Below are 72,089 nucleotides of genomic sequence, written 5' to 3'. Positions count from 1 at the left end.
CCGTGTTTCGCACTCCTCCCACGTAAGAGTGTAAACTCTTGCTTACATAAAAATGGAGCAAGTGGACGGCACTGTAGCACGTCATATCACTCAAACTAGCCTGCCTAACGCGCGGGAAAGCACCGCCCTCGTCATTTTGTTCTGGATTTCTATCGATCGATCACACGAAAATGTTTCGCTTTGCAATTTCAAAAGAAAAGGCGGCACACTTACAACTCGTAGGCGTCACACCCCCGACAGTCCGGCTCGCACGCCGCTCACCAGAAGGGACACGCGTTGTCTTGCAATTTCACGGACATGTGGGACTGCAATTGAATAAACCGTCGTTAGCCAAAATCTAATCGCTCGGCGGGCATCGGCTGAGAAGAGAGAGACGGGGCAGGGAAAAGAGATCGCCCGCCCCCCGCGCACGGACTCCAAGAAATATATGGTGATAATGTGAGGTGGGCCATGCGGGAGTCGGACCGCTTCCAAGCCCTCCCCCCTCAGACGACAGCTGCCCGCATTCATAGCAAGTAGTACCAGTAAAATACTAGCCTATAAGCCCACTTATGTGGAGGAGAGAGAGGCATTGACAAAGTCAAGCAGTGGGCTCTGCAAGAGCCCGTCTCTACACGTGCTCCTAGGTATAAAAAACTAATTCTAAAAAAGAGGCATAAAAAAACAATTGTGTCTAAAAAAGGAAGGTAAAAAACATTTGAGAGGAAATAGATAGAGAAAAAGTGAGAAAAAGTTGTAACCTTTATAGCCAACCTTATAGTCAACACTATGGTAGTATTACATGAGGAAGGAGGGAGTGGTGCACATGCCAAGTTCACTGGTCTGCCGTGTTTCACACTCCTCCGTCGTAACAGTGGAGACAATAGCTTTCATCAAAAATAAACAATGAATACTCGTTGCTCATCCTCCATATCGGAAAAGAATACTTTCCATTCGCCGACATGTGGGACGTCGACCATCCTGGTCCACCTGCCATGCACAAAATTATCCTGGTCCACCCAGGTCGTAGCGCAGGCCCAACCTTTCCCGCTGTAAGTTGGTCGGACGAAGGAACCATCATGACTTCGTTGAATTCCACTTCTTCAAGAAAACTTACTGTACCCGCTATATTGCTACCACACGCGAAGACTGGACGGCACTGTACCACGTCATATCACTGAAACCCACTAGGCCAAACTAGCCCGCCTAGGATTTGTACTCGCTCCGTTTCAAAGTTAGTAGTACAAAGTTGAGTCATCTATTTTGGAACGGAGGGAGTAAGTCTCTGTACTGCTATGATTTTGTGTTGTACGTCTCTGTACTTTTGCTACGATTTTCCTACCCTATGAACCAAATGAGGCCTGAATGTATCCGTGTCGACTATTGTCTGATCGATCGCTAAGCCTACAATTTTAGGAGCTTGGGCTATTGGCCAATCGACGACGGATAAGTATAAGCGTACCATGAGCTCATCAACCCCAACGTTTCTCTTTGGTGAGTGTTTTGCAAGTACTATAGTTGTCACAATAGCTAGCCTACTAACACCAAGAATCATCAGACAAGCCCTGCTGATATGATAAACAGTTCAAACTTACATCTAAGCATGCGATATATTACATCAAAAGCTGGTGAGGATACATCTGTTTCCATAACTCAGAGAGGGTTCGCATGATTCACTATCAAACAAAAGTAGCAAGTACCGCCCACACAAGACAGTGCACTAGCCCTAAGATGGTTTGATAACACGCATCATTCTGGTAATTAAATAAAGGGCAATGCAAACTACCCTGAAGGATTAGCGCGACCAACTATTTCTTGTCATCGATCTCTCGGGCAATGACCACAGCACGGACAGCGCCATGGGAATTGATCTCTGGGCGATGTCCACAGGACTGACCGCGACATCGGAATTGATCTCTGGGGCGATGTCCATAGGATGGACATCGGCATCGGAATCGATCTCCAGGGTGATGTCAACAGGACGGACCGCGACATCGAAAACGATCTCTGGGACGTTGTCCACAGGACGGGCCGCGACATCAGAATCATCAAGCACGTCCACCGGCACCTGCACAACCCTAACATATTAGCAAGCACATTGCAAATAATCAAAAACCACAACTATGGTAAGCCATTATTCTTTACCTTGTGCAACTCACCGGGGATCCCATCCCTCCGGGGGCCATCTCCTCGTCCTTGATGGGGGTCATCACCTTGCCAGGGGAATACTGCTTCTCAACGGCGACTATCTCCTCTAACTCGGCCTTGAGCCTCGCATATGGCCATTAGTGTTTCTAGGGTAGGCACGGTGGGGCCCTTGCTGTTCTTCCAACTTTCTTTGAGGAGTTCGTCCGCCAACGTCGTCAACTCTTTGGCCAGTGCTTGTTTCTTGGAGTTCTTCATCTCCATGGGTTGGCCCGCCAATATGGTTAACTCGTTGGTCGGTGCTCGCTTCCTGCAGATCGCTGTCTCAAGTGGGTTGTCTGCTGGCAACTCTTTGCCTAGTGCTCCAGGATCCATCAATGAACTGACGAACAAAAAGCAATCGAAAGGAAACCACAATCGCAATGAAAACGGGAAAAGAATAGGCTGTGAGAATCGGTCGGTGCTTCGCAAAAATAAGATTCTTGGAATGAAAATATAGCAGCATCATTGATTCGCCCACCTTTCCTTCGTCGGTACAGAAGAAAAATGGCAGAAGTGAGTAGCCTGGAGTGAGGTTTTCTTCAAGAGAAGGGAGAAAGGGCTTCAACGAGCGTTCCAGTGAAATGATGGTTGCTTCGTCCAGTCCAACTTCGAGGCCACTTCGAGGCCACTTTATCACTGCTGCTAAAGGTGGGTTTTGTGATATGACGAGTCATGACGGCCACACCGGGGTGACCGGTGAGTCTCGACTGTAGCACCTCGCTGTGATTTGGTGGATGGCACGCGGGCCCGGACGCTTTGATGTCCCGCATGTAGATAGAGCGGCTAGTCATATAGGAGTGCTCAATATTGTGAACCGCGACCAAGGCAGAGAGGAAAACGAGAGAACTATGTAATTAATGCATGAGTTTAATTAGGGTAGTTTTGTAAAGTACGAGATACATTCCTCCAATCACAAAATGCCTTGGTTGATGAGATTTGAAATTTGAGCCAGTACTGCACGCGGTGTAGTCTAGGCACTTGTTGAAATCTCTAGAAAGGCAAATACTCCTTTCCGGTTTACAGGGCTATACTAGCAAGTACTAGTACTACAATAGTGGGCTCAAATAGCAATTTTGTCTCATGCAAGAGCCTGGCTATATGCGTGCTCCAAGGCTCCGCACCACGCCCCACCCCTACACAAAGACTGCCACGCGAGCGTTCGCAACTGCCACGTTCGGGTTGCGCTTGGCTCTTCGCCTCTTCGAGAAGACGAACAATGATGTTACTATTACTTCTACAGTATCGAATCCACTGCTGCATGTACATCCACCGCGTGCGGGAGGGATAGCCACCGCGCGCATGGGCGAGGGAGAAGGCGTGTAGTAGTAAAATGAAGCTTCTCCTTGTTGTACGAGTTGACGCGACACATCATAGCACTGGCCCCACATGGTTGCCTCTAAACTTGGGTGAAAGACCCGCAGTGTACAATACTCCATTTGCTGCAACCTCTAACATTTACCCCACCACAAATTAAAATATATATTCCTGTCTTGACCAGATGAGCGTGCAAACTAGAATCACCAGGATGACAGGTAGGGCCAGAAGATTATTTTAATCAAAAAAAGCATGGAGCCGACCCCAACGATTTTAAGCTTACAGGCACGGTACACGCTATCCTAGACTACTCTACACATGAAACTGCCACACGAGCGTCCGGGCTGCGCTTGGCTCTTCGCCTCTTCGGGAAGTCGAACAATGATGGAGTACTACTGCAGTAGAGGAGTACTACAGTATGCTTCTGGCCATCTGACACCGATTGAACTGCTGCATGTCCACCGCGTGCGGGAGGGAGAGCGTGTAGCGAACGAAAGCTTCTCCTAGTCCTGCCAGCCACCACGCTCATGGGCGAGGGAGGGACGCAGCTTCATTGACTTACTACTCCTGCCTTTGCGTCTATGACAGGTGGGCCCAATAGGTGGGTGGCCCACCTGTCATGCAGCCAAAGGCAGGTGCGGTTAAGGCAAGAGGGCGTTGTAGTAATCAAACTTCTCGGTCTTGTACGAGTTGACGCGACACATCAAAGCACTGCACTCGATATATTTCAATAATTTGTATTTACCGATGCATTAGTTACTCCCTCCGTTCCTAAATATAAGTATGTTTACACATTTCAAATGGACTACAACATACGGATGTATGTAGACATATTTTAGAGTGTAGATTCACTCATTTTGCTTCGTACATAGTCACTTGTTCCAATCTCTAAAAGACTTATATTTGGAAACGGAGGGAGTACAACGCATGCATGCATGTCGTGACTTTCCTTTTGATACTTGCATGTGTTGATTTGATTCACCTTGCCAAATTTTGACTATAAATTTAACTAACCAAATGTTCATGCATGTCACAAAAAATTACGGGGCTGTTTGGATTGTGACTAATGTTTGTCTTATGTTGCCACATTATTTTTGCCACACTTGCCTAACTTGAGTTGCTCAAATTGTTAGACCCACTTTGGCTTGCCTAAGGGAATCTTGCCACACTTTTTGTGTCTATGACATGTGGGGTTCACTGCTAATAAAAAATTCTTGTCTTAGGTGTGGCTAGAACCAAACACCCACCTAACTTGGTCAAATTTGCCTAAGGTGAGGTGTGGCAAAGTGTGGCAATATGTGGCTGGAAACCAAACAGCCCCTACATCATTGAAAACTATGTTCAAATATGAATCAAACAATATAATTTTTGTTAACATGCACTAACATTTTGTCAGTTAAATCTTTGGTCAAAATTTAGCACCAATTACAAAGGGGCCCAATAAATATTGTACTCTCACATTTTGTTTTGAGGATACTCCCACATACTCCATTCGTTCCCAAATATAAGTCTTTTTAGAGATTCTAACAAGTGACTACATACGGAGCAAAATGAACGAATCCATACTTTAAAATATGTCTACATACATCCGTATGTTGTAGTCCATTTGAAATGTCTAAAAAGACTTATATTTAGGAACGGAGGGAGTAGAAAATATAAATAATGATTCATGTTGGGGCAGCCCACGTTTCCGATAATTTTAGCCGTGGGCTTGTTCACAATTTTTATGAGGGGGTGGTTGTTCATTTAATGGAGGGTCTTGTACCAGACTTGAACGATACAAAGTGCGACCTGGCACACCGTAACACCACTTGGAATAAGCGGGTAGCTATCTCAAAAAAAATCAACAACTAAAAAAACGGCGACCTGGCACGTACACAATTTTAAACGATTGTTTTGATGGAGTGACAAAGGAAAACTACCCCACTATGTATATATAAGCTGGAGCCTCCGCGCTTGCTTGCTAGGGTTGCTCTATTCACACACTCTCATCCTCTCCAGATCTAAACAAGATATCGGTGGTAACACTGTCTTTCTCCCTTCAAAAAACATTGTCTTTCTATCCTCACCGCTGGTTACAGATCCGGACGTATCCCCCTCCGCCGGTGAAGGGGAGGAGGGGCAGCGTTTAGGCCGTCATCGATAGCGAGGGAGGAGACCCATTGTCGGCCGCACCGTTATCTCTGGCCGAGCGCCGGTGCGGGAGGTCCTCCAATCCCTTCGTCGTTGCCCTAGTGTGGGCGGATCCGGCCTCCCGCCGCCCACCTATCCACATCCCGACGACCTCCAGGTATATCTTCCTTCGAAACCGCCTTAGCTCTACTTCCCCAGCTAGCTACGTCGCTGCATGTGCATCATTTTCTGCCTCTCAGCCCCTCTCGATCGGATGGTCCAACGTCACCTATTTTTTTCTTCTATTGTTAGAGGTAAAGCTACTTCATGGAGTCGAATCTTGTACTTGGTTCAAACAAGAAATAAAGTGGGGGCAGGGGAATTTAGTATGTACATCGGACTTGGTACAAACAGGAAGGAAAGGGGGTGAAAGTAGTACAGACTGGTCATCCAACTGGTCTCTTGGTCGAAAAGGGAAATATCGGGGTAACGCGGTACAAAGTGGTATGACCAGGACTAGATTTGCTATCCACATATAGGAGTAGGTGGCTAGAGTGAACAAAAATGGGACCAACCCAGATATGTTTCTTGGATGTTTGTTTCTCGGGGCAACAAACTCTGAATCACCACTTTATGACCCTGTTTAGGTACATGGTGCTGGACTGCTGGTGCACCCACTGTCCCATGCCCTTATACCAAATATTTAGTTGTTCTTAATCTAATGCCCCTGGTAAAATGAAGCCATGCCACTGTTATAAGCCATGAAAAGTTTAGCCAAATGTTTTTGCCTGTAATTGTTTGAGACTCTGACTATTTCCATTGTAGCTTTTTGTGCAAACACGGATATCCATCTCACCAGGTTGCTGTTGTGACCTTTTGGTGCACTGCACAAAACACTTCTTAAAAGAAGTGACTTTTGTGTTGTTTAACTGGAATGTCAAAATGGAACAGTTGATTCATTTCAGTGGAACTGCACAAAGGGAGATATGTGTTCCAATCCTCATTATCCATATTGGCGCCATAACCTTCCTTTAGGTAAGAATGATATTTAATGCATGTGTTCATCTCTATTTTGTGACTCCCATGAGAAAATAATGCTATTGTTTACTAGTACACTTGTACTCCCTCACTGACAAAACCAATTCAGAAATAGAAGGCCAATCATGTACTTGGTTTCACCAACTGGTGAGGAGAAAGAGAAACAGAGCATGAAGAGGAAGAAGAAGAAGAATAAACAGTGCCAAGGTGATCTTGCTGAAGCCAGAGGCCTCAGTCGAGGCCATTCAAGGGCTCCGGCAACGTCTACGTTACATGTGAGACGATCCTCCAGGGAGCCCTTCCACTTCTGTTGTCTGTCCTGCAAGGTCACTTAATTAATTAGGAGTACTTAAGTACCACTAATTTATTGCTGCCTAATTTTCCTGTCGGAGTTAAACAAATCTTTAGTAGCACCTTATGCTGAATCATGTACGTGTGTATGTTTGTCTATGGAGGTGAATCATGTGGTGGAGCAGGGAGGGAATATTATTAGTGTCATGACATAATAGTGCTATTGTTTTGCATGTCAATTTATTGCCATTGGTTTAATGAGGCAATGTTTTGCGTATTGTCCATCATGAATTTGATGCTACTGTTAGAGTAATATGCTAATGTCTTTCTATCCTTTCTCACCAAGCTAATGAAGGTTTCACCTTTTTCCTACTTGTGCAAACAGGGATCATGTTGTGCCAATCATACATTTTAGTGGAACTACACAAGACAATACAATGAACTGTATCCCAGCCAGTGCTTTAACTCTGCTGGAAGTTCTTGATAATCTTTCGATATAATCTCAGCATTGGTAAACAAGAGTGATTTCAACCATACATTTGAAGTGCACAAAAATATACACTATTGAGTGATTCCAGTGAGTGCTTTATCATCTCTTATGGGACTACATGAATAAGCTTTTTTCCTCGGGTTTGTACCGGCCTAATGCCTTCATCCATATTAGTTTGCGGTCATCTCTATTTGTATCGGGCTACTGTCATGAGAAACTCTGTTATCTTTGCACGTTAAAGTTTCACAACGTATGATACATGGCAATGCTTTGAGTGTTGAGCTAATTGGCACTGATTAAATAAACAAATGCCTCTCTTTAAGCAAGACTACTATGTTGCTAACTTTACCCACTAAGATAATGAGGGTGCTTCTATTTGGGTGCTTCATTGCCTTGACAGCTTCCTTCCTTTCCTGTCAGTCGCTAATCTGGGCTTGCATTCTTCCTTTGCTGTCAGTCACTTGGCTTATCTCGGCTTCCAGTCAAAGGAAATAGTAATTGATATGCTACCTCACACAGGTTGGTACTGGTCGTTATCCTGATTATTGTGCTTGTCATATGTATTGGTAATTTGGTATTGTGCTACTGTTTGCCGATTTCATAAAGGAGTAACTTGGAGCCTGAACTCGCAGGCAAATCATTACATTGGGTGATTTCAGTAGAACTGTACAAAAAGATCAGATGGACGGGTACTTATGCTGCTGCTATGTACTCCAAAGTTCACTCAGACAAGCATCGATGTTGACAAGAAGAAGTGCCTATATTCATTCGAGTATCAACCGGTGTCAACTAGTTGTCAAACTCCAAGTATTAGGAGAGTGAACGCCAAAAATATTGCTTGGCGCATAGCCCAGAAAAACGCAGTCCAGTCTTTGGTCCCAACTTGTGCCTTTTGGTTATCGGCACATATGGTAGCGAACTATATGGCATGGAGTCTAAAAATTCCAGACAAGTTGGTTGACGCGTATATTCATCTGGCACTTAATAAGTCTGCACGCCAGGAATGCTCCATTTCAGTTGAGCTGCACAAAAAATTTGGGTGGTTCATTTTCTCAACCGCCTCCTTTCTTGTCTGCAATGTAGAATTTTGGCGAGCTACAGGACCAAGATGAGCCAGTAAACTAGTTGGATGAAAGTAGTGGCCAAGTTGCTCAAACCTCCCTCGGCACGAGGCCACTATTTGAGGATAAACCTACAAGCACAGTTCAGGTTGTCTATGCTGCCTCTTATGTACTCGAAAGTTTACTCGTACAAGCATTAATTGTAGCAAGAAGTACCTCTGACTGAACAACATTTACCAGTCTGTACCCTAGGTAATTAAAGTTCGTCCATGGATGATATTGGCTGTGATCTCAATCATTTGGATGCATAAACATACTGAACATGTGTATATCTAAATCTTTTTATGAATTATCTATGAATATTGTCGTGTGATCTACAATCATTTGGATGCATAGACATGTTGAACTTGTGTATATATGAATCTTTTGAGTTGTTGATTGTGAATGTTGGCTATGAATATGAACGTGTCCTGTGAACCTGAGTTTGATACGAATGTTTACCTTTTCTGTTGTACTTGTGTGTGAACTTTTTAGTATGCCTACTGTGGGATTTGTGACGTGTGGGTGTCAACGGCACACCTTCTTCCCGAGAAGAATTGCACCTGCTTTGTTAGGGTAGCAACGGCGCATCAGCTCTTTTTAATCTTTTTGCTCTGTCTTCCCCCTCCCCCGCTCAACCCCTGCCGTAATGTTTTCGGCCTCAAAACAAACATAGTACTGCATTGTTTTGGGGGCTTGATGAAAAATCGAGTGCTGGTTTCTGTAGGTTGGCCCGCCCAGCAAATGGGCTGCTGGTCCACCACGGACTGGGAGGCTAAAAATACAAGTTGTATGGTGCAGAGGCAAGTAAAAAACGCCATCGAGAGCCATCCACTGAAGAAAAAAAATCGCTCCTGATGTGCTTCTTCAGTCGCGCCACCGCCCCCCTCTTTAATCCAGTTCGCTCGGGGATCTAGCTGATATCAATTTTTTCCAGAGGCTAGGGCTAGGTTTTGTTTTTTAACATGCGTAGCCCACGACATACGGAGACAGTGGTTTCAACTTATTTTTTGAGGTCCATACCGGCCTATGGGCTTTTTCTTAAAGATCGGCAGCCCAATGTATTTTTCTTAATAAAACGCAGATCTCTGTTCTATTTTTTGAGGTCCATACCGGCCTATGGGCTGTCTCCAATTTATGTTTTCCCTTCTAACCACATTATATATATTTATATTATTACTATTATCGTATATTTTATAAAGACTTATATATACATTATAAAAACATCCCACGTGTCATTAACTTATAAAAGTAAATGTTTAACATAAATTGGGAAGGAAAATCCTGGTTGTTTTTGACTCACAGGCAAGGAAAATCCTGGTGATTGCGTACAAAAGCTTGCGAAGATTTTAAGGACCAATGTAATAATAATGCGCTCATTTTTATTTTGAGCAATAACTCGCTAATTTGTTAATTTTATATTAAAAAATGTGTCGCTCCGGTTTATTTTTTGATATTAATTGCTCCTTCTAACCTAACATTATATATAGAACGAGCCCAGCTAATTCGTGTATTTCAAGAAAGTGCAAATGGGCTGGGATTTCTTAGAAAATATAAATGGGCCGCATTGACGCGAAATTATTTGTTCACCCAGCCCAGCAAACGGAGAAAACATGGGTTAAATATATGCCACATTTTTGCAGGCTGACATGTGGGCCAACAGGTCGAAGCCTACGCAGGGCATTGTCAACTTGGTCAACAAATGATTATGACATCCACAGCCATTGGATTTATATCAAATGGCCGGCATGCACCTTCAATCTCTCGTCTTCTTCCTCCAGCGTCGCCGGGACCGCCTGGTCCGGCCTCCGGCGGCTAGCGGCTCTACTTAGCACGCATCGCTGCAAAGCGCTACCCCACCGCTGGCCAGGCTATCCCTCCGCCCCTCCACACCTCCTGTTATTCTCCACCTACTGCAGCCCCACGCCGCACCAGAACCAGTTCTAACCCTTCTCCTCATCTCAATCTGCGACTCCACTGCCGTGTCTTCCCATCTCCGGGTCGTTCCCGTCCGGGGCCTCGCCGTCATCCACCGCCTCGCTGCGCTCGGTGCGGCGTGGTCAACAAACAAGAGTCATCGGAAGAGGACTGTACATGGAGAGCCTGACAGCTGGAACCCATGAGGTCCATGGTCGCACGCAAGGAAAGTTCCTCCTTATTAAGCTGAAAAAAATGTTTCCTCCCCTGACAGCTGGGACCCACCGGCTGTATCTTCGCACGGAAGGAAGTGCCTCCTTGTTATGCAAAAAAATTATTCCTCCCGTTGACAGCTGGGACCCGTCAGATTTGGTGGCTGACTTGTGGGCCTACTAAGCGGACGTGTACGCAGGGCTTTGTCAACTTAATCAACAAATGATTCTAGCAGCTGGACCGTTGGATGTTAATCCAACAGCCGTGCTCCTTCTTCAACCTCTGTTCTTGCTCATGTCTCCCGTGGGCGGCACCGCAGCAGTGCTGCCGCGCACCCGAACCAGTCAAGTTTCCCACTCCTCTCCATCTGCGACTCCACTGCCGCGTCTTCCCCATCTCCGGGTCGTTCCAGTCTAGGGCCTCGCCGTCATCCACCGGCCTTGGTGTGCTAGGCACGGTGTGGTCAACGTGGTCAACGACCGAGAGTCATCGGAAGATGACTGTACGTGAGAGGCTGACAGTGGGGACGCACCACGCCCATGGACGCATGCATGCACCTGCATCCTTTTTACGCTGAAAAATAATGTTTTCTCCCCCTGGCTGCTGGGACCCACCCGCTACATCTTCGCACGTAAGGAAGTGCGTCCATATTACGGGCAAAAAAAATGATTCGCCCCCTGACTGCTGGGACCCACCAGCTACATCTTCGCACGCAAGGAAGTGCCTGACAGTCGGGACCCACCTGGTCGAAGCGTACGTAGCGTTGTCATTCTGGTCGCGAACATGTATGTACATACTAGTTGATCGGTCTGTCTGCAGGCTGCAGCGATGAACCGTGGCCGTGCAAGGAAGGGCACGTGTCGTAGTAGAGGCGTGCACGTGTCGTAGTAGAGGCGCACACGTAGCATGTACACGTACGTACAACGGCCAGGGTGCAAGAAAGTAAATACGGCCATGTAGGTACATACCGGCGGGGTCTCGAACGCCTACTCGCGCATACGTACGGCCAGGGCTCGTGTACATGGCTGTGGCTGGGTCAGAACGGAGAAACTGCATCGTCATCGTGTTCATGGGGAGGCAACGGAATGCGTCATGTTCATCAGGAGGCTACGGAACGCGTGCTGTTCATCGGGAGCCAACCGGCTTGGACGGAACAGGTGATAGAAACGAGGCCTGGTGTACCGTAGAACGGAGGAAACGGCCTTGTGTTCGACCGGCCATGGTGGAAACAGGATCCTGTTCATCGGGAGGGGTCTGGCGTACCGCAAAACGAAGGAAACTGACCTCCTACGGTCGAAACGGGGTCCTGTTGATCGGGAGGGGTGTGGCTGATAGCCCACAAGTATAGGGGATCGCAACAGTTTTCGAGGGTAGAGTATTCAACCCAAATTTATTGATTCGACACAAGGGGAGCCAAAGAATATTCTCAAGTATTAGCAGTTGAGTTGTCAATTCAACCACACCTGGATAACTTAGTATCTGCAGCCAAGTATTTAGTAGCAAAGTAATATGGAAGTAACGGTAACAGTAGCAACGGAAAAGTAAATAAGCGAAGAACAATATGTGAAAAGCTCATAGGCATTGGATCGGTGATGGAGAATTATGCCGGATGCGGTTCATCATGTAACAATCATAACATAGGGTGACACAGAACTAGCTCCAATTCATCAATGTAATGTAGGCATGTATTCCGAATATAGTCATACGTGCTTATGGAAAAGAACTTGCATGACATCTTTTGTCCTACCCTCCCATGGCAGCGGGGTCCTAGCGGAAACTAAATTGGCAGGGCATTTGGAGAACTTTTATTTTCGAGGTAATTTTATATTGCACGGATAATTCAGAAAACTGACAGAAAAATACTACTTTTACTTTATTTCAACTAAATAACAGAAAGTAAAAGAAGGGTATAGAAGGTTGTGTTTTCTAACTTCATCCATCTCATGCTCATCAAAAGGAATCCACTAACAAGGTTGATGAAGTCTTGTTAACAAACTCATTCCGAATAACATGGAACCAGAGAAATTTCGAATAACACTATGTTACCTCAATGGGGATATGCACATCCCCAATAATAAGAATATCATATTTCTTCTTGACAGTAGGTAGAGGAAATTCAAAACCTCCAAAAATAATCGACGGAATTCTTCCAATAGAGTTCATACTATGAACTTGAGGTTGTTTCCTCGGAAAGTGTACCGTATGCTCATTACCATTAACATGAAAAGTGAAATTGCCTTTGTTGCAATCAATAACAGCCCCTGCAGTATTCAAAAATGGTCTTCCAAGAATAATAGACACACTATCGTCCTCGGGAATATCAAGAATAACAAAGTCCGTTAAAATAGTAACGTTTGCAACCACAACAGGCACATCCTCACAAATACCGACAGGTATAGCAGTCGATTTATCAGCCATTTGCAAAGATATTTCAGTAGGTGTCAACTTATTCAAATCAAGTCTACGATATAAAGAGAGAGGCATACCACTAACACCGGCTCCAAGATCACATAAAGCAGTTTTAACATAGTTTCTTTTAATGGAGCATGGTATAGTTGGTACTCCTGGATCTCCAAGTTTCTTAGGTATTCCACCCTTAAAAGTATAATTAGCAAGCATGGTGGAAATTTCAGCTTCCGATATCTTTCTTTTATTCGTAACAATTTCTTTCATATACTTAGCATAAGGATTCATTTTCAGCATATCAGTCAAACGCATACGCAAGAAGATAGGTCTAATCATTTCAGCAAAGCGCTCAAAATCCTCATCATCCTTTTTCTTGGATGGTTTGGGAGGAAAAGGCATGGGTTTTTGAACCCATGGTTCTCTTTCTTTATCGTGTTTCCTAGCAACAAAGTCTCTCTTATCATAACGTTGATTCTTTGACTGTGGGTTATCAAGATCAACAGCAGGTTCAATTTCTACATCATTATCATTGCTAGGTTGAGCATCAACATGAACATCTGCATTAACATTATCACTAGGTTCATGTTCATTACCAGATTGTGTTTCAGCATCAGAAATAGAGATATCATTGGGATTCTCAGGTGGTTCAGCAATAGGTTCACTAGAAGCATGCAAAGTCCTATCATTTTTCTTTTTCTTCTTTTTAGAAGGACTAGGTGCATCTAAATTATTTCTCTAAGAATCTTGCTCAATTCTCTTAGGATGGCCTTCAGGATACAAAGGTCCCTGAGTCATTTTACCAGTTCTAGTAGCCACTCTAACAACATTATCATTATTCTTACTATTCAATTCATTGAGCAAATCATTTTGAGCCTTAAGTACTTGTTCTACTTGAGTGGTAACCATAGAAGCATGTTTACTAATGAGTTTAAGTTCACCTTTAACTCTAGACATATAATCACCCAAGTGTTCAATCATATAAGCATTTTGTTTTAATTGTCTACCAAAATAAGCATTAAAATTTTCTTGTTTAACAATAAAATTGTCAAACTCATCTAAGCACTGTCTAGCAGACTTATAGTGAGGAATATCACCTTCATCAAATCTATAGAGAGAATTTACCTTTACTACCTGTGTCGGGTTATCAAGACCATGAGTTTCTTCAATAAGTGGTGTAAAGATCATATATTTCTTCAACAGGCGGTAAATTAAGACCATGTATTTCTTCAATAGGAGGTAAATTCTTAACATCTTCAGCTTTAATACCTTTTTCCTTCATAGATTTCTTTGCCTCTTGCATATCTTCAGGACTGAGAAATAGAACACCTCTTTTCTGCGGAGTTGGTTTAGGAATAGGCTCAGGAGTTGGTTCAGGAAGTGTCCAATTATTTTCATTGGTCAACATATTATTCAATAGAATTTCAGCTTCATCCGGTGTCCTTTCCCTGAAAACAGAACCAACACAACTATCCAAGTGGTCTCTGGAAGCATCGGTTAGTCCGTTATAAAAGATATAAAGTATTTCATTTTTCTTAAGAGGATGATCAGGCAAAGAATTAAGTAATTGGAGAAGCCTCCCCCAAGCTTGTGGGAGACTCTCTTCTTCAATTTGCACAAAATTATATATATCCCTTAAAGCAGCTTGTTTCTTATGAGCAGGGAAATATTTAGCAGAGAAGTAATAAATCATATCCCGGGGACTACACACACAACCAGGATCAAGAGAATTAAACCATATCTTAGCATCACCCTTTAATGAGAACGGAAATATTTTAAGGATATAAAGGTAGCGAGTTCTCTCATCATTAGTAAATAGGGTGGCTATATCATTTAATTTAGTAAGATGTGCCACAACAGTTTCAGATTCATAGCCATAAAAAGGATCAGATTCAACCAAAGTAATTATATCAGGATCAACAGAGAATTCATAATCCCTATCAGTAACAAAGATAGGTGAAGTAGCATAAGCAGGATCATACTTCATTCTAGCATTCAGAGTTTTTTGTTTAAGCTTAGCTAATAATTTCTTAAGATCACTTCTATCATTGCAAGCAAGAAAGTCTCTTTTAGTTTCTTCATCCATAACATAGCCCTCAGGCACAACAGGTAATTCATATTTATTTGGAGAGCCTTCATCATCACTATCATCAATATTATCAGTTTCAATAATTTCATTCTCTCTAGCCCTAGCAAGTTGTTCATCAAGAAATTCACCAAGTGGCACAGTAGTATCAAGCATAGAAGTAGTTTCATCATAAGTATCATGCATAGCAGAAGTGGCATCATCAATAACATGCGACATATCAGAATTAATAACATAAGCAGGTTTAGGTGTCGCAAGCTTACTCAAAACAGAAGGTGAATCAAGTGCAGAGCTAGATGGCAGTTCCTTACCTCCCCTCGTAGTTGAGGGATAAATTTTTGTTTTCTCGTCTTTCAAGTTCTTCATAGTGACCAACAGATATAAATCCCAAGTGACTCAAAGAATAGAGCTATGCTCCCCGGCAACGGTGCCAGAAAATAGTCTTGATAACCCACAAGTATAGGGGATCGCAACCGTTTTCGAGGGTAGAGTATTCAACCCAAATTTATTGATTCGACACAAGGGGAGCCAAAGAATATTCTCAAGTATTAGCAGCTGAGTTGTCAATTCAACCGCACCTGGATAACTTAGTATCTGCAGCCAAGTATTTAGTAGCAAAGTAATATGGAAGTAACTGTAACGGTAGCAAAAGTAATATTTTTGGGTTTTGTAGTGATTGTAACAGTAGCAACGGAAAAGTAAATAAGCGAAGAACAATATGTGAAAAGCTCGTAGGCATTGGATCGGTGATGGAGAATTATGCCGGATGCGGTTCATCATGTAACAATCACAACATTGGGTGACACAGAACTAGCTCCAATTCATCAATGTAATGTAGGCATGTATTCCGAATATAGTCATACGTGCTTATGGAAAAGAACTTGCATGACATCTTTTGTCCTACCCTCCCGTGGCAGCGGGGTCTAAGGGATATTAAGGCCTCCTTTTAATAGAGTACCAGACCAAAGCATTAACACATAGTGAATACATGAACTCCTCAAACTATGGTCATCACCGGGAGTGGTCTTGATTATTGTCACTTCGGGGTTGCCGGATCATAACACATAGTAGGTGACTATAGACTTGCAAGATAGGATCAAGAACTCACATATATTCATGAAAACATAATAGGTTCAGATCTGAAATCATGGCGCTCGGGCCCTAGTGACAAGCATTAAGCATACCAAAGTCATAGCAACATCAATCTCAGAACATAGTGGATACTAGGGATCAAACCCTAACAAAACTAACTCGATTACATGATAAATCTCATCCAACCCATCACCGTCCAGCAAGCCTATGATGGAATTACTCGCGCACGGCGGTGAGCATCATGAAATTGGTGATGGAGGATGGTTGATGATGACGACGGCGAAGGATTCCCCTCTCCGGAGCCCCGAACGGACTCCAGATCAGCCCTCCCGAGAGATTTTAGGGCTTGGCGGCGGCTCCGTGTCGTAAAACGCGATGAATCTTTCTCTCTCATCTTTTTCTTCCCGAACACGAATATATGGAGTTGGAGTTGAGGTCGGTGGAGCTCCAGGGGGCCCACGAGGCAGGGGGGCGCGCCCAGGGGGGCAGGCGCGCCCCCCACCCTCGTGGAAAGGTGGTGGGCCCCCTGGCCTTGATTCTTTCACCAATATTTTTAATATTTTCCAAAAATAAGTTCCATGGAGTTTCAAGTCATTCCGAGAACTTTTGTTTCTGCACATAAATAACACATGGCAATTCTGCTGAAAACAATGTCAGTCCGGGTTAGTTCCATTCAAATCATGCAAGTTAGAGTCCAAAACAAGGGCAAAAGTGTTTGGAAAAGTAGATACGACGGAGGCGTATCAGTGGTGTATCGCAAAACAAAAGAAACGGACTTGTGTTGGAGCGCTACGACCGAAACGGGGGTCCTGTTCATTGGGAGGGGTGTGGCGTACCGCAAAACGGGACTCCACGGGATACTGTTCATCTCCACCGTCGACCTCCTCCAGCCTCCACGGGCTACTGTTCATCCACCGTCGACCTCCTCTAGCCTCCACCTGTGACTGTTCATCCACGGGCTCCTGTTCATCCAGCCTCCACCACGCGCTCCTCCATCGGCTACTGTTCAACCAGCCCTCTCCACGGGGGTCCTGTTCAACCACCCCTCCATGGGCTACTGTTCATCCAGCCCTCCACCGGCTACTGTTCAACCAGCCCTCCACCGGCTACTGTTCACCCAGCCCTCCACGGGGTCATGTTCATCCAGCCCTCCACGGGGTCATGTTCATCCACCGACTCGATCGATCGGGGTACTGTTCATCCAGCGGCAACGGCCTCTACTACCACAGGTTCGTGTTCATCCAACCCCTACCGGGAACTGTTCATCCAAACCCCCCAACAACGCTCACTGTTCATCCAGAGGCAGCATCGATCGGCTTCAGTTAGCAGCAGTAGCGAAGGAATCACTCGGGTTCAGTTAACAGTAAGGGATCGATCGACCGCTCGGGTTCAGTAACGCATAGCCTGCAGTGCAATCGCTCGGGTTCAGTTAGAGCCCAACGCCTCGCTCGGGTTCAGTTAGAGCGCAACACCTCGCACACATGCGCGTACGTACGAGAGAAACGTGCATCGCTCGGCCCCCGACCACCCACCGTAACCGGGAACTCCCCCGATATTTTCCTTGCCGTCGCTTCTACCACGGTTTTTTTTCCATCATGGACGGCCCAAAGAATGTCATGTAGCTGCGTCTCCGGCCCGCCCAGGATGAAAAGCCCATTTTCTGTTATGATTTTTTGTCATAGAAGTAGGACCCCACCACATCTATGATGATACCGGGTTTTGTCACAATTATCGTCATAGAAGTGTCATAAGTATGACATAATTTTTTTCGTTCGGCCCAAAATGTCACAGATGTGTCTTTTTTGTGTGCAAACATTTGATGTATCTGCGCGGACTAACTTTATCTTTTGCATGATCATTTCCGTGGGGAACACCCTCCTCACTCGGAGGCTACACCCGGTGGGTGATCTGGCGCGCCCCCACTTGAAGCAAGCCGCGCCGGCTGTAGCCCGCAGCTGGCTGTCAGCAACAGCATCAATCGGCGGACCCCCGCGTCCGCGCCCGACACCATCAGTCGGCGGACTCCGTGTCCACGCCCGACCGCATCAATCGGCGGACGCCGCGTCCGCACCCGACATCATCAGTCGACGGACCCTGCGTCCGCGCCCGACAGCTTTAGTCGGCGGACCCCGCGTCCGTGCCCGACAGCACCAGCCGGCGGACTCCGTGTCCGCGCCCGACACCCTCGACATTACCGTCGGCTTCATCATCAACAACAAGACCCTCCGCCCAACTTTTCCAAAGTTGCCCGAAGACTCGGAGGCTACACCCAGCAGGTGCGCTTGCGCGCCCCCACTCAAAACATGTCGCGCCTGTTGCATGCCCGCCGCCGGCTGCAACCGGCCCCTCGACGCCATCGTCTGCACCAACAACCGCGAAAAGCCTCCGCCCAACTTTTCCAAAGTTGCCCGGAGGCTACACCAAGCGGGTGTGCTCGCGCGCCCCCGCCGGAAGCAAGCCGCGCTGGCTGCGGCCCGCAGCCAGCCGTCATCAAGCATCTTCTACATCAACAGCCGCTAAAAAACCTCCGCCCAACTTTGGCAAGTTGCCTAGAGGCTCGGAGGCTACTGTCAGAGTAATTGACCACGGGTACCCCGAAGACGGCAAGACAATATTTCCCGACATCGGGGCTAGCAAAGCCCCTCAGTCCGACTGCTCAGGCCGCCCCAGACGCCCCCCTGTCCGACTGCCCGGGTCGGCTCGCCACCCGGCTGCCCGGCCTACTCTCCGTACGGCTGCTCCAATCGGCCTGCCGTGAAGTCAACTACGGCGTCCCATCGGACACGACACGGACGAGACGGCTGTACCGCGACATCATTTATAAAGTGTCCAGGGGACAACCATCCATGCCACCATGCCTCACGCATGGCTTGGTTTGTGAGCTACCCCAGGTAGCTTACAACCAAGGCCATGTCCCATGCCCCTCACAATATATAAAGGGGGCCAAGCCACCCATCCATCCACGGCCAGGCTCACACCCACGGGCATGAAGAACACCCATCTAGCTAGCTAGCTCTCTGCTACTTCTTTACATATACAAAGTCGGATGCCCTTGGCACTGATCTCAGATACAGCTCCAGGAGCGACTCTGTACTGCCAGACATGTACACCATATATATTCAGACATACAGGGGGTATTATCTCTCCGGAGAACCTTTAACCTGGGTAAACTAGCACGTGCTACTCGCATACCCGTCCCCGGATATTCCGCGGCAGTCTTACCCTCACTTCAAGCCACCCTGTGGCATCTGTCGACTCGCGGTATCCCCTGCTGACTGGCGCGAGAATACTCCGACAACCAGACACGTAGGATGGAGACGAGCAGCTCTCTGCTGGGGGTGTGGCTGGGGTGAGCTCCAAATTGGGCCCGGAGGATGAAGATGAGCGGCTCTCCCTCGACAGCGGCGCAGTGAGGAAATGGGGTAGGGATTTGACAAGAAAAGTCCACGTTTCAACCATCCATTAACCTTTGATTTATAACCCAAACCGGTCAAATTGCACCTTCAAATTGCCACAACATTCAAAAAACAACCCTTGACTTCATTTTGGGTTGGTCAACAGGTTTTGACCAAGTCAAAAGCTGACTAGGTAGTCAACTCAACAGCCACGTACACACACATGCTAACCTAGACCCCTCTCCCTCTGTCCGTTCGTTCACACTTCACCCTGGCTGCCTAGTGCGTGGTGCTAAGTGCAATGGGAAGATATGCAAATTATGATGGCTCGGGATCAAGTGTGAACGAACGGAGACAGGGGTCTAGGTTAGTATGTGTGCGCGCGTGGCTTCTGAGTTGGCTGCATAGTCAGCTTTGACTTGGTCAAACCCGATTGACCAACCCAAAACTGAGTCAAAAGTTATATTTTGAACTATGTGGTAACTTGAGGCTGCAATGTGACCGGTTTCGAAGACGAGGGTGATAAGTCCAACCGACTGGTTAATTCGGGGTTGAAATGTGGAGTTTTCTCGGATTTGACACAAAGATAAGATGAGATGTATGCTGTCAACTTGTTCAAGGATAAGCCATTCTCGGCGAATGTTTTTTTCTCTGGCGTGGCAACAATCCCCTGCTTTAAAATTCGCACTCTCATCCAACGGTGGCTGACGCGTTCGCTGGGAAACGTAAAAAATCTGACGTTCCCCGGATAGCAATTTTTTTTTGTTTCTTTGTGAAGATGTGATCTGGGCTTAGGATACGAGCCTTTCGAGCCCGCGCAATGGGTTAGTCTCGGCCCGTGTAGGCCTACTTGGCACCTGACGGACTGATACAACCGAAGCAACATCGGAACCGAAAGCATCCCAACTCCCAAGCTCCGCACCACCGCACCTCGGCGAGACGGCGACCATCTCCCTCATGCCGTCGTCGTCGCCGGCGATGGCAACCCAGCCACCGCCGCGGCCACCGGCTCAGGAGCTCGACCTAGACGCCTTCCTCCCGTCGTCTCCCGCCTCCTCCTCAGCCTCCGACGCCGACGCCGATCACCGCCGCGCCGTCGACGACCTGCTGCTCCTCCTCTCCTCCTCCGACTCCGAAGGCGACGACGAGCCAACCCGTACGCCCGCCACCAACCTCAAACCCCTAACCCGTATCAAAGCCCCACCGCCGCCCCCTAAACCTTCTCCCCCATCTCCTCTGCCATCGCCTTCCGCTTCCCCCGGGAGATCCACATCCGCGTCGCCGTCGGCGACGCTCTCCTCCCTCGTCTCGAGAACCTTTTCGAGCAACGCTGCTTCCTCATCCACCTCCTCGTCGAGGCCGCTCCCCTCGCTCTTCCGGGGTGTCCGCCCCAGCCCCAAGCCCGGCGCCGCCCTGGCCGCGGCGGCAGCCGCCTCCCGCGCCGTTCTCACCCCGCACGCGGCTGCAATTAAGTCGCGGCGCACGGCCTCCGCGCCCATCGAGAAGCTCCTCGACGAGGGCTCCGGCTCCGAAGCCTCGGAGGGGATCCTTTCCACTGGAAATTTCGAAGCAGAGAAAGTAGCTGAGAAGGTCAGTGAGGAAGTGGTTGCTAGGGTGACCGAGGAAGCTGTCGGTGGGAGTGGGGGTGAAGAATTGGAAGAGGACAAGCATGGGGAAGTGGGGACTGAAGAGAATTCCGAGCCCTCCGAATTGGTGAACCTAGGCAATGTCGATTCTGCTGCTGTGGATGAGCAGGAGCAACTTGGGGGCGAGAATTTAGCAGAAACATATCAAGTTGGGAGTCAAATTGGGCTTGTTGATGAAGAAAATAGTGATGAGCAACTTAGTGACGGAAATTTGGCAGAATCTGGTGAGATTGTGGATCAAGATGGGTCAGTTTCCGAGGAAAAGACTGACGATGGTCTGGAAGTTGAACGTTCTGACACTGATTTGGAAGAGCAACTGGAATCTGAGCACATCATTGATAAGGTGATCGAAGAGAGGTTGGAGATCAGCAGGTTGGCTGAAAAAAATGCAGAGAAAAGGCCGAAGGTACCGATGAAACCATTGGAGCGGGCTGAGGAGCTTGAGAAGAGACAGGCCTCATTTGGGCAGCACTGGGAGGAGGGAGCAGCAGCGCAACCCATGCACCTGGAGGGGATTGGGAAGGGGCAACCAGCTATTGGTTACATGCAGATTGATGTGGACAACCCAATAACCCGTGCCATGGCATCTCCCTCTTTTAGACAGGACCATGGCTCTCCTCAGGTCTTAGCAGTACATAGGAGCTATATTGCCATGGGCATGTCCACTGGATCTGTTATCATCGTCCCAAGCAAATACTCCATCCATCAAGCTGATGATACAGATGCAAAGGTTAGTCATTGCCTCCTTGGTGCTGGTGTTCATATTGCTTGTTTTGGTCAATACTATATGGTTTAGTGGCATGCTTCACATGCTGGACTTCAAGATGTTTCAGTATTATGTGGTATACACTTGAAGATGATTCATTAGATAACACTGAGTCGTAGACACTACTTGGGGTCACAATTTTGCAAGAGTTGTATGCATCACTTGGTGTTTCATTTTGCCGGACTTCACACCTTCCTTGACTTGAAGAGAAATTTGGGAGGAAAACAGATGTGGTCATACCAATTTTACTGGGATGACCATACATTGTATTTGTGCACCATCATTTTGAAATAAGTCTTGTGATCAGGGTTGCACTTACATCTTGTATAATTAAATCAATCCAGATTCAGTGTGTTGCAAATAATGATATTGAACTTGACATGCAAACATCTGGTGTTCCCATTACTCCCCTAGTATACCAGACTTGAATAGAAACATGGCATTTAGGTAGAATTTCAAAAGCATACAGAATCTTAGATTTGGAGCAGAAACAAGAGGTGCAATAAGGTCCCCACAAGGAATCTGCTCAAGTGGCTCTACTAACATGACTGAAATTCCAGTTGCTGCTGTGCTATGCATCAGTGACAGTAACACATTGGAATAAATCTACACAGTGGAGCTTGTTATTTTCGGTAATCCATCTGGTTGTTTAATAGGGGATAAAGAAGAAAACACTACATGCAGCACAGAATATAAAAAATACTCATCTGTTGCTGTACATTGGTACTGTCAGCAGGACTTATGCATCACCCTGTCAGATCTGCGTGTTTTATCGTGTTGCCAGAAGTTGACCATGTGGGGTTTATGTACACACTAATTTTTTTGTGAGGCCTATTCCCTGTTCTCATACTTATGTCCAAAGTTCACTAAGGCAAGGATGTGGAATATAGGCCAAACAGTAACACATCCTTCATAGTGGGGCCCACTTATAGTCTTTAGCAGTTGATGGCAACAAAAGAAGACGAGGGTTACCTTGATATTTTTATTAGATGGCTCCATACTCAAATATTCATACATTTAAAGGAACTATTCCTGTGTGCCAGAATGTAATCACGCCAACTTTGATTGATTTGCCATAATTTCTATTTAAAAAGCTGATTGATTGTATGACATTGATTGCCATGCCATCCATAAATGGTAGAAATAATTAGATGCATCCAGATGTTTCAGATGATTATGATACATCTCTATGTTCTTTTTACGAACAAGGAACCGGAAAAACTGTTTTTGGCTTTTCATGTTTAGCTCGCCCAAATCATCAAGGCACTTTTAACTTCTTGTTCCACAGTTCACCAATTAATCTCGCACAATTGACCCTCGTGTTCTCTTCTCTTGCTTGCTCGCTGAAAATTAATATTTTTCCAAGATGCTACATGAACTTGAAAAGTAATCTCCCGGATTGGGGTGTACTGCACATTTCATGTGTTTGTCAGTCATATAATAATTCAGTGGCTGCACATATAGCTATTAATCTTATAAGCCAGTAGCCATTTGCTATTCAAAAATCTTGTAGGATGAACTCAAATGTGGAAAATAATAAAACCGTAATACTGGTTATGATTTGAATGAGGACAGTTGTTGTAGATTAGTGGTTCTGATGTCCTGGGAATTATATGTCATTTTGATTTTTCGGTCTGTAAAGATTGTTTTTATTATTTCAGATGCTGTTCTTTTGGAACCAAGGTGAGAAAACCCAATCACCAGTGACTGCCATGTGCTTTAACCTGCAAGGGGATCTTCTGCTAGTAGGATATGGTGATGGTCATATGACAATTTGGGATGTACAGAAAGCTACTGCAGCAAAGGTCATATATGGTGAGCATACAGGAGCTGTAGTGCATGTTTGTTTTATCCGCCAATCTAAAGTCATCACTGGTGATTCAAAAGGGCTTGTTCTTCTGCACACATTCTCTATTATCCCCGTCATTAATCGCTTGACTGTTAAGGGAACTCAGGTATGAAGAAACATCATTCTTTCCATTGTACACATATTAATCCACTTGATCCCCTTTTAAGTATATTACTGCTCTGACAAAACATAGCTACACTTTGCCAGCGCCTTTTTGATGGAAACACTGGAATCGTGCTCTCAGCCTGTCCTCTTCTAGCGGATGAATCCTTTGGTTCTGGCAACTCATCTACGCAGGGCAACCTACCAACTTCCTCCAGTGGTGGTCTTGGGAGCATGATGGGAGGTGTAGTTGGAGTAGATTCTGGATGGAAGTTTTTCAATGAAGGTTCTTCTCCATTGGAGGATGGTGTTACAGTCATGTTCATTATGCATCAACATGCTCTTGTGGTACGGATGATATATTTAATAATGGAAACATTGTATAATTTTTTCACTATCTGTTATCTTGTGAACTCACAATTACCGTGACTCTTGTACTGATTTATGATGTTATGTGTTTCTCCTGTTAGGTTAGACTCCGTACCAACATTGACCATGTTGACCATATTGAGAACTTTTCTAGACCAGAAGGAGCACGCGAAGGGTCAATTGCTTATGCTGCATGGAAATACACATCGTCCTCCACTGATTCATCGCCAATTGGTAAGATTAGACCTCCTTAGACATTGACAATGATTGGTAGTTCCTTATATTGGTAAATTTTAGTTTCTTGGGCTAAAAATGACAACACTATAGATGAAGAGCGAGTATCTTGGCTTGCGCTTGCATGGGACCGTCAAGTACAAGTTGCAAAACTTGTTAAATCGAAGATGATCAGACATAAGGACTGGAAGCTTGATAGTGCCGCTGTTGGCATTGCCTGGTTAAATGATCAGGCATGCAAAAGTCTCCCCTTTTGGTTATTCATTTAGTCTGTCTTTTTCCCAGTTGTAAAATCAAATTACTTTTTTTTCCATTCAGATGTTAGCTGTCCTTAACTTGAAAGGGCAGCTCTGTTTGTTCTCAAAAGATGGCAGTGAGCTTCGCAGGACTATCTTTATTCTTGATGGTTTTGTCTTCGATGACAGCATACTGTACCATACACATTTTTCTAACAGGTTTGGCAACCCTGAGAGGCATTTTAACAACTCAGTAGCAGTGAGAGGTGCTACAGTATATATTCTTGGCCCAAGCTTTCTTACAGTTTCGCGACTTCTTCCATGGAAAGAGCGGATTGAAGCACTAAAGATGGCTGGTGATTGGATGGGTGCACTGGACATGGCAATGAAGCTTTATGACGGTCACACACAGGGTGTTGTTGATCTTCCGAGAACAGTTGATTCCATAAGGGGAGCCATAATGCCTTATTTAGTAGAGTTGCTGCTGTCATATATAGGTTATGTCTTTGAATATATTTCAATTGCATTGTCAAATCATACTGGAAAGGGGGGAGCAATAGATGGCTTGATAGATGCCGATAGATCCCTGCTGACACAGAGAGAAGAACAATATGCTCGTGTAGGAGGGGTCGCAGTCGAGTTCTGTGTTCACATTGGGCGGAATGACATCCTGTTTGATACAGTCTTCTCTAAGTTTGTTGCTGCCCAAAGTGGAGGTAGGCTTGTTCTAATTAACTCATAAGAACTAGCAACCTTCTTATTTTGCTTAACTCTGATGTTTACTCTGTTCATGCCTGAAGTTGACGCGATCCTCCCTTCCGTGTTTAATGCATCTTCCTTTAGATCATTTGTTGATACATCCTGTGGTCCTCCTAATTTTTTCTCTACAAGAATGCAAAGGAAGATACTTTCCTGCTTCCGTTCTAAGTTGCAGGCATTCTGTAAATCTCTTTTGATGGATGCTTTAATGGGCTCTAGTTGCGTGGCCAGGCATTTTTTCTTTCTTTTATTGCTCTGACTCCATTTAATTTAGAATAATTTTACTTGCACTTTTGAAGATTCCAGTCTTTAAAGGAATATTCTAGAGGATTTTATATTAATTTTCATGTGTATAGTATAAGAAATGTTTTGCGTATGTCAATTTATCTGTTTGCTGATAAGATTGTGCACGCACATGTTTCTGTTATTAAATTACTGCTATAACTTGAGAAGGCTGACATGACATAAATAACAGGTATATTTCTGGAGGTACTAGAGCCATATATATTGAAAGATATGCTGGGTTCTTTACCCCCTGAGGTGAGTGCCACTGAGGATTTTCTAGTGTTAGCACATAAATTTGCAAATGATTATACATTTATGCCACAATTTGATTTGTAGATCATGCAAGCTCTAGTAGAGCATTATAGTGGCAAAGGATGGTTGCAGCGAGTCGAGCAATGCATTCTTCATATGGATATTTCATCACTGGATTTTAATCAGGTATACATAAAAGTTGCATCCAAGTAGTGTAAGAGGTACATTTGTAGAGCTTTATCAGACATGTTTCATTGTCATTGTTTAATTCATTGACCAAGAAAAAACCCTTTTCAGTATCTTCTGGTACCGTTGTAGTTTGGACCAACACAATTATGCATCCACATGATATTGTTCTACTTGTTCTGTATGCAGGTAGTCAGACTGTGTCGTGAGCATGGGTTATATGGTGCTCTAATTTATTTATTTAACCAAGGGTTGAATGATTTCCGTACACCTCTAGAGGAACTTCTATCTGTCATCCAGAATGCTACTCGAAAAGATGCTACTTCTACTTGGTACGCCATACCCTTGCCAGTAAGAGTTGTATTAAACTAGCTCATAATCAATCACCTTGCTCATATAAATGAGATAATAGTACACATTATGTTCAAGTTATTGATATGTGATTTGAGCATACTTGTGTTATTCTGAAGTTCCTGATTGAATATCTGTTCTGGTAAATTGATTAATCAGAATTTGATAATTTTCTTAGCATTAGTTACTTGGTTATCATTGCAATTTACATGAATCTTTATCATTGCAATTTACATGAATCTTCATTTAAAATGCATCTTTATGTTTCCCCTGAGATTTCTCTATGACATGCATGAGTGTGAACAAAAATGTTGATAATAAGCAAAAAACATCCCATGCTTTCAAAGGGCTTGGTTAGACTTGCTTGATTTTGTTTGATACTGCTAGCGGCCTAGTTTTGTACATGCAATTGGTGTTTCTTTTAGAATATAATACTAGTGCTATGCGGAAAGGCCAGTATCTTACCATATATTCACTTTAACAGCTACAGAATGCTTGTTTATCTGAAGTATTGCTTCCAGGGCCTAGCATTTCCTCCAGGTTAGTAATGTAAGCCATTCACGGCATTTGTTTTTACTATTTCATAAATTCTATGCTAGTTTAATGTTGACCTTAGACTGTTTTTCCTGTGCTGTTGGGCTTTTGGTGGGCCTTGAATCTGGTAGATTGTGAAGTGTGTTAGTAAAACTATGTGCTTCAATTGTGATTTTCTAAAATTGGAAAGTTTAGATTTACTATAAGGTGCTGGTGTTGTGTCATCTTCATGGGAACATCTGCATACTTCTAACAGGATTATGTTCTGAACTAGGAATGCATATGGACATGCTAATGCTATATAGGATCCTCTTATAAGACAATTCAACTCCATGATATGTTATCACATGATCTATTTTTGCAGGGCATGGAACAATTCCCCGAGCCCAGCTTCATGCAGTGAGAAAAGAACTTCTGCAATTCATGCTCGAGGACTCTAAAATGCTCACTTCTGAAGTATTCAAGGGTTTTAGTTCTTCTTCTGGAAAATGCCCAAACATATGCTATCTATTATGGATGGATACGGAAGCTACTTTGGAAGTTGTCAAGTGTGCTTTTGCACAAGAGAATTTTGAACCTACTTCTAGTACTCTTGATGCATCTGTATCTAAGGATGAAGAAGATACTGATATTGAAAGCCCAGATAGTCAAAATATTTTGTTACAAAGTGTAGTTGACGCCATCATTCATATTGTTGGTTTAGAAAATGAGGCAATCCATTCCGTTGTTGTGGGTACTGCTGAGTCAGAAGAATCGGAACTTTGGCCTTCAGTGAGTGACTTCGGTCATATCGTTGAATTCGTGTCCTTTTTTGTTTCCTATAAAAGGGCAAATGCATCTCAAAGAGTTCTCAAGCACATTCTTAAATACCTCACGTCATCCACTACATCATATGATGATAAAAAGATGCCACCTCAGAAAGAAGTTCTTCAGCTCTTCAACGTGGTTCCTCAAACTGACTGGAATTCTGATTATGTGTTGAATCTTTGTTTAGATGCCCATTTTCATCAGGTTAGTCACTACTACCTTTGGAATGTTCACCTGTATAATATAGCCCTGCTGCTCAAAAATATCTTTCAGCCTATGACTGTAAATGTATTGTTACTATACAGGCCTGTGGCATGATATATACAGCCAGAAATCAAAATTTGGCTGCTTTAGATAGTTACATGAAGGATACAATGGAACCATACCACGCATTTATCTTCATCAACAAAAAGTTACTTCAATTGGCAAGTGATGAAGCTTTGTCGTTTCGTTCCACAGTAATATCTCGTTTTGCTGAGCTAGTCAATCTAAGCAGGTGAGCTTGTTAATTAATGTTTTAACTAGTAATATTCTTCCCCTTTAAATTTTCACTTGCTGGCTTGTCTTTCTACCGAATGTGCTCAACTTCTCTCCTATCGTTTCATTTTCTTAGGGAGTGTGCATTTGTCTTGGTCATTGATCATTTTCACGATGAGATCCAGCAAATATTGGCAGAGCTTCATTCTGATCACTGCAGCCTCTTTCTTTTCTTGAAAACTGCAATCGAAGTACACTTGTCAGGAAAACTTGACTTCAGTGAACTTACTGCCAGAAACTATGAAATTGTTGAAAGTCTGTACTCTGGCGATCTCGAAGATTATCTTCAGAGATTATCAAATCTCCCAAAGTTGTTTGACCGCAATCCTATTTCTATGACTGATAAGTTAGTTGAACTCTATCTGGAGGTACGTTTTTTGACAGATTTTTATCATCAGTATATTTGAAATAGAGCTTTTTAACCATAATGAAATACCTTTGGTTGGAGCCTTAAGCCATCAGTGTAGACTTTAGTAGAGCCTTTCACCACTATATTGTCACAAAAGTTGTACTGAGAGAACAATCTATCGGCAACTGGTAGTGCAGTGATTTGTCATAACCGTTATATTGAATCATTGAGCAGTATGTGCTTTGCAAATACAACACAGACATAGCTGCTTTTTACAGGCTTTGGTGTTAGTAGCACTCCCTTGTTAGACATATCAAGCAATATTCCAAAGTTGCTTAATGTTAACCATTATAAATGTTCCAAAAGGCGATGTTAAACATTGCCTACTCACTAGCCGGAGCCTGGTTATGGTTCACCTCTAGGCAGTTGTCTTAGGCGACCTTCGAGGGGCGCCAGTGTGGAATCAGCACTATTTTGAACCTTGACCATTATACTGCACAAAATGTTCTAATCTGAATAAACTATCAGCAGTTGGTTGAACACTAAGTCAATATCATGACATGAAACCAAGAAGCAAAAATTTCCTTGCAACTAAGATACGGTCATCAGGTACTTCACATGGACTTCGAAGTCTGATGGTATCATTGTATCCTTGTAGTTGTATTTGGCTGACCTTGGGCGCAGTTTTGTACTTCAGGTCTAGAGTTGATTGTTTGGTTACCATGATTGAGTCCTGGTGAGATATCATGGTTGGAAAAACCAGAGGATTCCTTGAGAACATATTTGTGGGCAGTATTCCACTCTAGTTTTTTGGAGCTTTAGACTCCGTTTTTATATTTGAAACTGTTGTTGTCAAACAAATATGTCAATTGCTGTTTCTTCATTTTATTACGGTGAATGGTACAAATTTTGCCACTTTTCTGAAGAGGTGCAAAGTAGACCTTACTGATGCAATTTGTTAGGTTGAAGTTTTTTTAGTGGCAGCACATGCTTTGCGAGATCATCATCCTTTTTTGTTAATCAAATACGCCTTCTTGCACAGCTTCTGTGTCAGTATGAACCAAGGTCAGTTCTGAAGTTTCTGGAGACTTTCGATAGCTACAGATTGGAGAGGTGTTTGCTCCTTTGTCTAGATTATGGAGTTACAGATGCTGCTGCATTTCTGCAAGAGAGGGTTGGTGATGTTGCGAGCGCGTTGGAACTTGTTCTAGCTGGACTAGATGAGAAAGTTAACCAGTTTATCGCTTCGGTGGAAAATGCGTTCTCTCGGACATCGTCAAAGAGTATCTCTGAAATTGAGCAACCAGACATTGTTCTAAACATGAGCGAGGTTCCTTTGTTGTGCCCATTGAAATACTAACCATATTTGTATCCTCTGTTGTATAGTTGGTAACATGTTTGATATTCTCATTCAGGCTCGTCCTGTGCTTGATGTGTTACGTTCCTCCATTGGATTGTGCCAAAGGAATTCACAGCGTTTAGATCCAGAGGAGTCTCAGTTACTTTGGTTTCAACTGGTTGACAAGTAAGTTGTGCCAATATATAGTTATATACATAAATACTTTCTTTCAAAAACATTTCTCACTGCAATGTATTGGCATTTTGTCCTATTATTTGGATCTATAACTAGAAATTTGATAGTCGTTGCTGGTTTTTGTTAGTAGTGATATGTTATTTGGCAGATGTGAATCATGTGATATGGTTCTCTTTTCACTAGTAATTTAGCATGTGCACTGTCCAAATATCCACCTTAAGGCATCATCTCTATTGGTCATTGGCCTGGGGCACTGCCACAGGAGCTGCGCGTGGACAAGTGAGAGTATAACATAGGATCAATTAAATCTCACTTAATGATGATTAACTTTCCACTCTCTTGTAACTTGATGCAATTCTGAGGTAATTTGCAGGGGTAGAATTTAATTTGTGAGTCTGATCTCATGGATGCTTAAAAACATTTGGATCACACCCTACTTGTACCTTGTATAGTTGTACAGATTGCTAGGAATATGATCCTAAAATGTACCGACTGCTGATCTTATGCCATTCTTGAAACTAATACTGTTCAATTATCTCAAGCAAGGCTTATTATTAAATACTGATAGATATCTGTCAAGCAGTGTAAAGTATTGTTCACTTTTAGTTTGTTGATGGGCCATCATATCAGAATATCCCTCTCGTGCTGGTAGATACAATTTCTGCTAATGCCATTATGTTGTTGGTGCAGTTTCTCAGATCCACTGAAAAAGTTGTATGGAAGCAAGGTTGTAAATGGAAAAGGTTGTTGGTCCGTGGGTGGTGAAACAACAAATGGACATCCAACAGGCAAAGGATTCTCACAAAAAATGGTGAATTCAGCTTATCAAAGGTGTTTGAATACTTTGCGGAGAGTTTTCTCACAATTTGTTGGAGAGATAATTGAGGCAATGGCTGGGTATATACCCCTGCCAGCAATTATGGCAAAGCTATTATCTGACAATGGAAGTCAAGAGTTTGGTGATTTTAAACTTGTCATACATAGAATGCTGTCTATGTATCTCTACGAAAAAAGAATACTGGTACACACATACTGATTTTCCTTCCTTTGCCGTTTACTTAGTAAGTATAACATGCATGGCGTTTGATGCTTTGCAAAACACAAATCACCGGGCAATAGGCCATTATCTTTGACATAACAAATTACATATTCCATTGCAATAGAGCAGAGTTGTTACATTATGTCAAGTTGATTTGTCCCTTGTCCTGAAGCTTCAGTGCTTAAAGTGATTGATGATAACCCAAGGCTTTTAATATTACATTTTTTAGCTAAATTCATGAACCAAGTGCCGTAAAGCGCTTATGCACTTTATGGATCAATTAACATATTCCTACTGATCTAACTAGTGTCGAGACAATGATATCTTGAACTAATTTTTTAATTTGTTCAATTAAATGTTGTTTCTTAAGTATTTTCTTGCAATATTTCCTATTCTATATGGAAGACCAGTTAACTATGGTGAAACGAGTTCATCACCTTCTTTGGTTATTTTCTTCTGTATTTTATCCAGTAGTAAAAATTATAGCGCCTCTGATACCTTGCGCACCTGCTTGCAGGAAACAGCTAAGTCAGTTATCGAGGATGATTCGTTCTATACCTTGAGCTTACTAAAGAGAGGGGTTTGTCATGGATTTGCTCCACAGACTTTTGTCTGTTGTGTATGCAACTGCTCACTTTCTAAAGAAGGTGCTATTTCAGCAGTTCGAGTATTCAGTTGTGGACATGCAACACATCTTCACTGTGAGTCTGAACAAAGCAAATCATCCAATAAGGATTTTAAAGATGGATGTCCAGTTTGTCTCTCAATGAGTGACACACAAGCCCGGAACAAATCGCCTATATTAGCTGAGAATGGGCTACCCAAGTATCCCGTGGTTGAACATGAAGTACCATATGGCGTCCATCATAATCACGAGACAGATCATGTTGAGAGATCTCGTGGGCTTCACCAGATGTCACGGGTAGGAATATCTTGAGATATTTCTTTTCTGCTAGTATAATAAATTTCTCTATTATTGCTAGGCGCTTTCCAAAAACTTGACTTGTGATATTTGGAAGCCCTGGTCCAGTTATAACTTGTGATATCTCTCTTGTAATGAATATAATATTACATCCTGTTTTGGTTATCTGTGTTAGATATTATATCAGCTCTGTACTTGGTCAGTGATATAGAATTTAGTGTCCACTCTAATACTTTAAATTTAGTTAATAAAAAATCTAAGTTAATTTCTAGTTTTTCAATGGTGATAAAATGGATCTGGCCCTATACTCTGTACTTCTATAGTACTAGCTAAAGTTTTTGCCATGATATTTCCTTTTGCAGTTTGAAATACTGAACAATCTCCAGAAAGGTCAGAAGTCTTTTCATATTGAGACTGTACCCCCATTGAAACTTTCTCCGCCAGCCATATATCATGAAAAGATACAAAAGAGAGTAAGTTTGGTGGGAGAATCCAGCAGACATTCAGTTAGAAGTGGAAAACCACAGAAAATATGGCACATGAAGGAGCCAAAATCAAAGAAATCAGGGAATTGGCTTCCACCAAAGTCAAGCATATTCAGTAAGTCTCTGATTCTCTCGGTTGACTGAATAAACATGATCATCACAGTATTGATCTTATCTTGGAGTCTTATTTGTCTATTTACCTTTTAAAATATTCTGCAGGTTCTGACAAGAATCAAGTGCAGTAGACTACTGATTGTACGGTATGTAGCTCAGTGATATTTATGTGCTGGTAATTTTGTTGAGAGTCTTTGTATGCTTCTGTCATCTGTGAGATCATCATTGACATTTTTTCTAAATGTCGAGACTTAATAAGATCCCCTCACTAAGCAGATTCAGGCTTAATTTTTTTCTTGGAGAAAATGATTTAGACTCAATTGACACTGGTGCCGTTTGAGGCACCATATCAATCATCTGCTCAACAACAACAAAAAACCCTGGTCCCACAAGCACATCACAATGATGCCAAGTTGTGCCTTTGCATTATGCAGTAAGATTTCGTTTGTTTTAAACTTGTACAATAAGTAGAAGTAGCTGACATGACACTTCAAAACTAACGGAGAATGTAAAAGAAAGCATTTGTTTTAAGGCTTAAATCTGTTACCAAACATATAGATGTGTTTACTTTTATTTACATTCAATTTCTGTAAACCACAAGTGGATACTGAGGTTCCTGTCGTACTGCTCAATCGTGAAGCACTGGACCTTTCTTGTTCTGTGCAGCAGCCAGACAATTTGCCACTACGCCTGTTGAAGCTTCAACCAATCTGATGTGCTCGAGCTGCATAGGAATCTCCTGAGTGATGTGTCCTTGGACCAGCATGGTTCTTTTCTCCTGAGACAATATTCGAAGGTGGATGATACTTCTTTTTTCATCTTATAATGGTTTGTACAGGTTCGGTCATCTTGCAATTCATTGTCATCCATCTGTTTCAGATTATTTCTCAGTTAAGTTGCTTGGAGCAAAGGAGAAGAATCATATAGGAAGGTGAGATGATAGGTGCGAGCGAACCCATGACCATGAGTCTGTATAAACTAGAAGACTAACTGACAAGGAAAGGAATGTTGAGGCAGGACAGGAGGAGCACACACTTGATGATCATGACACATACACCATTTGACTGTAAATGACTTGTTCATTGATTGTAAAAACCATGAAGAGCGCAGAGAATGTATAGCTGCAGGAGACACGACAACCAACTGGTAGTCTGATACAAACATAAACAAATATAACTGATCCAAATGTTGTACAGAGTGACCTGTTCCTTTTCCCCCATATGTTTCCTCTAGAAGATGCATATATGGCTGCCTTGTTGTTGTGAACTAAATTCAAGTATAAAGATAAAGGCTAACTTCTTACGAGCGGAGCGGAGCTCCGGCCCGTCGCCGGTAGTCTACTGCCACCAAATTTACTAGAATTGTGTCTGCGAAGAAATTAGCCACACCATGTACTATATCTTAGAGAGATCATATCTTAATCTAGATATCTTAGCACCAAATCCAAAACATCTCATAAGTTTTCTCTCACAAAAAACACTAAATGAGTGCTGCTTTACATAGTACTAAAATATCAGTGTTACAATTATGTTGTACACTGAGATTGCTATATGTTTACACTGAGATTGCTATATGTTTACATTGAGATTGCTATATGTAAACATTTATGCAATACCCCATACTGCAGGAGTACAAATAAATACAGCTTAAGATATAATGTACTACTCCCTCCGTTCCTAAATATAAGTCTTTTTAGACATTTCAAATGGACAACAACATACGGATGTATGTAGACATATTTTAGAGTGTAGATTCACTCATTTTGCTCCGTATGTAGTCACTTGTTGGAATCTCTAGAAAGACTTATATTTGGGAATGGAGGGAGTAAAATATAGTCAGACACACCAAACAACCAGAGCCAAAATGATACTCTAGGTGTCTATTAAGATCGAGGACAATCGGGTGGCAGGAGCAACACTGGCTAGAGTGGCGTCGATCGATCGGCTGTGGCAGGGGGCAACTCTCCGCCGTTCTCCAGGAATTGCATTGCAGCAACCATCGAAGGCCGTTGGTTCTCATCTCGTTCAGAGCACCGGATGGCCAGGACAATCACGCGCTCCATCTCCGTCTTGTCAAACTGTCCGGCCAACTTCTTGTCAGCGACATCCTTCGCAAATGTTTCTGGCCGATCTGTATGCAGCTTCCGGACCAGGTCTGGGTTATTTTCTCCGTGCACTATCTCTAGGAGGACGATCCCAAAGCTGTAGACGTCGGAGCTAGAGCGCAGCTTCACCTGCCCATGCTTTCTGCACTGCGGATCCATGTAGTCCGCAGTCCCAATCGCCATCGCCGTCAACATCGATGAATCTTCGTTCTCTCGGGCGACCCTCGACAGCCCAAAGTCGCCGAGCTTGGCGTTGAAATCATGGTCCAGGAGTATGTTGCTTGGCTTGACATCTCTGTGCAAGATGGATGGCTTGCATAAGTGGTGGAGGTAATGAAGAGCGGACCCTATGCCCTTCACTATTTTGTACCTGCAATATGTTATCATATGGCACGTATCATATTGTTGGGTTCCAATTCCACGTACTATCTCAAAGTTTTTTCTTAAAAGAAAAGTTCAGATTTCACACAAGTAAGCTAGAATAACAGAGCATGCATATATAGGAGCGACAGACAAGTGCATACCTCTTTGCCCATGTCAGAACCTCGGCCCTTTCGTGCAGGTGCTGGTGGAGGTTGCCATTAGGCACAAGTTCATAGACAAGGAAGAGCTTGACGTTCTGTCTGCGCAAGCACCAAAACATGAAATTATTTATACTGCAGCACCAGCCTTCGAGTCTGACCACGTTGCCATGGCCGGTTCGGCCGATGGCGTCCAACTCCGCTAGGAAGTCCTTGAATTCACCCCTCGAGTCCTTGAGAATCTTCTTCACGGCTACCGGTTGGTCGGTCTTGAGGCTCCCACTGTATACCACACCGAAGCCACCCGCCCCGATCTTCTTCTCATCGGAGAATCTGTCGGTGGCAATAGACAAGTCGTGGTACTTAAATCTCTTGAGACGACTTGCCATTCCAAAGGAGTCACGTGTGCTTCTCCACCTACACCACGACAAGATCGACCACATTACCACCAAGGCGATCGCACTGAATGCGCCTCCAATAATGAACGAACGACGACGTCCTGTTGAAAACAAGCAATGCAAAATTAAGCATATCTACATCTCTTTTCATCACACCTTAGCCAATTCATTTTAATCATCATATATTTCAAGTGAGCATTAGTTGCAACATATCAATGATTGTAAAAGGTAATATGTTTTTTCATTTGGTCTAGATGATGTGCACTGTGGAATATAAAAGGGAATACCATCTTATCAATCATTATACATATACGCTAACTAGTGCAATGTAATCCACACGCACATGCACCTTCGTGACAAGAACCTTGAATAACAAGCTGCCGACAACTAGCTTATTTTTTTAGTTTATGCTTGGATAACTTTTGTCAATCAAAAATGTTTAGGAGAAGGGAAAATTTAATTTACTCAACACTATTTTCGAGCGAAATTATCATATGTTTTGGGAAATATATTTGCTAAGTAGGTACTCCCTCCATAACTTTTATAAGACATTTTTAGAGTCCATGATATTATCAAAAAAAATCTTACATTTAAGTTAGGGATATCCCTTCTAGTTTCACTAGATTGGTATTACAATGCTACATTGGGTGTGTACATTTTGTCCAAATTAATAGGGAGCAACTAGTTAACGAGCGCTCCTTCGGAAGCCTCGCAACGATCAGCGTCATTTGGCGCGCTCTCAGCCATTCGCCACATGTCGCGCTCTAGACGCTCCCTCCGGATTTTGTTTTTTTTTTTATTTTTCCGCACGCGTTTTCGGTTTTTCAAACGGTTTTTTTCCGGTTTTTTTCGACGTTTTGGTTTTTCCCCGGTCTTCCTTAGCTTTTCGACCAAAAATTTTTTTAAAATTTTTTTTGCACGAAAAAAATGCGTTCTTTTTTTCTTTCGCGAAAGTCACGGTTTTTTTTCCGTGAGAGGCACGGTTGTGCTTTAGCGAGAGTCACGGCCGTGCCTGTCAGAAACGAATAAAAAGGTGTTTTCTGTTTTTTTTTCTTTCGCGAGAGTCACGGTTTTGCTTCCGCGAGAGGCACGGTCGTGATTTCGCGAGAGTCACGGCCGTGCCTCTCGGAAAGGGAAAAAGACGCGTTTTTTGTTTTTTTCTTTCGCGAGAGTCACCGTTTTGCTTCTGCGTGAGGCACGGTTGTGCTTTCGCGAGAGTCACGGCCGTGCCTCTCAAAAAGGGAAAAAATATGCGTTTTCGGTTTTTCTTTCTTTCGCGAGAGTCACGGTTTTGCTTCCGCGAGAGGCACTGTTGTGCTTTCGCGAGAGTCACGACCGTGCCTCTCGGAAACGGAAAAAAACGCGTTTTCTGTTTTTTTCCTTCCACGAGAGTCACGGTTTTGATTCCACGAGAGGCACGAGTGTGATTTCGCGAGAGGCACGGGCGTGCCTCTTTCGGAAAGGGAAAAAAACCGTGCTCCCGGTTTCGGTTTTTTTGCCCTTTTTTTCGGTTTTTTTCGTGAAAAAAAAGTTCGTCAAAACCTATCAACATGGGATCTAGTTTTGAAGATCTCGACGCGAGGAATCCAATGGTGAAAACGGTTCGAGATTTAGACGCACGGTTTAAAAGATAAAACGTTTTGAATAAACGGATCTACGAAAAAAAGGAAAACTCCCTGGTTGCGACAAGTGGCGCGCTGCATGTGCACCACTTGTCGTGACCTAGGAAAGTGGAGTGTTTTTACAACGAGTACTCCTTAATTAGTGATTTCGAAATTAATATGTCGTATCTTAATCGTCCATGTCCTATGGGGGAATATAATATAAGAAATGCTATCGTGCGCCTAACACCACTGGGCTGTGAGGCCCTTTTATGGATCTCTTGGTTAAAACTGCAACATATATTTTCAGTCCCAAAAACCCCATGGCAGTTTGTTTTTGGAAGCATAGCATTTTTTAAGAGGATGGCATTTTCAATTTTGAGAGATGGCATTATTTTAATTTTAATTGCATGGAAATTTTATTACTAAGTGCATGACATTTTTTTATTACAATATGGTGACATTTTCTATTATAAGAGATGACATTTATTATAAAGAGGATGGCATTTTAATTTTGAGAGATGGCATTTTTTATTTTTAATGTCATGCTAGTTTTTATTACTAAGCTCATGCCATTTTTTTATTACCAATATGATGGAATTTTTATTATAAGAGATGACATTTTTTTTGCGGGGGAAGAGATGACATTTTTTGTAAAGAGGATGGCATTTGTATTATAAGAGGATGCCATTTTTATTTATTATAGTATGGCATTTTAATAAGAGGATGCCATTTTTATTATAAGAAGATGACATTTTTTCTGTACTTGCTGTTATACATGAAAATATTTTTTGAGATGTGTTGGTTTATACATATATTCTGTCATTTTTTCTCCTATGTAATGTGCTGCAAGGCCCAACAAGAAAGACTGACCGGGCTGGGTCGTCCTACAGTTCACCCCCTTGCGAACGATAGAATTGTAAGCAAAGATAAAGGGGTCTATTACCTAAAAAAAAGATAAATGGGTCTATTATCTAAAAAAGAAGATAAAGGGGTCCTATAATATTTATGGTTACATAATCATGCTTTATTGTAAGCAAAGCGAAATATAGGATCAATGCGATGAAGCTGGTTCCGTACCTTTCTTACGGAGCACCTCATCACCTTGCTCTGGTTGGATCCTCTTAGCCAACGTAGGTGTTTCTGTAGGTGATAGAACACGTACGGCAAATTAATGATCCAAAAAATAGAAAACAACGTATGGCAAATTAATATACTCCCTACGGTCCAAATTAATTGACGTAGACTTGGTACAATTTTATACCAAGTTTGCGGCAATTAATATGGAATTGGAGGGAGTATTAAATTTAATGGTATGTCTGTGTTTGTGTCCACTACGATTTTCCTAATTAAGACCCGATTGATGTAGAAAAAACCCGCAAAAAACATGCAGAAAAATGAAATTTCATTTTGATGAAAAGAGTGCAAATTACATCTTTTTTTACTAAAATAAAGTTAACACATTTATAATTTTGTAAATTACATTTGACTAAAAATGCAGTGGATTTAAAATTAGCAAAACTGTAATTTCAAAGATAATAAACAAATATATACTGATAATTTCCCGGAAAAGAAATATATACCGATAATTTTCAGGAATTCCATGTATGTACTTACCTCTGGCTCTGGGTGCGATAGTTGAGCTGAAGGACCAAGAGTGTATCTGATGCAGCTCAGTGTAGTTACTAGTGGCCGCAGAGAACCCGACCGACACCTCCGGCGGGAGCAAGTCATCGAGGCGATCAGGTAACTGCGTCTTGATCCGAGCGGTAGGAAGAGAAGGATCGTAATCAAAGTGCAGGGTGGCCTCCAGCGTCCGGGTGGTGTTGTCAAAAGTAATGGTCGCCGTCATGGTGCCATTGAGGCTGTAGCCCAGCAACCTGGTGGTGCTGACCGAGGTGATGGAGTTGCAGTCGATGCCGATGTGCTCGTCTCCAATGGGATCCCACCAGTCGGAGGAGGTGTCGAACTCGACGGCGACGAACCGCTCTGCACCGGTGGCGCTAGTATCGTAACTATCGGTGAGGCCGAGTAAGCTGCCCCACGACTGCAGCGGTAATCTTGACGGGTAGGCGGAGAGGAAGAAGGTTATGCCTTCCCCCTTCCATGTTGTGTTGGGCAGAATGTGGGTGGAGAAGGTGAAGGTTGTGGTAAAGCTGGCCACCTCGCCGGTGCTGTTGTCGTACAAGGGCACCGGGTCGCGGTACGACATCCGGCCCTTGCAGTACTCGTTCTTCTCGGGCTTGCCGAAGTTGCAGGTGAGGTCAACCAGATCGTCCTTCTTTTCCGCGTCGCCCTCGAGCCGGAGGTCTTGCTCTTGCAGACGGTTGTTGGAGGTGTTTGAGAAGTCGAAGCTGAAGGACAGTGGCCACGCCGGGGAGGCGGCTGCAGCGTGGACATGGCCGCGGGACAGGAGGAAGCAGAGCAGGCAGCCGGTGAGGAAGATGCAGATGCGTGCATTTGCAGTTGCAGGCGAGACGACCACCATAATTCCAACAGCTCGAGTAGGGGGGGTTGTAAGCTTAGGGGGTTTCTCTAAGATTTGGACGACCCCATGGGGAATAAGGGAAGTTTATATATGGGCGGGGCCTCAATAATCTCCGTCGTCGCCACTCCCTTCGGACAGGCCCGGAAGTTTCGAGCCAACCCGGAGATGCAAGACCCGAGGTTGTTGGTCTAGGAGGTTGCGAAGCAGCTTTCGAACCTCTTCAGCGAGCGGGCGAAAGTCAAAGTCAAATCCACGTGATCTTGATCGTGAGTAGGATTTATACTCCATCGGATTATTTTTAGTCTGCATATAAGTTTTGTTCGAAGTCAAAGTATCTCTACTTTAACTAAATTTATAAAAAAATATCAGCATTCACAATGTCAAATCAATATTATTAGATTCATTATCAAATATGGTTTCATAGTGTATATATTTGATACTGTATATGTTGATATTTTTTAGTATAAATTTGATTAAACTTTATAAAGTTTGACTTGACACAAATCTAATATGCAAAGTAAAAAAAAACGAAGGAAGTATAAGGCGTGCATCGCACAGTGATTCTAATTCTAAGGACTCAAGATATGCAATCATAATGCATGTGCTAAAAGAATTTGGGGATCTCCAATCATCTTTGCCTCGTTTCATAGGGGCAAAATCCTGCACATCCACTCAAGAATGTTGAGCGTACGTTGTCCACTGCATATGTATAGGATTTGGGTCTGTATTTATACTGTTGTATCTCTTTCTTCTCGTATATTTGAACATTTTGGAAGACAAGTAGAGGCCAGTCCACCCTGTACCTATATATGTGCACCATGCACACGATTAATGATTATCAATTCGTGCAATCTCATTCTTCCTAACTAACATGGTATCAGTTTAGCACGCCAATTCCTTTCCCACCTTCCGCACCAGCCCGCCGCCGCCGCCCTACAGCCGCCGCCGCCGCCCCTCTTGCGTCGCCGCTACCGCTGTACGCCGCCACCGCGCCCCCCTCCCCCACCCCCCGCAGCCGCCGCTCTCCCCTCTCCCGCCGCTGCCTCCACCCCTAGTTGCCGCCGTGTACCTAAACCCTAACCCTACCCCGCGCCGCCGCCACTAGCCCTAACCCACCCGAGCCGCCGCCACCCTCCCTTCGCCGCTGCTCCCACGGCGTCCCCCCACTCCAGCAACTCGAACCTGTTCGCCGGACTCGTGCCTGACGCCACCGCCGTTCGTGATCTTGACATCCACACCCACGTTCCCATCAAGCTCGACCAATCCACCTCCTCGTACTACGCGTGGAAGACCTACTTCAACCTCGTCTTCCGCGAGTACCACCTCCTCGAGCACGTCGACGGGACCGTGGATGGCGACCTCATGGCGGATGATCCGGACTGGGCGGCCATTGAGGCCTCCCTCATCCGGTGGTTCTACCTCACCGTCTCCCCGGACATCTTCCACACGGTCATCTCGGAGGATGACGACACGTGTGCCATGTGGACCAAGATTAATGACCTCTTCACCGACAATAAGCTTCAACGTCTTGTGTTTTTGCAGCAGGAATTTTTTGGGTGCCACCAAGATGACTCCTCCATCGACGACTACTGCATGCGCCTCAAGCGGCTCGCCGACGAGCTCCGCGACATTGGCGCCAAGGTGTCGGACGAACTCATGCTTAGCACCCTCACCGCCGGCCTCAATGAGGACTTCGGCAACGTGGCCTCGAACCTCTCCCTGCTGCCGAACCCGACCTTCCAGTCCGTCGCCGCGTATTTACGCTTGGAGGACCGCCGGATGAAAAAGGTCAAGGCCCGTGTTCATCACAGCGCCCTCGCCGTCGGGACATCTCGCGGGCCGCCTCAGCCCGCCCCGCCTCAACCGCGTCCGCCGGCGCCACCGGGGTACTTCCCCTTCCCGCCAGCTCCGCCCGCATCACCTGCTCCTCAGCATCAGCAGCAGGGCGGGGGCGGCGGTCGCCACAACCGGCGCCGTGGGGGTGGCTGCCCCCAACAGCAGCAACAGTAGCCGGGGTACGAGGGGGGGGGGAGGGCTCCACGCCAACATCAGCCCTCCCTGCCCTGGACCATCGGCACTAATCCGTGGACCGGCGTGGTTCACGCTTACCACATGCCGGTCCCACGGGCTCCGGGCATCCTCGGGCCGCACCCGATCGGCCCTCAGGCGCACTTCGCCAACGCACCTTACCAGGCGGGTGGGGGCGGCTACGCGCCGGGTGGCTACGCGCCCCTACCGGCGCCTCCTTCGGCCGGCACCTTCCAGTCGCCCGACAGCTACTCGCTGCTCAGCGGCTACGCGCCGCCTCCCGCGCCGGCTCAGCCCGGAGGCTACCCGGTCCCTCCGGCCCCATGGGATCCCGCCCTGCTCGCTGCGCTGCACTCGGCGCCGTCTCCCTCCAACTACGGAGGTGGCGGCGATTGGTACATGGACACGGGGGCTACCGCCCACATGACGTCGCACCCCGGTAACCTTGCCTCTTCCTTCCCGGTCACCACCTCGAACCGCATCACCTTCGGTGATGGTTCTTCCGTACCCATTACTCATGTCGGTAGTAGTTTCTTTCCGTCTAATTCTATGCCTATTACATGACTAATGTTCTTGTCTCACCTAACCTAGTTAAAAATCTTGTCTCCGTTCGTCGTCTTGCACGTGACAATCCTCTCACCGTTGAATTTGATGATCTTGGTTTCTCTGTGAAGGACGCCCGTACACGGATGGTACTCCACCGATGTGACAGCCCCGACAACTTGTACCCGGTGCACTCCGCCTCCACCACCACCACCACCACCTCTCCGGTCACCCTCTCCGCCGGTGTCGGCCTTTGGCATGCACGCTTGGGTCACCCCAACTCCACCGTCCTTCACCAGATTCTCAAGAGTTTTCATTTTCATGTAATAAATTCGACGAGCACACTTGTCATGCTTGCCGTCTCGGTAGACATGTTCGTCAACCCTTTAGCGAGTCAAACACTATTTCTTCTTTTCCGTTTCAGTTAATCCATAGTGATGTATGGACATCTCCCGTTGCAAGCAACACGGCTTTCTTATATTATCTTGTTTTACTTGATGATTTTTCTCATTTTGCGTGGACGTTTCCACTCCGTCGCAAATCCGGTGTTCTCGCCACTCTCACGGCCTTTTACTCCTACATCACCACCCAGTTCGGGCGTCCTATTCTCGCCCTCCAGACTGACAACGGAAAAGAGTTTGACAACGCTGCCACTCGCCACCTTCTCGTGTCTCACGGCACTACCTTTTGTCTCACGTGCCCCTACACATCCCAGCAGAACGCCGCCGCCGAGCGGATCCTCCGCACTCTTAACGACTGCGTCCGCACGTTGTTGTTCCACTCCAATGTGCCCCCTCGGTTCTGGCCCGATGCTCTCGCCACCGCCACTCTCCTAGTTAACATTAGGCCTTGTCGTCCTCGCTGGAACTACACTCCGAACCAACTTCTCTTCGGTTCCCCTCCATCCTATGATGGTCTCCGTATCTTCGGTTGTCTATGTTATCCTAGCACCGCCTCCACTACACCACACAAACTCGCTCCTTGCTCCGTAGCATGTATCTTCCTAGGCTATCCTCCTAACACCAAAGGTTACCGGTGCTACGACCCCGTCTCCCACCGTGTGTACACCTCCCAACACGTGTACTTTGATGAGCGGGTATTTTCTTTTCACCAGGTACCGCCTTCTGCAGAGGATTCGGCTCTCCATGACGGTGTTTCGGACGCGGACCCGGTGCAGCCCCCAGCACGGCCCCACCTGGCCCCGGCGCGGCTCCCGACGACTCCTTCCGGCGCGGCCTCGGCGCGCCCTCCCATGGCGGGCCCCTCGGCGCGCCCTCCCATAGCAAACAACACACGAAAAACAGGAAGGAGCCTGGTGGGCTTGGGCCTCTTTTTTATTTCGTCTGGAGTCTCATCCCGACTTGTAGGGGAATCATAGTCTCCATCATCCTTTCCTCACATGGGACAATGCTCTAATAATGAAGATCATCACACTTTTATTTACTTACAACTCAAGAATTACAACTTGATACTTAGAACAAAATATCACTCTATGTGAATGCCTCCGGCGGTGTATCGGGATGTGCAATGAATCAAGAGTGACATGTATGAAAGAATTATGAACGGTGGCTTTGCCACAAATACGATGTCAACTACTTGATCATGCAAAGCAATATGACAATGATGGAGCGTGTCATAATAAACAGAACGGTGGAAAGTTGCATGGCAATATATCTCGGAATGGCTATGGAAATGCCATAATAGGTAGGTATGGTGGCTGTTTTGAGGAAGGTAATGGTGGGTGTATGGTACCGGCGAAAGTTGCACGGCATAAGAGAGGCTAGCAATGGTGGAAGGGTGAGAGTGCGTATAGTCCATGGACTCAACATTAGTTATAAAGAACTCACATACTTATTGCAAAAATCTAGTAGTTATTGAAACGAAGTACTACGCGCATGCTCCTAGGGGGATAGATTGGTAGGAAAATACCATCGCTCATCCCCGACCGCCACTCATAAGGAGGACAATCAATAAATAAATCATGCTCCGACTTCATCACATAACTGTTCACCATACGTGCATGCTACGGGAATCACAAACTTTAACACAAGTATCTCTCAAATTCACAACTACTCCACTAGCATGACTCTAATATCACCATCTTCATATCTCAAAACAATCATAAGGAATCAAACTTCTCATAGTATTCAATGCACTTTACATGAAAGTTTTTATTATATCCCTCTTGGATGACCATCATATTAGGACTAAATTCATAACCAAAGAAAATTACCATGCTGTTTAAGACTCGCAAAATAATATAAGTGAAGCATGCGAGTTCATCTATTTCTTCAAAATAAAACTACCGCCATGCTCTAAAAGATATAAGTGAAGCACTAGAGCAAACGGCAAACTACTCCGAAAGATATAAGTGAAGATCAATGACTAGTTGAATAATTATGTAACTATGTGAAGACTCTCTAATATTTAAGAATTTCAGATCTTGGGATATTATTCAAACAGCAAGCAAAACAAAGTAAGATAAAATGATGCTCCAAGCAAAACACATATCATGTGGTGAATAAAAATATAGCTCCAAGTAAAGTTACCGATGAACGAAGACGAAAGAGGGGATGCCTTCCGGGGCATCCCCAAGCTTAGGATCTTGGTTGTCCTTGAATATTACCTTGGGGTGCCTTGGGCATCCCCAAGCTTAGGCTCTTGCCACTCCTTATTTCATAGTCCGTCGAATCTTTACCCAAAACTTGAAAACTTCACAACACAAAACTCAACAGAAAACTCGTAAGCTCCGTTAGTATAAGAAAATAAAACCACCACTTAGGTACTGTTGTGAACTCATTAATTATTTATATTGGTGTAATATCTACTGTATTCCAACTTCTCTATGGTTCATACCCTCCGATACTACTCATAGATTCATCAAAATAAGCAAACAACACACGAAAAACAGAATCTGTCAAAAACAAAACAGTCTGTAGTAATCTGTATCAAACGAATACTTCTGGAACTACAAAAATTCTGAAATAAATTGGTAGACCTGAGGAATTTGTCTATTAATCATCTTCAAAAAGAATCAACCTAAAAGCACTCTCCAGTAAGAAATTGCAGCTAGTCTCGTGAGCGCTAAAGTTTCTGTTTTTTACATCAAGATCGCAAAGACTTCACCCAATTCTTCCCAAAGGTTCTACTTGGCACAAACACTAATTAAAACATAAAACCACATCTAAACAGAGGCTAGATAGATTAATTATTACTAAACAGGAGCAAAAAGCAATGAACAAAAATAAAATTGGGTTGCCTCCCAACAAGCGCTAACGTTTAACGCCCCTAGCTAGGCATGATGATTTCAATGATGCTCACATAAAAGATAAGAATTGAAACATAAAGAGAGCATCATGAAGAATATGACTAGCACATTTAAGTCTAACCTAGTTCCTATGCATAGGGATTTTGTGAGCAAACAACTTATGGGAGCAATAATCAACTAGCATAGGAAGACAAAACAAGCAAATCTTCAAGATTTTCAACACATAGAGAGGAAACTTGATATTATTGCAATATGTAGAAGCATATGATCCTCTCTCATAATAATTTTCAGTAGCATCATGAATGAATTCAACAATATAACTATCACATAAAGCATTCTTTTCATGATCTACAAGCATAGAAATTTTATTACTCTCCACATAAGCAAAATTCTTCTCATGAATAATAGTGGGATCAAACTCAACAAAATAATTATCATGTGAGGCATAATCCAATTGAAAACTAAAATCATGATGAAAAGTTTCATGGTTATCATTATTCTTTATGGCATACATGTCATCACAATAATCATCATAGATAGCAACTTTATTCTCATAATCAATTGGAACCTCTTCCGAAATAGTGGATTCATCACTAAATAAGGTCATGACCTCTCAAAATCCACTTTCATAATTGTCACAATAAGATTCAACACCCTCCAAAATAGTGGGATCATTCACATATTTTATGCCAAGCATTCTATGTAATTCTTCTTCTAGTACTTGAGCACAATTTTCCTTTCCATCATTTTCACGAAAGATATTAAAAAGATGAAGCATATGAGGCACCCTCAATTCCATTTTTTTGTAGTTTTCTTTTATAGACTAAACTAGTGATAAAACAAGAAACTAAAAGATTCGATTGCAAGATCTAAAGATATACCTTCAAGCACTAACCTCCCCGGCAACGGCGCCAGAAACTTCTTGATGTCTACTACACAACCTTCTTCTTGTAGACGTTGTTGGGCCTCCAAGTGCAGAGGTTTGTAGGATAGTAGCAAATTTCCCCCAAGTGGATGACCTAAGGTTTATCAATCCGTGGGAGGTGTAGGTTGAAGATGGTCTCTCTCAAACAACCTTGCAACCAAATAACAAAGAGTCTCTTGTCTCCCCAACACACCCAATACAATGGTAAATTGTATAGGTGCACTAGTACGGCGAAGAGATGGTGATACAAGTGCAATATGGATGGTAGATATAGATTTTTGTAATCTGAAAATATAAAACAGCAAGGTAACTAATGATAAAAGTAAGCACAAACAGTATTGCAATGCTAGGAAACAAGGCCTAGGGTTCATACTTTCACTAGTGCAAGTTCTCTCAACAATAATAACATAATTGGATCATATAACAATCCCTCAACATGCAACAAAGAGTCACTCCAAAGTCACTAATAGATGAGAGCAAACGAAGAGATTATTGTAGGGTACGAAACCACCTCAAAGTTATCCTTTCTGATCAATCTATTCAAGAGTCCGTAGTAAAATAACATGAAGCTATTCTTTCCGTTCGATCTATCATAGAATTCATACTAGAATAACACCTCAAGACACAAATCAACCAAAACCCTAATGTGACCTAGATACTCGAATGTCACCTCAAGTATCCGTGGGTATGATTATACGATATGCATCACACAATCTCAGATTCATCTATTCAACCAACACAAAGAACTTCAAAGAGTGCCCCAAAGTTTCTACCGGAGAGTCAAGACAAAAACGTGTGCCAACCCCTATGCATAAGTCCACAATGTTATGAAACCCGCAAGTTGATCACCAAAACATACATCAAGTAGATCACGTGATATCCCATTGTCACCACAGATAAGCACATGCAAGACATACATCAAGTGTTCTCAAATCCTTAAAGACTCAATCCGATAAGATAACTTCAAAGGGAAAACTCAATCCACTACAAGAGAGTAGAGGGGGAGAAACATCATAAGATCCAACTATAATAGCAAAGCTGGCGATACATCAAGATTGTAACACCTCAAGAACACGAGAGAGAGAGAGAGAGAGATCAAACACATAGCTACTGGTACATACCCTCAGCCCCGAGGGTGAACTACTCCCTCCTCGTCATGGAGAGCGCCGGGATGATGAAGATGGCCACCGGTGAGGGATCCCCCCTCCGGCAGGGTGCCGGAACAGGGTCCCGATTGGTTTTTGGTGGCTACAGAGGCTTGCGGCAGCGGAACTCCCGATCTAGGTTATGTTCTGGGGGTTTCTGTATATATAAGAGGTGTTGGCGTCGGGAGCAAGGCAGGGGGCCCCCGGGGCGGCCACGAGGTAGGGGGCACGCCCAGGGGGGTAGGGCGCGCCCCCACCCTCGTGGTGGCCTCGGTACTCTTCTGGCCCATCTCCGATGCTCCGTGGGCTTCTTCTGGTCCAAAAACAATCTCCGTTGAATTTTAGGTCAATTGGACTCCGTTTGGTTTTCCTTTTCTGCGATACTCAAAAACAAGGAAAAAACAGAAACTGGCACTAGGCTCTAGGTTAATAGGTTAGTCCCAAAAATCATATAAAAATAGCATATAAATGCATATAAAACATCCTAGATGGATAATATAATAGCATGGAACAATCAAAAATTATGGATACGTTGGAGACGTATCAGCATCCCCAAGCTTAATTCCTGCTCGTCCTCGAGTAGGTAAATGATAACAGAATTTTTGATGTGGAATGCTACCTAACATATTTATCAATGTAATCTTCTTTATTGTGGCAAGAATATTCAGATCCATAAGATTCAAAACAAAAGTTTAATATTGACTTGAAAACAATAATACTTCAAGCATACTAACAAAGCAGTCACGTCTTCTCAAAATAACATGGCCAAAGCAAGCTATTCCTACAAAATCATATGGTCTGGCTATGCTCTATCTTCATCACACAATATACTTAAATCATGCACAACCTCGATGACAAGCCAAGCAATTGTTTCATAGTTTTGATGTTCTCAAACTTTTTCAACTTTCACGCAATACATGAGCATGAGCCATGTACATAGCACTATAGGTGGAATAGAATGGTGGTTGTGGAGAAGACAAAAAAGGAGAAGATAGTCTCACATCAACTAGGCGTATCAACGGACTGTGGACATGCCCATCAATAGATATCAATGTGAGTGAGTAGGGATTGCCATGCAACGGATGCACTAGAGCTACAAGTGTATGAAAGCTCAACAAAAGAAACTAAGTGGGTGTGCACCCAACTCGCTTGCTCACGAAGACCTAGGGCATTTTGAGGAAGCCCATCATTGGAATATACAAGCCAAGTTATATAATGAAAGATTCCCACTAGTATATGAAAGTGTCAACATAGGAGACTCTCTATCATGAAGATCATGGTGCTACTTTGAAGCACAAGTGTGGTAAAAGGATAGTAACATTGCCCCTTCTCTCTTTTTCTCTCATTTTTTTATTTTTTATTTTTTTGGGCCTTCTCTTTTTTTTGGTCTCTTTTTTTATCTGGGCTTGGGCCTCTTTTTTATTTCGTCTGGAGTCTCATCCCGACTTGTAGGGGAATCATAGTCTCCATCATCCTTTCCTCACATGGGACAATGCTCTAATAATGAAGATCATCACACTTTTATTTACTTACAACTCAAGAATTACAACTTGATACTTAGAACAAAATATCACTCTATGTGAATGCCTCCGGCGGTGTATCGGGATGTGCAATGAATCAAGAGTGACATGTATGAAAGAATTATGAACGGTGGCTTTGCCACAAATACGATGTCAACTACTTGATCATGCAAAGCAATATGACAATGATGGAGCGTGTCATAATAAACAGAACGGTGGAAAGTTGCATGGCAATATATCTCGGAATGGCTATGGAAATGCCATAATAGGTAGGTATGGTGGCTGTTTTGAGGAAGGTAATGGTGGGTGTATGGTACCGGCGAAAGTTGCACGGCATAAGAGAGGCTAGCAATGGTGGAAGGGTGAGAGTGCGTATAGTCCATGGACTCAACATTAGTTATAAAGAACTCACATACTTATTGCAAAAATCTATTAGTTATTGAAACGAAGTACTACGCGCATGCTCCTAGGGGGATAGATTGGTAGGAAAATACCATCGCTCATCCCCGACCGCCACTCATAAGGAGGACAATCAATAAATAAATCATGCTCCGACTTCATCACATAACTGTTCACCATACGTGCATGCTACGGGAATCACAAACTTTAACACAAGTATCTCTCAAATTCACAACTACTCCACTAGCATGACTCTAATATCACCATCTTCATATCTCAAAACAATCATAAGGAATCAAACTTCTCATAGTATTCAATGCACTTTACATGAAAGTTTTTATTATATCCCTCTTGGATGACCATCATATTAGGACTAAATTCATAACCAAAGAAAATTACCATGCTGTTTAAGACTCGCAAAATAATATAAGTGAAGCATGCGAGTTCATCTATTTCTTCAAAATAAAACTACCGCCATGCTCTAAAAGATATAAGTGAAGCACTAGAGCAAACGGCAAACTACTCCGAAAGATATAAGTGAAGATCAATGACTAGTTGAATAATTATGTAACTATGTGAAGACTCTCTAATATTTAAGAATTTCAGATCTTGGGATATTATTCAAACAGCAAGCAAAACAAAGTAAGATAAAATGATGCTCCAAGCAAAACACATATCATGTGGTGAATAAAAATATAGCTCCAAGTAAAGTTACCGATGAACGAAGACGAAAGAGGGGATGCCTTCCGGGGCATCCCCAAGCTTAGGATCTTGGTTGTCCTTGAATATTACCTTGGGGTGCCTTGGGCATCCCCAAGCTTAGGCTCTTGCCACTCCTTATTTCATAGTCCGTCGAATCTTTACCCAAAACTTGAAAACTTCACAACACAAAACTCAACAGAAAACTCGTAAGCTCCGTTAGTATAAGAAAATAAAACCACCACTTAGGTACTGTTGTGAACTCATTAATTATTTATATTGGTGTAATATCTACTGTATTCCAACTTCTCTATGGTTCATACCCTCCGATACTACTCATAGATTCATCAAAATAAGCAAACAACACACGAAAAACAGAATCTGTCAAAAACAAAACAGTCTGTAGTAATCTGTATCAAACGAATACTTCTGGAACTACAAAAATTCTGAAATAAATTGGTAGACCTGAGGAATTTGTCTATTAATCATCTTCAAAAAGAATCAACCTAAAAGCACTCTCCAGTAAGAAATTGCAGCTAGTCTCGTGAGCGCTAAAGTTTCTGTTTTTTACATCAAGATCGCAAAGACTTCACCCAATTCTTCCCAAAGGTTCTACTTGGCACAAACACTAATTAAAACATAAAACCACATCTAAACAGAGGCTAGATAGATTAATTATTACTAAACAGGAGCAAAAAGCAATGAACAAAAATAAAATTGGGTTGCCTCCCAACAAGCGCTAACGTTTAACGCCCCTAGCTAGGCATGATGATTTCAATGATGCTCACATAAAAGATAAGAATTGAAACATAAAGAGAGCATCATGAAGAATATGACTAGCACATTTAAGTCTAACCTAGTTCCTATGCATAGGGATTTTGTGAGCAAACAACTTATGGGAGCAATAATCAACTAGCATAGGAAGACAAAACAAGCAAATCTTCAAGATTTTCAACACATAGAGAGGAAACTTGATATTATTGCAATATGTAGAAGCATATGATCCTCTCTCATAATAATTTTCAGTAGCATCATGAATGAATTCAACAATATAACTATCACATAAAGCATTCTTTTCATGATCTACAAGCATAGAAATTTTATTACTCTCCACATAAGCAAAATTCTTCTCATGAATAATAGTGGGATCAAACTCAACAAAATAATTATCATGTGAGGCATAATCCAATTGAAAACTAAAATCATGATGAAAAGTTTCATGGTTATCATTATTCTTTATGGCATACATGTCATCACAATAATCATCATAGATAGCAACTTTATTCTCATAATCAATTGGAACCTCTTCCGAAATAGTGGATTCATCACTAAATAAGGTCATGACCTCTCAAAATCCACTTTCATAATTGTCACAATAAGATTCAACACCCTCCAAAATAGTGGGATCATTCACATATTTTATGCCAAGCATTCTATGTAATTCTTCTTCTAGTACTTGAGCACAATTTTCCTTTCCATCATTTTCACGAAAGATATTAAAAAGATGAAGCATATGAGGCACCCTCAATTCCATTTTTTTGTAGTTTTCTTTTATAGACTAAACTAGTGATAAAACAAGAAACTAAAAGATTCGATTGCAAGATCTAAAGATATACCTTCAAGCACTAACCTCCCCGGCAACGGCGCCAGAAACTTCTTGATGTCTACTACACAACCTTCTTCTTGTAGACGTTGTTGGGCCTCCAAGTGCAGAGGTTTGTAGGATAGTAGCAAATTTCCCCCAAGTGGATGACCTAAGGTTTATCAATCCGTGGGAGGTGTAGGTTGAAGATGGTCTCTCTCAAACAACCTTGCAACCAAATAACAAAGAGTCTCTTGTCTCCCCAACACACCCAATACAATGGTAAATTGTATAGGTGCACTAGTACGGCGAAGAGATGGTGATACAAGTGCAATATGGATGGTAGATATAGATTTTTGTAATCTGAAAATATAAAACAGCAAGGTAACTAATGATAAAAGTAAGCACAAACAGTATTGCAATGCTAGGAAACAAGGCCTAGGGTTCATACTTTCACTAGTGCAAGTTCTCTCAACAATAATAACATAATTGGATCATATAACAATCCCTCAACATGCAACAAAGAGTCACTCCAAAGTCACTAATAGATGAGAGCAAACGAAGAGATTATTGTAGGGTACGAAACCACCTCAAAGTTATCCTTTCTGATCAATCTATTCAAGAGTCCGTAGTAAAATAACATGAAGCTATTCTTTCCGTTCGATCTATCATAGAATTCATACTAGAATAACACCTCAAGACACAAATCAACCAAAACCCTAATGTGACCTAGATACTCGAATGTCACCTCAAGTATCCGTGGGTATGATTATACGATATGCATCACACAATCTCAGATTCATCTATTCAACCAACACAAAGAACTTCAAAGAGTGCCCCAAAGTTTCTACCGGAGAGTCAAGACAAAAACGTGTGCCAACCCCTATGCATAAGTCCACAATGTTATGAAACCCGCAAGTTGATCACCAAAACATACATCAAGTAGATCACGTGATATCCCATTGTCACCACAGATAAGCACATGCAAGACATACATCAAGTGTTCTCAAATCCTTAAAGACTCAATCCGATAAGATAACTTCAAAGGGAAAACTCAATCCATTACAAGAGAGTAGAGGGGGAGAAACATCATAAGATCCAACTATAATAGCAAAGCTGGCGATACATCAAGATTGTAACACCTCAAGAACACGAGAGAGAGAGAGAGAGATCAAACACATAGCTACTGGTACATACCCTCAGCCCCGAGGGTGAACTACTCCCTCCTCGTCATGGAGAGCGCCGGGATGATGAAGATGGCCACCGGTGAGGGATCCCCCCTCCGGCAGGGTGCCGGAACAGGGTCCCGATTGGTTTTTGGTGGCTACAGAGGCTTGCGGCAGCGGAACTCCCGATCTAGGTTATGTTCTGGGGGTTTCTGTATATATAAGAGGTGTTGGCGTCGGGAGCAAGGCAGGGGGCCCCCGGGGCGGCCACGAGGTAGGGGGCACGCCCAGGGGGGTAGGGCGCGCCCCCACCCTCGTGGTGGCCTCGGTACTCTTCTGGCCCATCTCCGATGCTCCGTGGGCTTCTTCTGGTCCAAAAACAATCTCCGTTGAATTTTAGGTCAATTGGACTCCGTTTGGTTTTCCTTTTCTGCGATACTCAAAAACAAGGAAAAAACAGAAACTGGCACTAGGCTCTAGGTTAATAGGTTAGTCCCAAAAATCATATAAAAATAGCATATAAATGCATATAAAACATCCTAGATGGATAATATAATAGCATGGAACAATCAAAAATTATGGATACGTTGGAGACGTATCAGCATCCCCAAGCTTAATTCCTGCTCGTCCTCGAGTAGGTAAATGATAACAGAATTTTTGATGTGGAATGCTACCTAACATATTTATCAATGTAATCTTCTTTATTGTGGCAAGAATATTCAGATCCATAAGATTCAAAACAAAAGTTTAATATTGACTTGAAAACAATAATACTTCAAGCATACTAACAAAGCAGTCACGTCTTCTCAAAATAACATGGCCAAAGCAAGCTATTCCTACAAAATCATATGGTCTGGCTATGCTCTATCTTCATCACACAATATACTTAAATCATGCACAACCTCGATGACAAGCCAAGCAATTGTTTCATAGTTTTGATGTTCTCAAACTTTTTCAACTTTCACGCAATACATGAGCATGAGCCATGTACATAGCACTATAGGTGGAATAGAATGGTGGTTGTGGAGAAGACAAAAAAGGAGAAGATAGTCTCACATCAACTAGGCGTATCAACGGACTGTGGACATGCCCATCAATAGATATCAATGTGAGTGAGTAGGGATTGCCATGCAACGGATGCACTAGAGCTACAAGTGTATGAAAGCTCAACAAAAGAAACTAAGTGGGTGTGCACCCAACTCGCTTGCTCACGAAGACCTAGGGCATTTTGAGGAAGCCCATCATTGGAATATACAAGCCAAGTTATATAATGAAAGATTCCCACTAGTATATGAAAGTGTCAACATAGGAGACTCTCTATCATGAAGATCATGGTGCTACTTTGAAGCACAAGTGTGGTAAAAGGATAGTAACATTGCCCCTTCTCTCTTTTTCTCTCATTTTTTTATTTTTTATTTTTTTGGGCCTTCTCTTTTTTTTGGTCTCTTTTTTTATCTGGGCTTGGGCCTCTTTTTTATTTCGTCTGGAGTCTCATCCCGACTTGTAGGGGAATCATAGTCTCCATCATCCTTTCCTCACATGGGACAATGCTCTAATAATGAAGATCATCACACTTTTATTTACTTACAACTCAAGAATTACAACTTGATACTTAGAACAAAATATCACTCTATGTGAATGCCTCCGGCGGTGTATCGGGATGTGCAATGAATCAAGAGTGACATGTATGAAAGAATTATGAACGGTGGCTTTGCCACAAATACGATGTCAACTACTTGATCATGCAAAGCAATATGACAATGATGGAGCGTGTCATAATAAACAGAACGGTGGAAAGTTGCATGGCAATATATCTCGGAATGGCTATGGAAATGCCATAATAGGTAGGTATGGTGGCTGTTTTGAGGAAGGTAATGGTGGGTGTATGGTACCGGCGAAAGTTGCACGGCATAAGAGAGGCTAGCAATGGTGGAAGGGTGAGAGTGCGTATAGTCCATGGACTCAACATTAGTTATAAAGAACTCACATACTTATTGCAAAAATCTAGTAGTTATTGAAACGAAGTACTACGCGCATGCTCCTAGGGGGATAGATTGGTAGGAAAATACCATCGCTCATCCCCGACCGCCACTCATAAGGAGGACAATCAATAAATAAATCATGCTCCGACTTCATCACATAACTGTTCACCATACGTGCATGCTACGGGAATCACAAACTTTAACACAAGTATCTCTCAAATTCACAACTACTCCACTAGCATGACTCTAATATCACCATCTTCATATCTCAAAACAATCATAAGGAATCAAACTTCTCATAGTATTCAATGCACTTTACATGAAAGTTTTTATTATATCCCTCTTGGATGACCATCATATTAGGACTAAATTCATAACCAAAGAAAATTACCATGCTGTTTAAGACTCGCAAAATAATATAAGTGAAGCATGCGAGTTCATCTATTTCTTCAAAATAAAACTACCGCCATGCTCTAAAAGATATAAGTGAAGCACTAGAGCAAACGGCAAACTACTCCGAAAGATATAAGTGAAGATCAATGACTAGTTGAATAATTATGTAACTATGTGAAGACTCTCTAATATTTAAGAATTTCAGATCTTGGGATATTATTCAAACAGCAAGCAAAACAAAGTAAGATAAAATGATGCTCCAAGCAAAACACATATCATGTGGTGAATAAAAATATAGCTCCAAGTAAAGTTACCGATGAACGAAGACGAAAGAGGGGATGCCTTCCGGGGCATCCCCAAGCTTAGGATCTTGGTTGTCCTTGAATATTACCTTGGGGTGCCTTGGGCATCCCCAAGCTTAGGCTCTTGCCACTCCTTATTTCATAGTCCGTCGAATCTTTACCCAAAACTTGAAAACTTCACAACACAAAACTCAACAGAAAACTCGTAAGCTCCGTTAGTATAAGAAAATAAAACCACCACTTAGGTACTGTTGTGAACTCATTAATTATTTATATTGGTGTAATATCTACTGTATTCCAACTTCTCTATGGTTCATACCCTCCGATACTACTCATAGATTCATCAAAATAAGCAAACAACACACGAAAAACAGAATCTGTCAAAAACAAAACAGTCTGTAGTAATCTGTATCAAACGAATACTTCTGGAACTACAAAAATTCTGAAATAAATTGGTAGACCTGAGGAATTTGTCTATTAATCATCTTCAAAAAGAATCAACCTAAAAGCACTCTCCAGTAAGAAATTGCAGCTAGTCTCGTGAGCGCTAAAGTTTCTGTTTTTTACATCAAGATCGCAAAGACTTCACCCAATTCTTCCCAAAGGTTCTACTTGGCACAAACACTAATTAAAACATAAAACCACATCTAAACAGAGGCTAGATAGATTAATTATTACTAAACAGGAGCAAAAAGCAATGAACAAAAATAAAATTGGGTTGCCTCCCAACAAGCGCTAACGTTTAACGCCCCTAGCTAGGCATGATGATTTCAATGATGCTCACATAAAAGATAAGAATTGAAACATAAAGAGAGCATCATGAAGAATATGACTAGCACATTTAAGTCTAACCTAGTTCCTATGCATAGGGATTTTGTGAGCAAACAACTTATGGGAGCAATAATCAACTAGCATAGGAAGACAAAACAAGCAAATCTTCAAGATTTTCAACACATAGAGAGGAAACTTGATATTATTGCAATATGTAGAAGCATATGATCCTCTCTCATAATAATTTTCAGTAGCATCATGAATGAATTCAACAATATAACTATCACATAAAGCATTCTTTTCATGATCTACAAGCATAGAAATTTTATTACTCTCCACATAAGCAAAATTCTTCTCATGAATAATAGTGGGATCAAACTCAACAAAATAATTATCATGTGAGGCATAATCCAATTGAAAACTAAAATCATGATGAAAAGTTTCATGGTTATCATTATTCTTTATGGCATACATGTCATCACAATAATCATCATAGATAGCAACTTTATTCTCATAATCAATTGGAACCTCTTCCGAAATAGTGGATTCATCACTAAATAAGGTCATGACCTCTCAAAATCCACTTTCATAATTGTCACAATAAGATTCAACACCCTCCAAAATAGTGGGATCATTCACATATTTTATGCCAAGCATTCTATGTAATTCTTCTTCTAGTACTTGAGCACAATTTTCCTTTCCATCATTTTCACGAAAGATATTAAAAAGATGAAGCATATGAGGCACCCTCAATTCCATTTTTTTGTAGTTTTCTTTTATAGACTAAACTAGTGATAAAACAAGAAACTAAAAGATTCGATTGCAAGATCTAAAGATATACCTTCAAGCACTAACCTCCCCGGCAACGGCGCCAGAAACTTCTTGATGTCTACTACACAACCTTCTTCTTGTAGACGTTGTTGGGCCTCCAAGTGCAGAGGTTTGTAGGATAGTAGCAAATTTCCCCCAAGTGGATGACCTAAGGTTTATCAATCCGTGGGAGGTGTAGGTTGAAGATGGTCTCTCTCAAACAACCTTGCAACCAAATAACAAAGAGCCTCTTGTCTCCCCAACACACCCAATACAATGGTAAATTGTATAGGTGCACTAGTACGGCGAAGAGATGGTGATACAAGTGCAATATGGATGGTAGATATAGATTTTTGTAATCTGAAAATATAAAACAGCAAGGTAACTAATGATAAAAGTAAGCACAAACAGTATTGCAATGCTAGGAAACAAGGCCTAGGGTTCATACTTTCACTAGTGCAAGTTCTCTCAACAATAATAACATAATTGGATCATATAACAATCCCTCAACATGCAACAAAGAGTCACTCCAAAGTCACTAATAGATGAGAGCAAACGAAGAGATTATTGTAGGGTACGAAACCACCTCAAAGTTATCCTTTCTGATCAATCTATTCAAGAGTCCGTAGTAAAATAACATGAAGCTATTCTTTCCGTTCGATCTATCATAGAATTCATACTAGAATAACACCTCAAGACACAAATCAACCAAAACCCTAATGTGACCTAGATACTCGAATGTCACCTCAAGTATCCGTGGGTATGATTATACGATATGCATCACACAATCTCAGATTCATCTATTCAACCAACACAAAGAACTTCAAAGAGTGCCCCAAAGTTTCTACCGGAGAGTCAAGACAAAAACGTGTGCCAACCCCTATGCATAAGTCCACAATGTTATGAAACCCGCAAGTTGATCACCAAAACATACATCAAGTAGATCACGTGATATCCCATTGTCACCACAGATAAGCACATGCAAGACATACATCAAGTGTTCTCAAATCCTTAAAGACTCAATCCGATAAGATAACTACAAAGGGAAAACTCAATCCATTACAAGAGAGTAGAGGGGGAGAAACATCATAAGATCCAACTATAATAGCAAAGCTCGCGATACATCAAGATTGTAACACCTCAAGAACACGAGAGAGAGAGAGAGAGAGATCAAACACATAGCTACTGGTACATACCCTCAGCCCCGAGGGTGAACTACTCCCTCCTCGTCATGGAGAGCGCCGGGATGATGAAGATGGCCACCGGTGAGGGATCCCCCCTCCGGCAGGGTGCCGGAACAGGGTCCCGATTGGTTTTTGGTGGCTACAGAGGCTTGCGGCAGCGGAACTCCCGATCTAGGTTATGTTCTGGGGGTTTCTGTATATATAAGAGGTGTTGGCGTCGGGAGCAAGGCAGGGGGCCCCCGGGGCGGCCACGAGGTAGGGGGCACGCCCAGGGGGGTAGGGCGCGCCCCCACCCTCGTGGTGGCCTCGGTACTCTTCTGGCCCATCTCCGATGCTCCATGGGCTTCTTCTGGTCCAAAAACAATCTCCGTTGAATTTTAGGTCAATTGGACTCCGTTTGGTTTTCCTTTTCTGCGATACTCAAAAACAAGGAAAAAACAGAAACTGGCACTAGGCTCTAGGTTAATAGGTTAGTCCCAAAAATCATATAAAAATAGCATATAAATGCATATAAAACATCCTAGATGGATAATATAATAGCATGGAACAATCAAAAATTATGGATACGTTGGAGACGTATCAGCATCCCCAAGCTTAATTCCTGCTCGTCCTCGAGTAGGTAAATGATAACAGAATTTTTGATGTGGAATGCTACCTAACATATTTATCAATGTAATCTTCTTTATTGTGGCAAGAATATTCACATCCATAAGATTCAAAACAAAAGTTTAATATTGACTTGAAAACAATAATACTTCAAGCATACTAACAAAGCAGTCACGTCTTCTCAAAATAACATGGCCAAAGCAAGCTATTCCTACAAAATCATATGGTCTGGCTATGCTCTATCTTCATCACACAATATACTTAAATCATGCACAACCTCGATGACAAGCCAAGCAATTGTTTCATAGTTTTGATGTTCTCAAACTTTTTCAACTTTCACGCAATACATGAGCATGAGCCATGTACATAGCACTATAGGTGGAATAGAATGGTGGTTGTGGAGAAGACAAAAAAGGAGAAGATAGTCTCACATCAACTAGGCGTATCAACGGACTGTGGACATGCCCATCAATAGATATCAATGTGAGTGAGTAGGGATTGCCATGCAACGGATGCACTAGAGCTACAAGTGTATGAAAGCTCAACAAAAGAAACTAAGTGGGTGTGCACCCAACTCGCTTGCTCACGAAGACCTAGGGCATTTTGAGGAAGCCCATCATTGGAATATACAAGCCAAGTTATATAATGAAAGATTCCCACTAGTATATGAAAGTGTCAACATAGGAGACTCTCTATCATGAAGATCATGGTGCTACTTTGAAGCACAAGTGTGGTAAAAGGATAGTAACATTGCCCCTTCTCTCTTTTTCTCTCATTTTTTTATTTTTTATTTTTTTGGGCCTTCTCTTTTTTTTGGTCTCTTTTTTTATCTGGGCTTGGGCCTCTTTTTTATTTCGTCTGGAGTCTCATCCCGACTTGTAGGGGAATCATAGTCTCCATCATCCTTTCCTCACATGGGACAATGCTCTAATAATGAAGATCATCACACTTTTATTTACTTACAACTCAAGAATTACAACTTGATACTTAGAACAAAATATCACTCTATGTGAATGCCTCCGGCGGTGTATCGGGATGTGCAATGAATCAAGAGTGACATGTATGAAAGAATTATGAACGGTGGCTTTGCCACAAATACGATGTCAACTACTTGATCATGCAAAGCAATATGACAATGATGGAGCGTGTCATAATAAACAGAACGGTGGAAAGTTGCATGGCAATATATCTCGGAATGGCTATGGAAATGCCATAATAGGTAGGTATGGTGGCTGTTTTGAGGAAGGTAATGGTGGGTGTATGGTACCGGCGAAAGTTGCACGGCATAAGAGAGGCTAGCAATGGTGGAAGGGTGAGAGTGCGTATAGTCCATGGACTCAACATTAGTTATAAAGAACTCACATACTTATTGCAAAAATCTAGTAGTTATTGAAACGAAGTACTACGCGCATGCTCCTAGGGGGATAGATTGGTAGGAAAATACCATCGCTCATCCCCGACCGCCACTCATAAGGAGGACAATCAATAAATAAATCATGCTCCGACTTCATCACATAACTGTTCACCATACGTGCATGCTACGGGAATCACAAACTTTAACACAAGTATCTCTCAAATTCACAACTACTCCACTAGCATGACTCTAATATCACCATCTTCATATCTCAAAACAATCATAAGGAATCAAACTTCTCATAGTATTCAATGCACTTTACATGAAAGTTTTTATTATATCCCTCTTGGATGACCATCATATTAGGACTAAATTCATAACCAAAGAAAATTACCATGCTGTTTAAGACTCGCAAAATAATATAAGTGAAGCATGCGAGTTCATCTATTTCTTCAAAATAAAACTACCGCCATGCTCTAAAAGATATAAGTGAAGCACTAGAGCAAACGGCAAACTACTCCGAAAGATATAAGTGAAGATCAATGACTAGTTGAATAATTATGTAACTATGTGAAAACTCTCTAATATTTAAGAATTTCAGATCTTGGGATATTATTCAAACAGCAAGCAAAACAAAGTAAGATAAAATGATGCTCCAAGCAAAACACATATCATGTGGTGAATAAAAATATAGCTCCAAGTAAAGTTACCGATGAACGAAGACGAAAGAGGGGATGCCTTCCGGGGCATCCCCAAGCTTAGGATCTTGGTTGTCCTTGAATATTACCTTGGGGTGCCTTGGGCATCCCCAAGCTTAGGCTCTTGCCACTCCTTATTTCATAGTCCGTCGAATCTTTACCCAAAACTTGAAAACTTCACAACACAAAACTCAACAGAAAACTCGTAAGCTCCGTTAGTATAAGAAAATAAAACCACCACTTAGGTACTGTTGTGAACTCATTAATTATTTATATTGGTGTAATATCTACTGTATTCCAACTTCTCTATGGTTCATACCCTCCGATACTACTCATAGATTCATCAAAATAAGCAAACAACACACGAAAAACAGAATCTGTCAAAAACAAAACAGTCTGTAGTAATCTGTATCAAACGAATACTTCTGGAACTACAAAAATTCTGAAATAAATTGGTAGACCTGAGGAATTTGTCTATTAATCATCTTCAAAAAGAATCAACCTAAAAGCACTCTCCAGTAAGAAATTGCAGCTAGTCTCGTGAGCGCTAAAGTTTCTGTTTTTTACATCAAGATCGCAAAGACTTCACCCAATTCTTCCCAAAGGTTCTACTTGGCACAAACACTAATTAAAACATAAAACCACATCTAAACAGAGGCTAGATAGATTAATTATTACTAAACAGGAGCAAAAAGCAATGAACAAAAATAAAATTGGGTTGCCTCCCAACAAGCGCTAACGTTTAACGCCCCTAGCTAGGCATGATGATTTCAATGATGCTCACATAAAAGATAAGAATTGAAACATAAAGAGAGCATCATGAAGAATATGACTAGCACATTTAAGTCTAACCTAGTTCCTATGCATAGGGATTTTGTGAGCAAACAACTTATGGGAGCAATAATCAACTAGCATAGGAAGACAAAACAAGCAAATCTTCAAGATTTTCAACACATAGAGAGGAAACTTGATATTATTGCAATATGTAGAAGCATATGATCCTCTCTCATAATAATTTTCAGTAGCATCATGAATGAATTCAACAATATAACTATCACATAAAGCATTCTTTTCATGATCTACAAGCATAGAAATTTTATTACTCTCCACATAAGCAAAATTCTTCTCATGAATAATAGTGGGATCAAACTCAACAAAATAATTATCATGTGAGGCATAATCCAATTGAAAACTAAAATCATGATGAAAAGTTTCATGGTTATCATTATTCTTTATGGCATACATGTCATCACAATAATCATCATAGATAGCAACTTTATTCTCATAATCAATTGGAACCTCTTCCGAAATAGTGGATTCATCACTAAATAAGGTCATGACCTCTCAAAATCCACTTTCATAATTGTCACAATAAGATTCAACACCCTCCAAAATAGTGGGATCATTCACATATTTTATGCCAAGCATTCTATGTAATTCTTCTTCTAGTACTTGAGCACAATTTTCCTTTCCATCATTTTCACGAAAGATATTAAAAAGATGAAGCATATGAGGCACCCTCAATTCCATTTTTTTGTAGTTTTCTTTTATAGACTAAACTAGTGATAAAACAAGAAACTAAAAGATTCGATTGCAAGATCTAAAGATATACCTTCAAGCACTAACCTCCCCGGCAACGGCGCCAGAAACTTCTTGATGTCTACTACACAACCTTCTTCTTGTAGACGTTGTTGGGCCTCCAAGTGCAGAGGTTTGTAGGATAGTAGCAAATTTCCCCCAAGTGGATGACCTAAGGTTTATCAATCCGTGGGAGGTGTAGGTTGAAGATGGTCTCTCTCAAACAACCTTGCAACCAAATAACAAAGAGTCTCTTGTCTCCCCAACACACCCAATACAATGGTAAATTGTATAGGTGCACTAGTACGGCGAAGAGATGGTGATACAAGTGCAATATGGATGGTAGATATAGATTTTTGTAATCTGAAAATATAAAACAGCAAGGTAACTAATGATAAAAGTAAGCACAAACAGTATTGCAATGCTAGGAAACAAGGCCTAGGGTTCATACTTTCACTAGTGCAAGTTCTCTCAACAATAATAACATAATTGGATCATATAACAATCCCTCAACATGCAACAAAGAGTCACTCCAAAGTCACTAATAGATGAGAGCAAACGAAGAGATTATTGTAGGGTACGAAACCACCTCAAAGTTATCCTTTCTGATCAATCTATTCAAGAGTCCGTAGTAAAATAACATGAAGCTATTCTTTCCGTTCGATCTATCATAGAATTCATACTAGAATAACACCTCAAGACACAAATCAACCAAAACCCTAATGTGACCTAGATACTCGAATGTCACCTCAAGTATCCGTGGGTATGATTATACGATATGCATCACACAATCTCAGATTCATCTATTCAACCAACACAAAGAACTTCAAAGAGTGCCGAGAGTCAAGACGAAAACGTGTGCCAACCCCTATGCATAAGTTCACAATGTTATGAAACCCGCAAGTTGATCACCAAAACATACATCAAGTAGATCATGTGATATCCCATTGTCACCACAGATAAGCACATGCAAGACATACATCAAGTGTTCTCAAATCCTTAAAGACTCAATCCGATAAGATAACTTCAAAGGGAAAACTCAATCCATTACAAGAGAGTAGAGGGGGAGAAACATCATAAGATCCAACTATAATAGCAAAGCTCGCGATACATCAAGATTGTAACACCTCAAGAACACGGGAGAGAGAGAGATCAATAACATAGCTACTGGTACATACCCTCAGCCCCGAGGGTGAACTACTCCCTCCTCGTCATGGAGAGCGCCGGGATGATGAAGATGGCCACCGGTGAGGGATCCCCCCTCCGGCAGGGTGCCGGAATAGGGTCCCGATTGGTTTTTGGTGGCTACAGAGGCTTGCGGCGGCGGAACTCCCGATCTAGGTTATGTTCTGGGGGTTTCTGTATATATAAGAGGTGTTGGCGTCGGGAACAAGTTAGGGGGGTCCCCGAGGCGGCCACGAGGTAGGGGGCGCGCCCCCCACCCTCATGGTGGCCTCGGGACTCTTCTGGCCCATCCCCGATGCTCCGTGGGCTTCTTCTGGTCGAAAAACAATCTCCGTTGAATTTCAGGTCAACTAGACTCTGTTTGGTTTTCCTTTTCTGCGATACTCAAAAACTAGGAAAAAATAGAAACTAGCACTAGGCTCTAGGTTAATAGGTTAGTCCCAAAAATCATATAAAATAGCATATAAATGCATATAAAACATCCTAGATGGATAATATAATAGCATGGAACGATCAAAAATTATAGATACGTTGGAGACGTATCATGGTCTCGCGCGGGTATCTACCGCCCCAGCACGCGCTACGATGCTAATGAGTATGCGTGCGCAGTGTCGACATCATCCTCTCCACTGTCGCCCATGCGCTCGTCCGCACGCGCCACCCTCCGTGATCCACATTGGCTCGCAGCAATGCTAGAGGAGTTCGATGCGTTGCAGCGCAACCGCACATGGCATCTTGTGCCGTGACCCCCCCCCCACGCCAACATCATCAGTGGCAAATGGGTGTTTCGCCAAAAGACCAACCCTGACGGTTCTCTCGAGCGCTACAAGGCTCGCTGGGTGGTACGCGGCTTCCGCCAGCGCACCGACGTGGACTTCACCGACACCTTCTAACCAGTCGTTAAACCAGGCATGATTCGTACGGTGCTTCAGCTGGTGGTCTCCCGCGCCTGGCCTGTGCATCAGTTGGATGTCTCCAACGCATTTCTACACGGCCACCTCACGGAACGGGTCTTCTGTGAGCAGCCGACTGGCTTCGTCGACGCCGAGCATCCCGATCATGTCTGCTTGCTCTCTCGGTCTCTCTATGGACTGAAGCAGGCCCCCAGGGCGTGGTACCAGCGTATGGCTGGGTTCTTACAGCAGCTTGGGTTTCACACAACCCGCTCTGACGCGTCTCTTTTTGTCTATCATCAGGGCACTGCTACTGCGTACCTGCTGCTCTATGTGGACGACATTATCCTAACGGCGTCCTCGCCTGGGCTTCTTTAGCAGCTCACGACTCGTCTTCGTGATGAGTTTGCCCTCAAGGATCTGGGAGCACTGCACTACTTCCTTGGCATTGAGGTCGTTCGCCGTGCCGACAGGTTCTTTCTGCATCAGCAGAAGTATGCTCATGAGCTTCTCGAGCGCGCGGGTATGCTTAATTGCAAGCCCGCCCCCACGCCTGTTGACACTAAGGCGAAGGTTTCTTCTTTGGAGGGTTCCCCTGCGCCGGATGCCGCGTTCTACCACTCCATCGTCGGCGCCCTGCAGTATCTCACCCTCACTCGGCCTGACTTGTAGTATGCTGTCCAACAGGTGTGCCTCCACATGCACTCCCCGCATGATTCCCATTGGACTCTGCTGAAGCGTATTCTTTGGTACATACACGGCACTATGACCATGGGACTCACCCTGACGGCCTCCTCCTCCATCGACATGGTCGCCTAATCCGACGCTGACTGGGCTGGCTGCCCAGACACGCGTCGCTCTATGTCAGGCTATTGTGTCTACCTCAGGCCCTCGCTGATATCGTGGTCGTCCAAGCGGCAGCCCACGGTCTCTCGTTCGAGTGCTAAGGCGGAGTATCGGGCAGTGGCTAACGCCGTTGCTGAGTGCTCTTGGCTCCGTCAGCTTCTCCAGGAGTTGCTTTGTGTGGTCCCCAAGGCCATGATCGTCTACTGTGACAACGTCTCCGCCATCCATCTCTTCGCCAACACCATCCATCATCGTCGTACGAAGCATATTGAGCTCGACATTCACTTCGTTCGCGAGCAGGTGGCTCTCGGGAAGGTTCGTGTTTTGCATGTTCCTACCACTCAGCAGTTTGCCGATGTCATGACTAAGGGACTACCGACCCCAGTCTTCGAGGTGATCCTTTGAGCTTGTTATAGTTACTTATGTTTGTCATACAATCGTAAAAAATGCATTTATATAAAAAATGGTTGCCTACTTATAGATTTATGATATTGCAGTACACAAGTGAGAGACGGAATGCATTACTCTAGATATGTTTTATTAAAAAAATAGTAACTTCATCAAGAACAATTAATTGCCTATGTAGTACCCCCTGTGTCTCAAAATAAGTGTCGCTGAGACGCAGCCGCCTCCTCCCCAAGAAAAGTATAGGGTTCCCCTATCTCCTGCTGGCGCTGCCATCAGTTCGCATCGTCTCTGATGGCCTTAGGGCCATGGCAGCGTGGTGGATCTTGGCCCTTGCCGGCGGGAGGGCTCTGTTTTTAGTTGTTCCTTTGCATTTTGTTAGGGTTTGTGTCCTGCTCAGGAAGACGAGACGACGACGGCTCCCTGAAGATGGAATAAGCTTCTCCCCGCCTAGCCCCTATCCTGATGGTGTGTCTAGCATTGTCGGTGGGTGTGTGTGGAGGTGTGTCTCCGGCGGATCAATCCTTGGTGGATTTGCTCGGATCTGGTCATAGTTCGTCTATGTTCATGTGTTTTTAGGTTGGATCCTTCTGATCTATGCTACCCTTCATCGGCGGGGGGTTGTTGTTCTGTTGTGCTGGTCCTATGAGGCCTTAGCACGACGACTTCCCAACTGTCTACTATAAAAAGTTTTGTCTGGCTACTGCAAGGGAGGGGCAATGACGGCGGCGCGCCTTCGGCTCGCTTCAGTGCTTGTAGTCATCGCTAGGTGGTCTACGGGTCTGGATGTAATTTTTATTATTTCTAGTGTTTGTTGTACTACCATGATTGAAGATTAATAGATTGAAACTTTCTCACACAAAAAATTAATTGCCTATGTATAACCATCTTTGTATTTATAATCTTGCAATAATTGACAAGTGAGAGATGGAATACAATACTCTATGTAAGTAATTCAGTGAACCCATAAAATTTGAGAAGTCATTTTGGTTTATCATCCTAAATACTTATGGATGAGTATAGATTAAGTTGTGAGATACTGATACGTTATAAACATAGTTATTCATCATTTTAAAGTTTAAATGCGCATTTTATGATAACATTAAGGACTAGCCTACTAATAAATAGCAAAAACAATATCTTCATGTGTCATGGAATTTTCCGGTACTTTCCCAAAGGGATTTTGAGATCACAGTGAAGCACGGGTATGTTACTGTGAGGTGCATTTGTATGTTACCGTGGGGAGTACAAGTTAGCTGTCTTTTGAATCACAACTTCCGCCCATAGAAGTTCAACAAAACCTATCAACATGGAATCTGGTTATGAAGACCTCGACGCGAGGAGCAAAATTTTACAAACGGTTTATAATTTGGACACCCGATTTAAGAGATATTTCCTTTTAAAGATTCAATCTAGAAATAGAAAGCACGTACAAACCCTCCCATCCCTCTTCGTGCATACGGAAAAACACACCAAAACTCAATGGTGTCGACAAGTGGCTCATTGTGTCACTTGTCACCACCAGGAGTTTGGGAGTAACCTTTGCATAAAGTACCTCTTAGCTAGTTATTCCGATAAAAATATGAGAAAAATCAATCTATTTTCCAAAATATCTACAAGCCATGAAAAAACTACAACCGGCGGGTGGAGAGTGGGGGTGAAAACTGAGCAGAAACAAATGGAAATGAATGCTATCTCATTTATTTCATATTTTTCAGAAATGGAAACGAATACAGAAACCGTGGAAACATATAAGAAAATAGATACTACTGAAACGAGTACAAAGTGAATACTATGCAGAGCAGGTACAAAACCTAATGTTCGCCGGAACCAAAAAGATCCCTTGACCATTAAGAAAGCACAAGAAAAATAAAAAACTATTTAAGTTGATATGACTCCAACGACTACTAAGGCGGTGGCATAACTTACAAACCATCCTGATGGGGACATGCCTAGCATAATTACACCCAAACATATTGGAGCAATTACTAGAGCTCGCATGCACAAATTAAATTATCAGGTACTTTCATTTCTTGGTAATGTTTCTAATGTTTATGAGAATATGATGATGTCTAAATTGGATACATTTGTGTTGCTTGGGAATGAAGGGCCTAACATCATCAAGAAGGATGAACATTGAAGCATGATCAAGAATGGAGATGAAGGTGTGCGTGCATGGAACAAGAACAAAGCTTCTAGTGGAGACTTCGACACTTTGCACCATGGTGAAATATAAGGACATGGACGAAATATACAAGTCACCATGTCATTAATTTTGTCCATAGCTTTTCATAGGTGTTGTGCCACCTTGTTCTTGGGCTAGGCCCATGTAATTTTGAAATACCGCTTTATAGGTTGTTTTTAGAGTCTTTATTGGTAGGGAAAATGACGTAGGATGATTTTAGTCCCACCTTGCCAAGGGTGGACAAAATTCCCCTTTGTTTCCCTATAAATACATCCCTTAGGGCGTCGTTTTAGACTTGGGTTTTGTTCAGTTCAAAGTCAGTCATTATAGCAACTTTGCATACTTATTTTGTGTTCAACGACCAGACCAAGACTGCTTTTTAGAACCCCACATTCATCAATAAAGCTTTCATCTTAATTAGCAATATCCATATTACAAATCTTAGTTCTTGCTTGTTCTTCACTTGCGTGCATGACCTAGACCTTCGTGGTTAATTAGGTTGATCATGCTATGGCATGATAAAAAACCTCTCGGAGGAATTATCAATTGCTAAGGCGCAATTCATTGCACGTTGTAGTCAGATCGTCAAAGCCCATTTCCGCAGAAAACGATAGCTACCCCTGATCGAAGGATTGGGACACCTAGTGGCATCAGATTTCCAGGGATGCCTAGTGAAAATTTACTAGTTTTTCGTAGTATAGATTGCATTTGTTGTTCATACCATAGTCTAGGAAAAAGCCACAAAAAATTAGGGTAAGATCATCCTATCTGAACCAATCTGAGCCTTCACAATCTTCTTCTTAGTGCTCTGCTTCCTTGAATTTGCGGTTGCATCGTCGTGTCAAGTTTGATCTTAATTTCTAGTCCTTTAGAGTTTCTAGTTCTGGTGACAGGTTGTCATGCCGCCGACGCACAATTTTCACCTCCGCTGCAACATACCATCCACCATATCCGCCTCCAATTATAGTCCATATACATCCACCACATATCGACCTCCATAAACATCCACCACATATTCGCCACCAGTCCCAGGCCATATACATCACGTACCAATCCATATCCGATTCCACCATCCATACATAGCCATATCAAGTTCGAGTTCACCTTCATCTTTTCTGTTACGGGTTTCTAGATCATGCCCCAGTAGGATTCTAGATAAGTTTTGAATTCCTCATATATTTTTTATTGGGAAACGTTGCATGGAAAACAAAAAAATTCTACGCACATGCAAGACCTATCAAAGCGATGCATAGCAACGAGAGGGGGAGAGTGTGTCTACGTACCCTCATAGACCGTAAGTGGAAGCATTTCATAACACGGTTGATGTAGTCGAACTTCTTATCACATCAACCGATCAAGTACCGAACGCACGACACCTCCGCGTTCTGCACACGTTCCGCTCGGTGACGTCCCTCGCCTTCTTGATCCAACATGACGTCGAGGTAGTAGATGAGTTCCGTCAGCACGACGGCGTGGTGACGGTGATGGTTAAGTGATCTCCGCAGGGCTTCGCCTAAGCACTACGAAAATATGACCGGGGGTGTAAACGGTGGAGGGTGGTGCCGCACACGGCTAGGCAATTGTCTGTTGTGTGCTAGGCGCCCCCCTCCCACATATATATAGGTGGGAGGGAGGGAGGAGCAGCCATAGGAGGCACCCAAGTCGGAGGAATCCTACTTGGAGTCCCTCCCAAGGCGCGCCCCCCTGCCATATATAACCGAGGGGGGAAGGAAAGAGGGTGGGGGGGGGGGAGAGGGAAGGAAGTGGGAATCCTAGTCCACACTTTCCTTTCCCTTCCCCCTTTCCTTCTCCTCCTAGGATGGCCGATATGGGGGGTGCACCAGCCCCTTGTGGCTGGTGTGTTTTCCCTCTTGGCCCATAAGGCCCATATCTTTTGCCGGGGGTGCCCGGAACCCCTTCCGGTGACCCGATAAGTACCCGGTACCCCCGAAACACTTTCGATGTCCGAATGCCATCGTCCTATATATCAATCTTTACCTCTCGACCATTTCGAGACTACTCGTCATGTCCATGATCTCATCCGGGACTCCGAACAACATTCGGTCACCAAATCACATAACTCATATAATACCATATCATCATCGAACGTTAAGCGTGCGGACCCTATGGGTTCGAGAACTATGCAGACATGACTGAGACACCTCTCCGGTCAATAGCCAATAGCGGAACCTGGATGCCCATATTGGCTCCTACATATTCTACGAAGATCTTTATCGGTTGAACCGTTATGACAACATATGTAATTCCCTTTGTCCATCGGTATGTTAATTGCCCGAGATTCGATCGTCGGAATCTTCATACCTAGTTCAATCTCGTTACTGCAAGTCTCTTTACTCGTTCTGCAATACATCACCTCGTGACTAACTCCTTAGTCGTTTGCTTGCAAGCTTATGATGTGTATTACCGAGAGGGCCCAGAGATACCTCTCCGATACTCGGAATGACAAATCCTAATCTCGATCTATGCCAACTCAACAAACACCTTCAGAGATACCCGTAGAGCATCTTTATAATCACCCGGTTACATTGTGACCTTTGATAGCACACAAGGCATTCCTCCGATATCCGGGAGTTGCATAATCTCACAGTCGAAGGAATATCTATTTGACATGAAGAAAACAATAGCAATAAAACTGAAACGATCATTATGCTAAGCTAATGGATGGGTCTTGTCCATCACATCATTCTCCTACCATGGTCAGGCTTGAGTCTTACTCAACTTCACACCTTGCAACACCGGCAAGAACTCTTACTTTGACTGATCCATTTTGAACTTCTTCAAAATCTTGTCAAGGTATGTGCTTTGTGAAAGTCCAATTAAGCGTCTCGATCTATCCCTATAGATCTTGATGCCCAATATATAAGTAGCTTCACCGAGGTCTTCCATTGAAAAATTCTTATTCAAGTATCATTTTTATGCTATTCAAAAATTCTATATCATTTCCAATTAATAATATGGCATCCACATATATATCAGAAATGCTACAGAGCTCCACTCACTTTCTTGTAAATACAGGCTTCACCATAAGTCTGTATAAAACCATATGCTTTGATCACATCATCAAAGTGTATATTCCAACTCCGAGATGCTTGCACCAGTCCATAAATGGATTGCTGGAGCTTGCACACTTTGTTAGCTCCTTTAGGATCGACACAACGTTATGGTTGCATCATATACAACTCTTCTTTAAGAAATCCATTAAGGAATGCAGTTTTGATGACCATTTGCCAAATTTCATAATCATAAAATGCGGCAATTGCTAACATGATTCAGACTGACTTAAGCATCACTACGGGTGAGAAGGTCTCATCATAGTCAACCTCTTGAACTTGTCGAAAACCTTTCGCGACAATTCGAGCTTTGTAGATGGTGAGATTACCATCAGCGTCTGTCTTCTTCTTGAAGATCCATTTATTCTCAATGGCTTGCCGATCATCGAGCAAGTCCACCAAATTCCACACTTTGTTCTCATACATGGATCCTATCTCAGATTTCATGGCCTCAAGCCATCTATCT

The 72,089-nt window shown here is 43.1% G+C and overlaps 2 protein-coding genes across 5 annotated transcripts; one reads left to right on the top strand and one right to left on the bottom strand.

The window, feature by feature from the left end:
* Positions 1-20,498: 20,498 nt before the first annotated feature.
* On the top strand, positions 20,499-34,214 carry LOC109734520 (uncharacterized). 4 transcript variants are annotated; one of them, XR_012187150.1, is made up of 21 exons: positions 20,499-21,993; positions 23,691-23,984; positions 24,086-24,328; positions 24,451-24,583; positions 24,677-24,816; positions 24,902-25,535; positions 26,054-26,118; positions 26,200-26,301; positions 26,491-26,633; positions 27,137-27,192; positions 27,551-28,197; positions 28,299-28,489; positions 28,607-28,898; positions 29,922-30,209; positions 30,295-30,404; positions 31,104-31,434; positions 31,970-32,374; positions 32,737-32,974; positions 33,079-33,119; positions 33,640-33,769; positions 33,853-34,214. XR_012187150.1 is itself a non-coding variant. In XM_073501007.1 (20 exons), the coding sequence occupies exons 1-19, from the start codon at positions 20,575-20,577 to the stop codon at positions 33,102-33,104; spliced, it is 5,757 nt and encodes a 1,918-aa protein (XP_073357108.1). In that variant the 5' UTR covers positions 20,502-20,574; the 3' UTR covers positions 33,105-33,119; positions 33,250-33,406. The 4 variants fall into 4 exon arrangements, 1 of the variants encoding a protein (XP_073357108.1); XR_012187151.1 differs by having other exon boundaries at positions 20,502-21,993; positions 33,643-33,769; XR_012187152.1 differs by having other exon boundaries at positions 20,502-21,993; positions 33,614-33,769.
* A 585-nt stretch (positions 34,215-34,799) lies between these two features.
* Positions 34,800-40,115, bottom strand: LOC109734524 (probable L-type lectin-domain containing receptor kinase S.7). The gene is given in 6 exon segments (XM_073501008.1): positions 34,800-35,447; positions 35,602-36,097; positions 38,471-38,543; positions 38,678-38,728; positions 38,730-38,740; positions 39,215-40,115. Coding segments are annotated over 6 exon segments (2,055 nt in total). The 5' UTR covers positions 40,086-40,115; the 3' UTR covers positions 34,800-34,894.
* Positions 40,116-72,089: the final 31,974 nt, after the last annotated feature.

This window comes from Aegilops tauschii, chromosome 6, assembly GCF_002575655.3.
Source record: "Aegilops tauschii subsp. strangulata cultivar AL8/78 chromosome 6, Aet v6.0, whole genome shotgun sequence".
Classification (NCBI taxonomy): Eukaryota; Viridiplantae; Streptophyta; class Magnoliopsida; order Poales; family Poaceae; genus Aegilops; species Aegilops tauschii.
The sequence above is the reverse complement of the archived record's forward strand: the minus strand, read 5'-3'. Positions and strand labels throughout refer to the sequence as shown.

Excerpts from the sequence above, each read along its gene's own strand:
- LOC109734520 (XM_073501007.1), top strand. The coding sequence starts at position 20,575 with ATGCCGTCGTCGTCGCCGGCGATGGCAACCCAGCCACCGCCGCGGCCA. Across the intron at positions 25,536-26,053 it reads TGTTGCTGCCCAAAGTGGAG|GTATATTTCTGGAGGTACTA; the intron begins GTAGGCTTGTTC and ends CATAAATAACAG. Across the intron at positions 32,975-33,078 it reads ACCAAAGTCAAGCATATTCA|GTTCTGACAAGAATCAAGTG; the intron begins GTAAGTCTCTGA and ends AATATTCTGCAG.